The following is a 72,089-nucleotide window of genomic DNA, read 5'->3' on the forward strand; positions in this document are numbered from 1 at the left end:
TTAAATTTGATCTAATTAGTTATACATGACAGCAGAATGCATTTTGACACATTGTACACAAATGAAGCACAACTTCTCATTCCTCTGGCCTTACATGGTGCAGAGTCACGCCAGTCGTGTACTCATCTGTGTATATAGCGTAATAATGTCTCCTTCCACCATCCTTCCCACCTCCACACCCCTCCCTTCCCCTAACTCCCCTCTGCATAATCCAAAATTCCTCATTCTTCCCAGTGCACCCCCCCCTTTATGGATGAGCATCTGCTTATCAAAGAAAACATTTGCCCTTTTGTTCTTACACCTTGATCTAAAGCTGATGTTCTTTGGGAAACATTTACTCAATTTAAACAACTGAACTATAGCCTCCTAAGGAGCAGAGCAACTTTAAAATGAAGCATTCCTTAATTAAAATTAGGCATTTACTTCAAATTAATACTTATGAAGAATACATTATTTTCTAAGAGTGGGAATTATTTTATTCCTTTTTATTTTTCAATTTAGATTTTTATTTTTGTATTATCTGTTTTTGGTTACTTAAGGCTCTTTTGTTTGTTTGCCTGAGATTCTGACTAAAACATTAAGAAAAATTTTAAGCAGAAATTGAGAACATTCTGGAACTTTCTTCAATTTACTCAAGTAGTTTCTTTAGCATGCTTTTAAAATAGAGGAAATATTAATCATAGCATTTCATGAGTCTTTATTTCTGCTTCCTACTCTAAAGGGAATCACCAATTCTGAAGAGAAAAGAACAGAGAAGTGAGAACAACACCTTCCTAATGTAGGAGATGGGCCAAGCACTTGGATTTAATCACCAAAATAACAAGTTTCAGACAAACAAATGAAGCATCATGGCAACAATATTTTTTAAAACATAGAATTAAATATTTATCACTTTTTTGTGAGGAGGGGGTACCAGAAATTGAACCCAGGGGCACTCAACCATTGAGCCACATTGCCAGCCCTATTTTATTTAGAGACAGGGTCTCACAATGCTTCACTTTTGCCGAGGGTGGCTTTGAACTTGGGATCCTCTAGCCTTAGCCTCCTGAGCTGCTGGGGAATATTTAACACTTTTAAGATTAAAACTGTGTAAAATTTGAAGCAAAATATGTATTAAAAAGGCAGTTATGAGTTCATTTGAATACATATACATTTAAAACTTCTGTCTAAAATGTTATATTAAAAGTAGAGAGGGAAAATCCTTGAAGAACATTTGGTATAAAGTTAATATTTTCACCCTAAAGCATTTATACAACTTGTAATAAATATCAAGTGCCTAAAAATAAATGATCAAGAAATAGAGTAGAAATCACCCATAATATTATGAAAAAAGGTAAAGGGACTTAAATTAAAATGATAGAAGCTCTGCCTTTTCAAAGAGAACAGGTTTGTTTGTTTTTTACTGTTTATTTTATTGTTTTGTTTTTGTTTTATTCTTTGTTCTGCTTATTAATTCTTTCCCAGAAATATGATCTATTAATCTATATCAAAATCATTAAAACTATTCATAAATGAATACAATACCATAGGAAGGCTTCAGGAATTACAAGGACTTAAAATTTCAAAGTGATTGACACTTTAGAGGAACCCATTGGTAATGTTTCCTCTCTTCTTCTTTTTCTGTATTTTTAAAAATTTTATGACTGAATTTAGGGCTGCTTTTATTTGAAATATTTTTCTTAAAAATCAGAAAAGCAAGCTTGTACTGAATACTTGGAATTCTATGATACATTGTTTACACTCTATTAAGATGAAGTTAAAAACAGAACTGAATATTGTTCTGACATATTAATTGCAATCATTTGGATATATTTGTCAATCATTTGGATATATTTGTTTTAAGTACATAGTTTGCAGTAGCAGACTGTATTAAAGATTAATTTACATTATCTCATTCTATCCAACAGCCTATGATAAAAATGGTATTAACTCCATCTGGATCAGGCGGAACATGAACTTACTGACACTACATTACTCAGCTAATGAAAGGAAGAACCACTATTTAAAAGGTAGGAAGTTCATCAGTGACTAATGAAAGCACAGGAATTTGTCAAGAAATTTTCAAATGTTTATTGGAAAGGTAAATCACAAAATTAAGGAAAGAATAACAAAATATTCACTATGACTATGTTTACTTTTTCACATTTACTTTTACAAGTATATATATTTTAATCATTGAAATTATAATAGGTGTTAAATGGATGTTTTAAAATAGTATGTAGCTGTTTTTGTGACACTTAGATATTTTCCATATTTCCAGAGAACATTTAGAATTGTTAATAATATTTTGCATAATATTTATGGTTTTGATATAGGTGCCTTTTCCACCTTAAGACATCTGGTTTTTTTCTTTCTTTTTCTAATGCTTTCTTATGTTCTGTTACAAATAAAGATATACTCAGTATCTTCATGAATATAGCTTCTTTGCTTTTCCTAAATTATTTTAATGGGATAAATTCATAAAAGTAGAATTGCCCTGTCAACTGATAAGTCAAAACTAGCTGGAGAAATTGAAAGAAGAAAAAAAGCTATTTGCCCAGCATCTCTTAATTATGTAAAAATGAAGCAGTTACTTCCCACACTGAAACTGTAGCTGACCAAAAGGGGAGCTCCAGCTGTTCTCCTGGCTGCCCTCTCCTCTCTGTGCCCTGTGCATGAACCCTGGAGAAACTACACAGTCTCTACAATGGTCTTGACAGAGCACCACTTATTTCTAATAGCAATTAGTAGGGGCAGGTATTCTTTTTATCACAATACTTTCACTTTTCATGATTTAATCAGTACTTTATTAGACATTGTCCCTTGACCAAGTCCTTTCACAGACAGTGGAGAGACAACCATCTTTTACAAGCCTAGTATATGGTGTGATCACATTGTTACTCAGAGAGGGAGGACAACTGGGTGGCTGAGGGGTATGCCCTTGGGCTACATTGCCTGGGTTTGAATCCTAAATCTACCGTTTCCATATAATGCAAGACCTTAGAGAAAATATTCAATCTCTTTTGGGACTAGACAGATTGATGTGACTATAGATATAGATATGATCACCAATATATTTCTTAATATACAAAATACATATTAAATCTTAGTTTATACATAAACACAAACACATAAAAAGTTTTTATATTCAAATCTAGATAAGACCTTAAGGAACTTCTAGACCAACTTTCCATTGCCAGAAAGAAAACTTTTAATTTATTTATGGCTAACAACCCCATTCAGCAACGTATGTCATTCAGTTATAGAGGATACATTTTGTAAGCAATTTATCTTATTATATTGTTCCAGGAAATTGTATTGCTCATAGCCAGACAGTCTATGAGTTATTTATTCAACTCTTTTTTTTGTAATATTCAATGTAGTTTTGGTTATGCCTGCTTTATAAAAAATACTCATGTTAAAGTTCTCAACACATGACATTATATAATCCTTTGAAGTTTTGCAATTTCATTTGGGACATATCCTAAATTATTTCAAATGGAGAGCCATTTCTTTTTTAAGCATACACCCTGTGCTTACCACTAAGCATAAATGGAATTTGTTTCTCTACCAATTAGCCCTAAATCAGCATCTAAACTTTTGTAAGAAGAGTTGAAGTCTACTCTGGCTGGATGATAAATTAGAGCACGTTTTCATTCTCAAATGTGAGATAACAGAATTTTTTCTTCATTTTACAAATTAGGCAGAAAGCACAATCTCAAAATTGACATTGTACACATTTAGGAAAATTGAATTTTAAAAATAAATTCACAATGGATGTGCAATTTCTTCATATTGCTCAACCTTTTTTGAAGTAAAATTCCTTCTGATGAAAACTACAAATTCTGTCCTCAAAGAAAGACATCCAGAGGATACACAGGATTCCTGGATTTATCTTTGAAGCTGTATCTATCAATCCCCTTTGGGTTTTTGAATCTGGGTTAGGAAGGTCTATTGAAGATTCTCCAGAAACCTCCTTGCCGAATCAATGAAGTTCTGAACACGTCAATGATATAGTGTTTGCCTCAACAGGACGATTCTCAGTGATGGTGTTTATTGTACTTCATGGTGGTGGTGACAGCTCTGGTGAAACACACTGCCAGGAGACTCCTGCTGCAGTTACCCTGAGGACATCACTTAGCACTCTGTTCATTATGTTGTGCAGTGTTCTGTTTACTATAGACTTCATCATGCATGTGTATAGATAAATAGTAACACAAATATTATGATGGAATCTTACTTGGAGCATATGGTGATCCATCCAGCAGCAGGAGCTATCTTTAGATTGCATAAGACACTAATAAAAAGTATCCTCCAGAAAAATTTTACCTTTCAATATTACTACAAAAATAGGGTATCACTTACTATGAAACATCCAAACATTGCTATGGATTCCTATCAATGCCTGCTGATTTCTTAATACAAGCTCACTTACCAAAAATGTTATTTATTTACAGTATTTACAACTTTGAAATAAAGACAAGTTTCTCTTGAAGTTCTTCCAACAATGCTAAACATTTGCACTCTTGATGCTCCTCTTCTGCTTCCCTTTTAAAAACTGGACTCTACTACCCTAGTCATTGACACACTTCCTGGCATGTTTTCTTCTGGTATTGAACCCAGTCTTGTTCTTTCATGTGTCATAGAAATATTAGAGATAAATTTCCTATTTTTAATTTTCTTTCAGCAGCATTACCTCATAAGCATTGCCTAATTTTATAAAGCATCCGTAGATCAGGGATCTGGCATATGTTGTTTTATTTTTAAAAACAAATTTCCAGTAAATGCAGTTTTCAGTTTACACTTACGAAGTCAAAATGTCAAGATGACTCAAAAACAATACATTAAATTGCAAGTGAACTTTACAGATTTGATTTGGCAAAGATAGCACAAGATTCAATCAGACGGTGTGTCTACAATATGCCTGAGTGAGCAATCAGAGATCATTCAGGAAGATAACGTCAAAGGCCAGACCCACACCATGTATGCAAATACCTTGAGGTGGAATTAACTCAATAGAATGAAAATTTTTCTACAAAAAAAAAAAAATGTCAAAGCATGCGGAAATGTTACCGAAGTGCCTCCTCTAATGAGAATTTCTGTGAGGAGCAACCTGTGAGAAAGCACAAACACAGAGGAAAGGTGAAGGACAAATAGGTCACTACATTCAGGTCCCCTCTGCTATTTCTACCCAAGCACAACACTGCTTATTTCCTCCAGTTAGAAGAATGGCACACCAAGGTGAAGATTTGTCAGGCACCCTGTTTGGCTTTCATGTACATCACACAAGAGCATCTCCTTGATTCAACATCTTTGGGGAAAGGATTTGAACCATAAATTTTATAATTTGTCCAGAAGAAATGGGCTTAATGAAGGTGGATATTTATTCTTAAGTGTTGAAATACCCAAATTCTTGAAATAATATGGCCCAGAGTTTGAAATCGAGATATGATACGGCTACTTTTAACCATTGTTAGAAATTTCACAAACTCATTGCACAAGAAATTCCTGGCTTAGGAAGAGTATGCCCTTAAAATCTACCAGAGAATGACCTTGATGAAATGACCTTCATGTCTTTTAGTATAGTAAGGAAAACAGAGCCAAAAGAAATAACCACAGTACTCTAGTGAAGGACAGATGGACTGTTTGTAAATTTTAGGACTCTACACTTTGTTCCAGTAGATTCTAAGAGCAAGACACTGAACACCAAAATGTCAGTAAGCAGAAGCACTCCTGGAGTGATGGAATAAAGACCTGGGGAAATTTTTGCCTCCATAAGAAACAGTAGAAAAAAAAAAACAAAAACAAAATAATTTTTCAGTCCTGTGGAAATTAACCAAAACTTTGCAACAAGAAGTATTTATTCAAGAAAAATACCTAAATCTTAGTAATAATCATGAACTTTGTGATGTGAGATGTTTTAGCTGTCAGCTGTATGGTAGCTTTGAAATTCAATAGGTTTGCTACCACTGCCTAACGTCACCAGAGAAGTGAAAATGGTGTGGGTGTCTCTGAAAGACCCAGGCCCCAAGAATAGTCACTATTTGACCCAGCTCACTAAAAGTCCCATTCACAAGGATAGTCCTTATAGAATCTCATTCAGAGCCCACAAGGTGTCAAACTCCATTTCCCCCTGACATTTGCTGAAAATAATCAATAGCAGTTGTTCAATTTTGCAGCTGCCAACACAGAGACACCTGTTAGAATAAAGAGACGCAGAACAAAAAATTCATAAGGAAAATATGTGAAATAAGGTGTTGAAAAGCTCCAACACATTCCTGGGCATGTGGAAATGCACATAGCCAGGAAGGATCTGAGAAGACCATGATGTCTCAACTCTACTTCACCTTGAGGTTCTCCCCAAACCATCATTCCTTAACTCTTCCAGGTCCTGGTGGCTGCTGGCATTCCTTGAGTTGCGGCTGCATAACTCCAGTCTTCAAGGCCAGCATTTTCAAGTCTCTTTCTACTTTGTCTCCATTTTACCTTTTTTTTTTTTTTTTAATGTATCAGTGACAAATCTCCCACTGCCTTTCCTATAAGGACACTTGCCGTCATGTTTAAGGACCACAGAAAATTCAAGACAATATCTTCATTTCAAATTCTTAACCTTATCTACAAAGTCAGTTTTTCAAATAAGATTACATTCAGATGTTTAAGAGATTGGAATCTGATCTTTGGGGGGACTCTTGGTATGCCTATCATGGGTCCATTCAATAATTTCCATGTCAATGTTCATAGAAATTTTATTCCTCAAAAATTTGGGGGAAAATTTCCATCAATAGTTTAATGAACAAACAAGTGGTAGCATATCACTTCCATAAGATTTAATTGGATTATTCAGATGTAAAGAGGAACAAATTATCAAAACTGGAACAGCATGAATAAATCTCAAATTACTAACCTTGAGTGAAAGAAGACAGATGAAAAAGATTACATACTGTGGAATCAATTCCATTTGTGCAAAACTTCAAGACAAATAAATCTAATCTATAATGGAAAAAAGCCGATTCTTGTTAACTTAGGGATGGCAGTGACAAGTGAGCATTGATTGGCAGAGTGTGTAAGGGAACATTGTGCTATGGTGGAAGTGTCATATACCTTAATTTTGAAAATGGCAACATAGGTGTGTACATATAGCAAAACTTATCTCTACACTTAAAAATGTATGTCATTTATTCTATAAGAATTAAATTTCAGTAAAGTTGTTTTCAAATACACTTAAAGCATTTGAGATTTGCTCATTTAAAAAAGATCTAACCTCAAAATTAAAGAGAAAAACAAAATCTGAAATCATACCATCTACGGTATTTCTTAGAAAAAGCTTACCCATGCAGATGTTTCAAAATATTTACCTTTCTTGTTCCTAATTATTATTTCATTTTTATGTTTATGTTCCTCAATCATTTGGAAATATTTCGAGGTGAGTGAGAAAGCTATTTTTTTTTCTCTGTAGTTATCTAGTTTTCCCCAAGACATTAATGATATAATCAGATTTTCTCATTTATTGGAAATTCTGCCCTCATCCTAACTAAGTTCTCACATATGTCTGGTTCTGTTCCTGTACTATTCTACTCCATTGATTCTAACATTTATTTCCCTTTGTTTTTCTGGGTTGCATGATTTTAAATTATTATTTTATCTTTAAGAACATTTTGATGTCAAGAAGACTAACGATAATTGTCTTTATTCTTCTTTCTCAGAATGTTGATGACACTGTTTCTCAAGTTTTTAATCTTTATCTAAGCTAAAAAAACAAAAGCAAATACAAGAACAAAACAAAGCCTATATGTTAAGATTATGACTGAAATAACACAGAATTTATAAATTAATTCAGGTGTACAGTCTCTGAAAATATTGACACTTCTGAACCAAAACTCAAACCTTCCAAATTTATTGAAATATTATTTTCGCAACCCTCACTCTGTTTACAGTTAGTTTTATAAAAGACATTTCCGGTGCTTTGTTACTTACCACTTCAGACTCTTAACTTGTTTGCCCTCTTTGGACCATGTTCTGTAATATTCTTTGTCCTATTTTTATATTTCATCTTAACCAAATTCTTCGGATACTTGTAGATGTACTTTAATATACCTTTTCCTATCTTTTACTTTCAGCCTCTCTGAGCCACTTTATTTTAGACAAGATATGATAGGCTTACAGTTGTAAATTAAAAATATATATTTTATTAGAGCATTATAGTTAATGTATTAGATAATGTTATACTTAATAAGGGGGCTCATTTTGACATCATCATACATGCACGGGACATACTTTGCCCACTGCAGTCCCCAGGGCTTTCTCTTCCCATCCCCCTTTCTCTCTGTTTCTTTTCCTTTACTCCACTAGTCTTTCTCCTATTTATTTATAGTTTTATTAATTAGTGATTTATAGATGTCCATAAATGACAAATTCACTGTGGTTCATTTACATATGTACTTGGCCTGATTTGGTTCATTTAATTCCATTATTTCTCCCTTTTTCTGTCCTTTCCTCCTCCTGTCCTCTCAATCTCCTTCTTCTACTCCACTAACTCCCTTCAATTTTCATGGGGTGCCCTCATCTTTTTATCCTGATTTTGGTCTAGCTTCTGCATGTGAGAGAAAGCATTTGACCCTTGACTTTCTGGATCTGGCTTATTCCAATTAGCATGATGTTCACCAGGGGCCTCCATTTTCCCAGCAAATGCCATAATTTCATTTTTGATGCTATAGAAAACTATTGTTTTGTATGAGTGTATGTATCTCATCAGAATTATTTCTGTGAAGAATGTAATTTGTTTTATTTTAATTCTGACATCTTTTACTTTTCATTGTACTTCTACTTTTATTTTCTACCACTAACTATATGATCTGTATAGTACATGCTCATGTCCACATGCCCATTCTCTGAAAACAGTTTATTTCATAGGTATTTCCTAATACAATTTCTCATAATTTGCTTATATATGTGCTTCTCAGTTTATCCTCTTTAGAAATGAAGTGGTATATAGTAAATTCCTGTATTAGAAATCATTTGGGCAAATTATTATAATCCAACCTGGTATTCTTTATATAAAAGTTGTAATTGATTGAAAGCCATTGGATCCCAATAGCTAATAGAAATCTAGTGGAAGATTTTATTGCTCATGTCATAGGAAGGAGACAGAAATAACAAAGCTTTAGGAATTATAGGGACTTAGAATTTCAAATTGATTGACACTTGGTTTTTCCTTCTTCTCTCAGGAGTTAGCCCAATTTCCTCTTCCCCATATTATATATAAAAGAGATTTTAAATTTTACTTCTTTCACTTTTATTCATTTGGAAAATATTGGCCTTACTCTCTCCAGACCCCTCTGCTGACACAGTTCACAGAAGCCATTGCATCTGCTTGGTCAGGTGCCTGCTCTATGTATGTATCTATGTAATGAGATTGCATGTGGTAATTCTGCCATAGACACAAGAAAGGAGAATCACGGGTAGGAATGTGGTTTTGAGAATCACAGGAGTTTTGACAGACAAAACCATGTATCCTGTGCTCTTGCCATAGCTTTTATCCTTCATCATCCAATAATTAACTTCCGAAATTTCGAACTCAACTGTGTTCCTTAGTATGTGGTCATAATGCTTTCTTATACAAAGAAAGAAAGAGAGAAAGAGAGAAAGAGAGAAAGAGAGAAAGAGAGAAAGAGAGAAAGAGAGAAAGAGAGAGAGAAAGAGAGAGAAAAGAAATAACAGGTTCGAAGCAGTAAATTTAGAGAAGAGAAAGAGGAGAGACTTGTCATTGGAATTCATGACTGAAGATTCTGATAACAATATTAGTGCAGTTTAATTTCTAAAGAACATCTTCATTTAGTAATAAAGCAATCAATTTTTGTAATTTCACACAGCAAGTGTGGTGTGTGTGTGTGTGTGTGTGTGTGTGTGTGTGTTTCATATGTGTTGCTTGAGTCCCTTTTCTTAATTTGATAAATTCTATTCTGGCTTGCTTTGAAACATGAACATCTCTCCAAACCGAATGTTCAGATAATGGGAGAGTTTTCTCCACAATATTATAATATGTCCCTAAGCTGGAAAGTGCATGTTAATCTTTTTTTTTTTTAAGAGAGAGAGAGAGAGAGAGAGAGAGAGAGAGAGAGAGAGAGAGAGAGAGAGAGAATTTTAAATATTTTTTATTTTTTATTTTTCGGTGGACACAGCATCTTTGTTTGTATGTGATGCTGAGGATTGAACCTGGGCCGCACGCATGCCAGGCGAGCGCGCTACTGCTTGGGCCACATCCCCAGCCCCAAATCTTGATGTACTTGATCAATCATCAGAATTCTACTGCATCTTGTTATTGTTCTTTGTGAGTTTTTACAAACAGTTATTATTTTTCCTTACTTTCAGGGACATTTTTATTTTTATTTTTTTTTCTATTTAAATTTCTTTATGCTCGTCTTCACTGGTGATTTTCTAGCTTCTCTCTTGTAATGATTTTTCTAATTGATCTTATGAGCTTTTCATATAAATAATATCAATTTCATCAAAATGGTCTCTCAATGCTCTTCATCTTTGAGCAAACATCCTGTCTATAACCATCATACCCAGCATAGCTTCACTCAGATTCCCATTGACTGTTTGCCTTTTGTTACTTCAAAGCCACCAGTTCTATTCCCTCCTGCCACATTGCAGAAAGTAATCCAACTTAAGTGTTCATCCTCCCACTATCTGTCTTAGCTAAGCAGACGCTTACCTATAAAGTCCAATTTTTCAATTAAGTCCCTTCATTATCACAGAGTCCTTGATACTCCCGCATGGCTGTAACCATTTCTGTGGTTGCTTTTCCATATTTTGAAAGGGCAGGCTGCAAACAGCAAAGATTTCCAGCTACAGTGACAGATGCTGACCTGCAGTTCTACATCCTCCTGTCAGGCATTGTTGAAGAGCATCCACCCTTTCTTTAGCATACCTTAGGAGAGCAGGCCTTACAAGGTGTGTTAGTACACTTCCACAGCTGCTTTCTATTTTACTTGTCCTATAAGAATGACTCATCTAAATCTCTGCTTCCTGCATTGCCTCACCTCTTGGAACTACTCTAGAGCTATGTCTACAATATTCACAGCTCTTCAGTAAACACAGTGTCTATACTACATGGATCAGAGATGACATGATTTTAGCAGAACAAAGCATGGCCTGCTTGCTTTGCAAATCAGATCAGACAAATGCCCTATATCTCCCTATATCATCTCAACACAGGAGCCACACCCAAGGTATGTGAGACCCTGGACAAATACCATTTGCCAGACCCTATCCTATATGAGAAAAAGATGGTTAAAATGTTTTATAAAATTCATAGGAACATATGAAATATAGTGATCATTCCAGCAATGTTTTAAATGGGAAGGGAAGAATTACTTATATAGTTACTTACTATCCTTTGAGTGCACATGAGAATTCCTTATCATTAATGAAGATCCCCCAAATTGGCTTGTCAATCCCATTCTGGTCTTCCAATATCATGTAATTCCAAGAAAGGAATGCATTATTCTCTGCAGAAATGATCTGATTATCCTCCCAGAATTGGGATTCTACCCCATAGGCCCTGTAGTGTTAGTCACAGAATTGCTAAGCATTTGGTCAACAGTACCTCTTCAACAGTGAGACCTGAAAAGGGCAAAGAGGGGGGTTAGGATTCAGAGAGGTCCTAGAAGCTTAGGCGCCTTGTCCAGATGGCACTGTCTGTCTAGGTGAATTTTGCACATCAAGTTGAGATTTATAACATTTTTAAAAAGGTGCTCTAAAAGGTGAGGCCCTGGATAGGGGTCCAGCTTCTCTGGATCAGAGCAAAATTATCCTAATGCATGGATCTCAGGTTCTGTTTTTTATCATCTGTTCCTTGCACTACTTTAGGTGTTAATTTATTCATTGCTCGCTCTCTTTCCACTTTTCCGGGTTCTGGGAGGATCAAACCTCAGACCTCACACAGGATAGACATCTGCTCTATCGTTACATCCCCTTCCACAGAGGTTAAATTCTTTCGAGTGGCTTCCAAATTGTCTCTATTGCTCAGTAAATCGTAAACTCTGACTGTAAATTCCACTTTAACTTAATATCAAAAAGATTGCTTTTTCCTTAAAAAAGAAGATACATATAACAAACTCACATTATTTAAGATAATCAGAAGTGATCTGATTATCCTCTCATAGACCATATAGTGTTAGTCACAGAATATCTATCTATATCTATATATCTATATATAAAAATGGGAGTTTGTTCAGGCTTCAGGCTTCTCACCACAAGTCTTTGCTTTTCTAATATCTTCTTTCTCCTGAAAGTCCCTCATGGTGGAAATTCTCCCACTCTCTCCCTTCATCCTAACTTCTCACCCCTAAGCAGGGCAGATTTAATTTGCTCAGTTGCTTACCCTCTGGTATGGATTGCTCTGGCTCAGTCACACAAGGCCATTCAGTATAGCAGGATTGTTCTCCCTAAAAAAATCCATTGCTACTTTCACACCAGGTAGGCAGGTTGAGACTTTATGGTCTGGCCAGGGCAAGGCTGTTGATCCTTCTTTTCAAACTGTCTTCCAAAGGGCAGTCCCAATGTATCTTTCCCCCAGAAACCTGTGCCAACAGTGAGGAACTCATTCCTTTGTAATTAGATAATGTGATCAACAAAAAAAGCTAGAATATTGTTTAAATGTACACGGATACCGTCTCAGGAGGAACATTGAATATTTTAGCAAACACTTGTTAATCAATTAAAATTTCTTTCTGGCAAATTATCTGTTCTGATCCTTTAAAGATATTGGTTATTTGTTGTCCACAATTACAGTAAAAGTCTTTTCCTTTCTTCTTCTTTTAATCTTTCTTTTTAACTTTGACAAATAAATCTTTTGATACACAGATTTCAGAATTTTTAAATAACACAGCTATTAATCTTTCCCTTCTAATTCATCTAATCCCTTTGACCTTAAAATGTTTCCTTTTACTATCTTATTGTTTTGCCAAACATACATCAAATAATTCTGGAACAAACTCATGAATTCTCTCTGCATTTACTTATATAAAATCATGTTAAATTTATTTGTTGTCACCCTTTTTCTGTTACACATTTTTATATAAAAGGCATTGTGTCTCAATCTGCTCACTAATAAAGAATACCCTAGGAGACTTTTTATTCAATCGTTTTAACAAGTCCAAAAACGTAGTATAATGTTTCTTTATTTAAAGGGCTTTCTGACTCCTATCATAATTATATAATTTCCTTACTCTCACATTATAGAAGTGTTTTTATTAATAAAATGTGAATCAAAATTGAAATAAACTTAATTTTATTTCATAATCAACAAAACATTTCAAGTAAAAAGTACAACTAAAAAATCTTCAATTTTTGCTTTAATTTCACATTTTACACAGTGCATAATATTTGTAAGATACTCATTTTGATTATTTTATAGCTAAGGCTGGGAAACAGCCTTAGTTATATATGCCAAAGAATTTCTGCTGTTGTTTCCCTCATTTGAGAGCTATAAAGCAGATATTTTACTCCCCACAAAAATTCTAGGAAAAAAAATATACTTTGCTTCTTTTCCTGTTAAACATTAAGAATGACTTGAAAGTTAAAATAGCCTTGTTATTAAGATTAAAGCTCTCTTGAAATCTTACTTGGCTACATTGCAACTTCTAAATTTTCTTATTTAAAAAAATAATTTACAAGAATTGAATATTCTGTGGGGTTTTTTTGTTGGTTTAGTTTTGCTTTCTTCCTTCCATCTTTCCCCTTTCCTTCCTTCTTTCCTTGTGTGCATATTTAATTAGAGAGCACCTTTCTATAGACATTAGGGAGAAAATTTTCCCTTGAGAAACAATGAATAATAAAAAATATATGAAATTAATAAAAAATGCTATATGGAATGTTTTATTATATAAAATATGTTTAGACACTATTAGCTGTGACCACTGTGCTGCAGAAGCTAAAATGAGAGTATATTTTCTTCACTAAAAATCCCAATGTTTAGAGAAACAAAGAGCAACATACACTAAATACTTTCTTATTCAGAAGTGAACCACAAGTTTTTGAATGATACTCCAGTGAAATTCTGTTATTAAATTCAAAGGGCAGCCCCTGACATGGGGCTACTGATGCTCTCTGGTACCCACGTTTAAGGATGTCCCCTCTTGGACACAGGTGAACACCTGCAGACAGGGTCCTCTTAAATAACTGTCTGCACCAGCAACCACATGACATGGTTTAATCATTCCACAAAGACTCTTCAGAGAAACTTGTATTGGAATTCATAGAGAAACAGACAGGAGATGATTCCTAATGGCTGAGAACCAATCCAGGAAGAAGAATTTTCCATGATTGAAGCTTCTCTTTTGATAACAGATTATCTCCCCAGTTACTCATCCTTATTTGTCTGCAAAGTTACAAGAGAAGATCCCTAGATAAAGTGCTTTTCCAGTTGCTAGAACCAAGTCTAAGAAAGAAAATTAATCCCTTAAGATAAATGTGAGCTCAATGCCAAAACCAGTTTGCGTTTAGGTCGAATTAATCGAATGTGTGGTGTTCCTTTTCTAACAACATCACTTCAGTGGTGAAGAAGTTATATCCTCATACTAGAAAATTCAAGGATTTTTGCTTCAATAATATGATAATGATTGAGGAGATAAGCACCATAAGAGTCCATCTTGGAAAAATGCGTGTCAAAATTGGAGCATCTGGCAACAGCAACAGAGGTCGGCTTTCTTTGTTTGCTTCTCTCACTTATAAACGAATGGAATCAAGGAACTTCAGAGTCTCCAATGTTCTGCCGTTTTGTGCCTGTGTAAATCCATAAAAAATCCAAAATTGTAAAATACTTTATGGTTCAATTACTAAAGGAAGTAAAACTAAAATTCCTTAGGCTACAGTCCTATGGGAAAGTAAATGAAGATTATAAACTATGCATAGCTGAAATTTTATTTTAATCTAAAGCATGTACTGCATCATAACAGATTCACAGATTAGAATCACTATAATGAATAAGCCTCACATAGGATGCAAAGTATATAAATATATAGCTATTGGGGAAAATGCTAATTTTATTATTATTATGTTTGCCAGATATAAGTGGAAAAAAAATGTGTTCAAAGAAGATGTGTTTTACATTGTAATACCCAGCCTGTGTGAGCATATTCAAAATCCACTGGAAACTCATCTGTCATTTGGACCAAACCTTCAACATACTGTTTTGCCTATTTGTTATTTCCTTTCAATAAAGGGGGGAGGGGTGCAATAAAGGAAAAACAAAAAGAAAGAAAGCGTCCTACTCAGGAATCTGGAAATGCCTTAATGATGGAATCATAGGCAGGTGGTGGCGGGATTGAGAAGCCCACCCGGAGGCTGTCGCTGGACCAGTGGAAGTCCGGCCGGCTCAGAGGCTGGGAGGCGTTGACAGAGGCGGATGTGCTGGAAGAAGGCAGGGTCACCAACTGACTCTCAGTTTGTACGGGAAGCGGTGGACACTGCAGAAACGGATGGAAAGTGGAAGCCCTGAAACTCGATTTTCTCGGGAAGGAGTTTGCTAGCTCCAGGGACGCTTGTCGCTGGAAAGTGAGGCTGGCCAGGCTGAGGTTGCTTCTGCGCTCGCAGCCGCTGTGGCGGTAGAACCCACTTCTGCTGAGGCTCTGGGTGTGCGAGGACCTGGACCGCCGCCGGCTGGAGCTCCACTGTGAGATGGGAGCGCTGGCTCTTCTTCGAGACAGACAAACCAACAATGCCCAAATAAACCCTCCAATTACCAGCCCGATCGCCATGGATACCGTGAAGGACATTAGAAGGTCCTCTGAAACAAAGAATAGACAGCTGAATTGATTTTTAAATAAGTACTCCATTAAAAACACAGGACAGGGTGTAAACCGTGAATTCATGGGAGACGATTAATTTAAGCCGACTTTGGATAAGAGAAACGGTGCTACATGGATGGGCCCAAATTCGAGCCCAGGCTTCCATTCATTCCAACCGATAGATACAAATAACACCATTAGCTGCAGCGATCCGGGAGGCTTATGCCATTTGTCATCTTTATGAACTAAAAATACTTTCACCAAGGCCATCCTTTAGCTCGTCAGTTAGTTAGGGTTGCGAATGTTATTCAAAGATCATTTCCTTTTGATTGACAATTGCAACCTAAGTGCCAAACTGATAAAGAATTTCCTGGTCACTTTGCCTTTTCCTCCGCCTGCTGTCAATCACACTAATTTCTCCCACTAGCCTTCTTCATGATGCCTCGCTTCCTGTGCTCATTCTGAGACAGGAAGTACTGGCACAGAACCATCTGGAGAGCTGACTGATTGATGTCCTATTTCCTGAACTTCAAGACCATCTCATGGGTCTCTGACTCCATGATGCCATGACTATGCAGCACCTGGGCTCCAGCACATGCTGCTATCAAGTCCTGATTGTGGTAATGGAATTCCTGTCCCCTGAAGGTCCATAAAGTCCCATTCAGTCTCTTTTACATAGACACTTAACTATATCCTCCAATTCATAGAACTTGCTTCCCCCCACCCCCATCATGGAAAAAACAGAAAATAAAAAAAGAAGTCTATCCCTTTCCCAGATAGAAATGATGTCTTACTGCTTCTTTCAAACTAAATACATTGTGTGGGGGGTGGGGGGTGGGGAGGTAGGATGGAACTCTGGGCCTTGTACAAGCTACATAAAATCTTGTTGAATAAAACTCAATATCTGACCCCTACTTTAAGTGGAAAAACCCCTCCCGCTGAAAGACCCCTCCAGCCTCACTAATGACCATATTGTCCACCCTTCACGCTCCTGACATAGTTCACAAGCCGTGCTGGTTTTCTCACTGTACCCAAGCTTGCCTTTTCCTCTCAACCACTGTGCTTTCTTTATATCTGGATACAACTTTTTAAATTAAATTATTTATTTGTTTTAATTAGCTATACACGATGGTAGAATGCAATTCATTTCATATCATACATATAGAGCACAATTTTTCAAGTCACCGATTGTACACAAAGTATTTTCACACCTCTGTGTTTTCATACATGCACTCAGAATAATGATGTCTAACTCATTCCACCATCATTCTTACCCCCTAGTCCCTCCCTTCCCCTTCCCTCCCCTTTGCCCTATCTAAAATTCTTCCATTCCTCCCATGCCCCCCTCCCCAGTCGCCATTATGAGTCAGCATCCTCATATCAAAGAAAATATTCTGCCTTTGGATTTTGGGGATTGGCTGACTTCACTTAGCATTATATTCTCCAACTCCATCCATTTACCTGCAAATGTCATGATTTCATTCTCTTTTAATGCTGAGTAATGTTTCATTGTGTATATATATGAAAATTTCCCTATCCATTCATCTACTAAAGGGCATCTGTTTTGATTCCACAATTTAGCTTCTGTGAATTGTGCTGCTATGCACGTTGATGTGGCTGTATCCCTGTAGTATTCTGTTTTCTCATAAAAATATAATTTATTTTTCTATTCTTTGGATCCAGGCTGGGTACAGGACTCAATTTGACCAAAAGAATGCAATGGAATCCAAACCTTGCAAGTTCAAGCCTAAGCTGCAGTAGACTTTCATTTTCTACCCTTGCTGTGCTTGGGAATTCTCTCATTGTGGGCATGTGGATAAGGCCAGTGGTGGGGACAGAAAAACATGGCCTGGTTCCCTGTATTGCTCTGGTTGAGAGCCTGCTATCTTTGACAAGTGAAAGGGATAATTCTAGAGAGGTCAGTTGCCAGTGAACTCACCAACTAAGGCTGAAAATCAGCAGAAAATCCATCAAGCTGATCTCCTCCCAAATCATTAGCTCAAGGAATTATGGGCAAGTAGATGATCATTGCTTTAGATCACCATGATTTGGGGGGCATTATAGAGAGCAAGAGCTCACTGGTAGAAGATTCAGATCTTTCCCCATCATGAGATTTGTAGGGAATTTGTTTAGACTCCATAATTTCAGTATTTTTTTAAATGATGGAGTTAGATTTTATGATTGCCAAAGTTTTTTTTTCCAGATTTTTCTTGTAACCTAAGTTAATGTATAGAAAATCTGTAAGACAGAAATAACAAGTTGATCTTAACAAATGCATAAGCATAATCACTCTGCCTAATTTTAGTGACCTTCTACCATATGCTGCCACATTTATATCCTGTGGAAAGGCATCCTTTGTGGTATCTTTTCTGGCAATTATCTTCAAAAACAATTATAATCAAAATCCTGTAAACCAATAATTTATACCAAATCTAAATGATATGTTCTCCAAAAATAACATGATAATTTCTGAATTACAAGATGATTTAGGACAGATTTGCTAGGCCTAGAACTGTTATTCTAAAATCTTTCTCATAAAAATAATGTTGATATAGCCTTAGGGAACAATGTCCTCAGACAGGTTTTGTGGAGGTAGGTTACATCCAAAGAAAGCAAATGGAGGTTGGGAGTGCCTGCCTAGCATGGGCAAGGCCCTTGGTTGGATCCTTGGCACCAAGAAAAAAAAGAAAAGAAAAAAAAAAGGAGGGGTGGCACAGAGAGAAGGAAAAAAAAGAAAAGAAAGCAAATAGATGTAGTCCATATTAAAGCTGGCCTTGTTGGTAGCACAGTATGATTCCTAATTTAGCTATCAGTGAACTAATATTTGAAAACTAAAATTCTGCTTAAAAAGAAATTTTAGGATTTGTAAGAGAATAGCTCAACATGGCGGCGGGCGCGGAGAGATCAAGTCTCTGACCTCTTCAGCTGTGCAGGCATAGGGAGTCGTAAACAGCCTAATTCTGTTTGCTGAGGATCACTAGGCAATGCTGAGCTGACGTGGATCTGGAACGAGCAGTCTGGGCCTCTCAGAACACACACTGAACCTGGATCGGCTGAATTCAAGCTCCCGTTCGCCTGCTTCCCGCAGACAAACAGCTGTGACTCAGCACTAATCCATCCGGCTGAAACAACCGGTCAGCCCTTCTGATCCTACGGAGGTAAATGCCAACCGAGCCTTCATAGGTAGTGGCCACAGGTGTGAAACGGGGCTTGGGAGAGACAGTAAGGACCCACCCGTTGCATTGGTCACCCGGCAAAGGGAAACGAACTGTCGCCATTTGCAAGAGATACCACCATGGCAGAGAACTGACGTCATCAGACTGCGGCGGAGGAGATAACTTCATTGAAACCTGCGGCTACAGGTGTGTAATTCGCTAGCCTTCCCTCTCCACACATCGGGGAAACCTTAAGGGCCAATCTCAGCTCTCCTGTAAGGGCCTCTCCCAGCTCTCCCGTGAGCACGGTAGCCAGACCGAGGGAATTAGAGGTGGCGCGGGACCCGCCGGCGCGGGACTACCGCTCCCACCAGTGCAGACAGCTGAGGTCTCTTGTACCAGCTACCGGGGGTGTGGCTACCGGAGGGGCAGTAAAATTCGCTGAGGATTCTCAGCCCCAAGCTCTACAAACTTAGGGTCTGAGGGAATGGCAAACTGGAAAAGTGTGCCCAGTCATTCATGACAACAGGGCTCCCGGGAGCAGCAGACCTGGTGTGTACCCAGTATTGTGGTGAGCGGCACCCGTGAGAGGGGCCTGGCTAGAGGAAAAGTGGGGAAGTGACTAGACACAAGAGGACGCCCTAGGCACCCAGGATTGGAGACTTGACCAGTCTGGGAGGAGGAGCTGCTGCACAGTGATTGGTTTCCGCGTATTGATAGGAGAAACTTGGCCTGGTGGTCACAGCGCCACCTACTGGAAGAGAAGTTAATCAAACTCTAAGACTGCATTTATTAGTTTTTTTTTTGTTGTTGTTGTTGTTTTTGTTGCTGTTATTGTTGTTGCTGTTGTTGTTGTTTTAATTTTGATTTGGGGTTTTCTTTCAGTTTCATTTTTCTTTCTTGTTTTTTTAATTTTTTTTTTTTTTTTTTACAATTTTTTTAAAAAATTTTTTTTCTTCCAATTTTAATTTTTTTTATTATTTAAAAATTTTTTTTTCTTTTTTTATTTCCTATTTTTTTTCTTCTTTTGTCTTTTCATTTCTTTTCAATGATCTTATCCCCCCTTCCTTGAATTCTACCTGCTTACTCTCATTCTCTTTAGTGACTTTTTCCATTCCCTTCTAATACCTTTCCTCCCAAGCATCAAATAAATTTATAGGAGTAAACAGTAACGCAGCAGTCAAACAGAACAAGAAGTAACATGAGCAGCTTCAAAAAGCAAGGAAGAAAAGGAGTACAAACAATGCAGGACAGCCTAAATATTCAGGAGGAACTAGAGTCATCAGAAAAATGGTCATATAAAGAACTCAAGGAACACCTTAGACAGATGGAATGGAACCTTAAAGAGGATACGAGACAGCAAATTCAAGCAGCAAAAGAACACATTGAGAATGTATTACACAAACAGATAAAAGAAGAAGTTAAGCACCTTTATCAGGAGATAGAGATTATAAAAAAGAATCAAAACATAATCTTGGAAATGAAGGAAACTATAAACCAAATTAAAAACTCAATTGAGAGTATCACTAACAGAGTGGAGCAAGTAGAAACCAGAACGTCAGATAATGAAGACAAATTATTTCATCTTGAAAAGAGTCTAGCCAACTCAGAAAGGCTGGTAAAAAATCACGAGAAAAACATCCAAGAGTTATGGGATAACATAAAAAAGCCAAACTTACGAGTCATCGGGATAGAAGAAGGTACAGAGATTCAAACCAAGGGAATGAGTAACCTGCTGAATGAAATAATTACAGAAAACTTTCCAGAAATAAAAAAGGAAACAGATATACAAATTGAAGATGCATACAGGACACCGAGCACACAAAATCACAGTAGACCAACGCCAAGACACATTGTTATGAAGATATCCAATATACAGAACAAAGAGAAAATATTAAAAGCTACAAGAGAAAGGAGACAGATTACATTCAGGGGTAAACCAATAAGGTTAACAACGGATTTTTCATCACAGACACTGAAAGCAAGAAGGTCATGGAACAATGTATTTCAAACACTGAAAGACAATGGATGCCAACCAAGAATTCTGTATCCAGCAAAATTAAGCTTCAGGTATGACAACGAAATAAAAATTTTTCATGATAAACAAAAGTTAAAAGAATTTGCAGCCAGAAAACCAGCATTGCAAAGCATTTTGAGCAAAACACTACATGAGGAAGAAATGAAAAACAATAACCAAAACCATCAGAGGGAAGTGCCTCGGTAAAGACAGAGGGCGAGGGGGAAAAATAATCATGGAAAAACAAACTAAATTTTTTTTTTTTAAAAAAAAAAAAACGATAAATAATCAAACATGGATGGAAGTACAAACCATATATCAATAGTAACTCTGAATGTTAATGGCTTAAACTCTCCAATAAAGCGACATAGGCTGATATCATGGATTAAAAAAACAAATCCAACAATATGCTGCCTCCAGGAGACACATCTGATTGGAAAAGACATACACAGGCTGAAGGTGAAAGGATGGGAAAAAATATACCATGCACACGGTCCTCGTAAGCAAGCAGGGGTGGCCATCCTCATATCAAATAAAATCGACTTCAAGACTAAGTTAATCAAAAGGGATAAAGAAGGACATTATATACTGTTAAAAGGAACCATTCACCAACAAGACATAACAATTATCAATATTTATGCACCAAATAATGGCGCTGCGACATTCATAAAACAAATTCTCCTCAAGTTCAAGAATCAAATAGACCACAACACAATAATTATGGGTGACTTCAACACACCTCTCTCACCATTGGACAGATCCTCCAAACAAAAGTTGAACAAGGAAACTATAGAACTCAATACCACAATCAATAACCTAGACTTAACTGACATATATAGAATATATCAACCATCATCAAATGGATATACATTTTTCTCAGCAGCACATGGATCCTTCTCAAAAATAGACCATATATTATGCCACAGGGCAACCCTCAGTAAATATAAAGCGGTGGAGATAATACCATGCATTTTATCTGATCATAATGGAATGAAACTGGAAATCAATGATAAAAGAAGGAAGGAAAAATCCTACATCGCATGGAAAATGAACAATATGTTACTGAATGATCAATGGGTTACAGAAGACATAAAGGAGGAAATCAAAAAATTCTTAGAGATAAATGAAAATACAGACACAACGTATCGGAATCTATGGGACACAATGAAAGCAGTTTTAAGAGGAAAATTCATCGCCTGGTGGTCATTCCTCAAAAAAAGAAAAAACCAACAAATAAATGAGCTCACACTTCATCTCAAAGCCCTAGAAAAGGAAGAGCAAAACAACAGCAAATGTAGCAGAAGGCAAGAAATAATTAAAATCAGAGCGGAAATTAATGAAATTGAAACAAAAGAAACTATTGAAAAAATTAACAAAACTAAAAGTTGGTTCTTTGAAAAAATAAATAAGATCGACAGACCTTTAGCCATGCTAACAAAGAGAAGAAGAGAGAGAACTCAAATTACTAACATATGGGATGAAAAAGGCAATATCACAACAGATGCTACAGAAATACAGAAGACAATTAGAAATTATTTTGAAAACCTATATTCCAATAAAATAGAAGATAGTGAAGACATCGATAAATTTCTTAAGTCATATGATTTGCCCAGACTGAGTCAGGAGGATACACACAATTTGAACAGACCAATATCAATAGATGAAATTGAAGAAGCCATCAAAAGACTACCTACCAAGAAAAGCCCAGGACCGGATGGGTATACAGCAGAGTTTTACAAAACCTTTAAAGAAGAATTAATACCAATACTTTTCAAGTTATTTCAGGAAATAGAAAAAGAGGGAGCTCTTCCAAATTCATTCTATGAGGCCAACATCACCCTGATTCCGAAACCAGACAAAGACTCCTCAAAGAAAGAAAACTACAGACCAATATCTCTAATGAACCTAGATGCAAAAATCCTCAATAAAATTCTGGCGAATCGAATACAAAAACACATCAAAAAAATTGTGCACCATGATCAAGTAGGATTCATCCCTAGTATGCAAGGCTGGTTCAATATACGGAAATCAATAAATGTTATTCACCACATCAATAGACTTAAAGATAAGAACCATATGATCATCTCAATAGACGCAGAGAAAGCATTCGACAAAGTACAGCATCCCTTTATGTTCAAAACACTTGAAAAACTAGGGATAACAGGAACGTACCTTGACATTGTAAAAGCTATCTATGCTAAGCCTCAGGCTAGCATCATTCTGAATGGACAAAAGTTGAAGGCATTCCCTCTAAAATCTGGAACAAGACAGGGATGCCCTCTATCACCACTTCTATTCAATATAGTTCTCGAAACACTGGCCAGAGCAATTAGACAGACGAAAGAAATTAAAGGCATAAAAATAGGAAAAGAAGAACTTAAATTATCACTATTTGCAGATGACATGATTCTATACTTAGAAGACCCAAAAGGGTCTACAAAGAAACTACTAGAACTAATAAATGAATTCAGCAAAGTGGCAGGATATAAAATCAACACGCATAAATCAAAGGCATTTCTGTATATCAGCGACAAAACCTCTGAAATGGAAATGAGGAAAACTACCCCATTCACAATATCCTCCAAAAAAATAAAATACTTGGGAATCAACCTAACAAAAGAGGTGAAAGATTTATACAATGAAAACTACAGAACCCTAAAAAGAGAAGTAGAAGAAGATCTTAGAAGATGGAAAAATATACCCTGTTCATGGATAGGCAGAACTAACATTATCAAAATGGCGATATTACCAAAAGTTCTCTATAGGTTTAATGCAATGCCAATCAAAATCCCAATGGCATTTCTTGTAGAAATAGATAAAGCAATCATGAAATTCATATGGAAAAATAAAAGACCCAGAATAGCAAAAGCAATTTTAAGCAGGAAGTGTGAATCAGGCGGTATAGCGATACCAGATTTCAAACTATATTACAGAGCAATAGTGACAAAAACAGCATGGTACTGGTACCAAAACAGGCGAGTGGACCAATGGTATAGAATAGAGGACACAGAGACTAATCCACAAAGTTACAACTATCTTATATTTGATAAAGGGGCTAAAAGCATGCAATGGAGGAAGGATAGCATCTTCAACAAATGGTGTTGGGAAAACTGGAAATCCATATGCAACAAAATGAAACTGAATCCCTTCCTCTCGCCATGCACAAAAGTTAACTCTAAATGGATCAAGGAGCTTGATATCAAATCAGAGACTCTGCGTCTGATAGAAGAAAAAGTTGGCTCCGATCTACATATTGTGGGATCGGGCTCCAAATTCCTTAATAGAACACCCATAGCACAAGAGTTAATAACAAGAATCAACAAATGGGACTTACTTAAACTAAAAAGTTTTTTCTCAGCAAGAGAAACAATAAGAGAGGTAAATAGGGAACCTACATCCTGGGAACAAATTTTTACTCCTCACACTTCAGATAGAGCCCTAATATCCAGAGTATACAAAGAACTCAAAAAATTAGACAATAAGATAACAAATAACCCAATCAACAAATGGGCCAAGGATCTGAACAGACACTTCTCAGAGGAGGACATACAATCAATCAACAAGTACATGAAAAAATGCTCACCATCTCTAGCAGTCAGAGAAATGCAAATCAAAACCACCCTAAGATACCATCTCACTCCAGTAAGATTGGCAGCCACTATGAAGTCAAACAACAACAAATGCTGGCGAGGATGTGGAGAAAAGGGTACTCTTGTACATTGCTGGTGGGACTGCAAATTGGTGCGGCCAATTTGGAAAGCAGTTTGGAGATTCCTGGGAAAGCTGGGAATGGAACCACCATTTGACCCTGCTATTGCCCTTCTCGGACTATTTCCTGAAGACCTTAAAAGAGCATGCTACAGGGATGCTGCCATATCGATGTTCATAGCAGCACAATTCACAATAGCTAGACTGTGGAACCAACCCAGATGCCCTTCAATAGATGAATGGATAAAAAAAATGTGGCATCTTTACACAATGGAGTACTATGCAGCAATAAAAAATGACAAAATCATAGAATTTGCAGGGAAATGGATGGCACTAGAGCAGATTATGCTTAGTGAAGCTAGTCAATCCCTAAAAAACAAATACCAAATGTCTTCTTTGATATAATGAGAGCAACCATGAACAGAGCAAGGAGGAAGAGCAGGAAGAAAAGACTAACATTTAACAGAGTCATGAGATGGGAGGGAAAGGGAGAGAAAAGGGAAATTGCATGGAAATGAAGGGAGACCCTCATTGCTATACAAAATTACATATAAGAGGTTATGAGCGGAATGGGAAAATAAACAAGGAGAGTAATGAATTACAGTAGATGGGGTAGAGAGAGAAGAAGGGAGGGGAGGGGAGGGGGGATAGTACGGGATAGGAAAGGTAGCAGAATACAACAATTACTAATTGGGCATTATGTAAAACTGTGGATGTATAACCGATGTGATTCTGCATTTGGGGGAAAATTGGGAGTTCATAACCCACTTCAATCTAATGTATGAAAATATGATATGTCAAGAGCTTTGTAATGTTGTGAACAACCAATAAAAAAAAAAAAAAAAAAAAAAAAAAAAAAAAGAAATTTTAGGAATTCTACATGGCCAAGACAATGACAGCCATGAAAATCCCATTTTCCAACATTTCTTAACCAAAATTTTTTTAAAGGGAGAAAACAACAAACTGAACAAATAAAATCATGAATATGGTTATATAGCCTATTTAGAAGATGAACATCAAAACTTCAAGTTATCAGAAAATGAATACTGGAAAAGAGCCACAGGAAGTTGTATCTTTCATTTTTCTTCCCTTTTTCCACCTTTATTGACTTTTAAAAAACTTTTCACCTGCTTTTTTTCTCCTTTTTATAATTTTTTAATTATATTTTTCTTTTTTCCATCCTAAAAATTCTATTTATTGTTTTATAACTTTTTACTCTAGTTTACATTATTTTTCCTATATTTTTTTAGTGTAGTAGTTGTTGGTGTTTTATTTTATTGAGTTTTTGGTTTTTCTTTTTCTTCATAGCACTGGTGATCAAGCCCGAAACTTTGCCCACACTGGGAAAATGCTCTGCTAAGAATACACTCCCAGCCCTGCTCCACCTATGACCTAGTCCCACTCAAACCTTGGAGAATATGTTAACTTAAAGAAAAGGAGGAACAAAACCCTCAGCCAATGCAGCCTAGCTGGGGGAAACTGACAACTCACTCCAGATACTGCAATATCAGGGAAAAGTAACACAAGTGTTGTGGACACCACACAAGGATCTCAAACTGGTCACACACTCCATCAGATCATACAGATATGACACTTTAAATGAGTGCCAAGGAGACGGGGTGGAGATGAGAGTAGGGTACCCCAGTTCCTGCGTCTCTCACTGAAACACCGAGTTCTGTGTTCAATGTATAAACAGAGGATAGATGCTTCAGACCCTTCACAACAATTGGAAAAGTCAGTACTGGAATGGCTTTCAAGTAACAGAACCAATATCAACAGTACATGAAGAACCCCCCCCCTCCCATTATGGTTTGAATATGTGGTGTCCCCTAAAAGCTCATGTGACAATGCAAAAATGTTCAAAGGTGAATTGATTATGAGAGTTGTAACCCAATTAGTGGATTAATCCACTCCAATGAATTAACTGGGAGTCAGGTAGAGTGTGGCTGGAGAAAGTAGGTCACTGGGAGCAGGACTGGGGTTTATATTTGTTTCTGGTAAGTGGAATTCTCTCTGCTTCCTGGCTGCTATGTCCTGAGCTGCTTTCTTCGGCCATATCTTCTGCCATGATGTTCTGCCTCACCTGGAGCTCCAGTCCAGGGCTACAGAGTTGGCCAACTATGGAATGAACCTCTGAAACTGTGAGCCAAAATAAACTTTTCCTTTGCATTACAACGACACAACACTGACTAAAACAGCCCCCATTAACTAATAGGGACTTCCACTCCCATTGTAAGAGCGACCACATAGGGTGCACCCCTCTACTTCTTCTGTCTACACCACACCTGCCTGAACCACTGGAGGCTAGAGGGACCTGACTCTTGTTTGACTTACAGAGGAAACAAGTCCCTCAATTTCCTACATGGTACACATTGTATCAAAATCCCCTAATCAAGCTGAGAGAGCCACAGGGAGACTACACTATGAAATCCAACTGGAGTCAAGGGCAAACACTATACAAAATCAATACACTAGGACACAATTTCAGAAGAAGGTAATAAGACACCCCTAAAGTTAATAATTGCATAGTAACAGATTCTAAAGATATCAAAGGAGATAAAATGTATTCAGAAGAATGATTTTATAAAGCTCAATGAAATCCAAGAGAATACAAATAGTTACATGAATTAAAAAAGACAATGTAGGATATGAATGAGCATTTCCTTTAAGAGATCCAAAGTCAAGAGAAAGTAAAAATTATGCCAGAGGAGAAGGCAGGCTGGGGAGAGGTTGATATATGAATCTAAGTTATAGATATATAGTTGTATATATACAACTCAAAAAAATCGGAAGAAAGGATTTTAAAAGTTTTTACCATATTGAAAAAACAAATTTTTGAGGGAACACATATGTTTAATCTGATTAGAACATTATGTCATGTACACATGTATAGAATCATCACACAATGCTCCATTTATATGTCTCCATTAATATGTACAATTTTCATGCTTTTATATATCAGTTAAAAATCAATTTAAGGGCTTGGAATATAGCTTGCATGCACAAGGCCCTGGGTTCAAGCACCAGCACCACAAATAATACTACTACTAATAATAATTAATTTAAGAGATGATATGAAAGATTATTTATGAACTATATTAAAAATATGAGAGTGTAAAGTGGAGAATAAGAGATTAATATAAATATGGCATAGAAATAAATATTTCATGAAAAAACTCAAACAAAAAATTATTCTGAAGCATCATACTATCTCATATACTAGAAATAAGACATTTGGGAGTGGTGGTGAACTGAGATTTAGGGGCTTTTGCTCTTAAAATATTTAAATTATCATTTTTAAGTAATAACTTAGTGAACAGTTACATTAGAATATTTTGGAAATGCTTTAAGCATTTCTCACCCCATGATGTTTTGGATGTATGTATCATTTTATATAACAATAGTTTATGAGGAAAGAGATTTACTCAAAATTTTAATTGTTTGTAATAACTAATATTAGATTTCCTTTTTTTGCCACTTGTAGTCATGACAAATTCTGTATTTCACTGAAAAATGTCCTCATTGAACTTAATGGAATGATCTATAAAAGAACTAAATAAAAATCAAGAACTGCTCAAGTATTTCATATGACTAAGTCCTTTATTTTCCTTGCAAATAACTACATGAGTACAGATGTTTTGCTGCATATGGTGCTTTGGTTAAAAAGTAACTAGCTTACCTTTTTTCAGAGTTTCTGGTAATCTTTATTTTTGTTAGAGGAAGTTGACTAATTTGTTACTTGATGCCATTAAGTGATTAATTGTCCCTAGAAGAGTCTATTTATTCATAGAAGAGTTTATACTCCAAAGAATCTGTTAGTTAATTATCACAAGACATATTTTAATTAAAGAATATGAACAAAATTCCTCAGAAATTCTGTCATCTTCCCATAAGGAATGAATTGGGTAGAGAGCCTAGCAGGCAAACCATGAGCTCCCTACAAGTGTGAAGTCTCAGTATTCCACACTTAGAAAGGCTTCACTACAACATTGATTTTAAAAAATTGATGTTTGAAGGAATATGATTTATACAATATAATGCTTACTTTTAATTAATTACCTTGTTCAATAGCACACTCTCTAATTTCAAACTTAATCTTCATATCTACTCTGTGAAATATCTACTCACAGCTTAGCATGTGTCAGTTCCAGGCTGTTTTAAGTGTATGGTATCACCTAATGCTCAAGCCCCCCATAAGAGAAACACTACTGTTATTCCCATTTAACTACTAGTTGAGACTATTGAGAGATGTAATTAACAAGTCCATAGTCAAATACTTGATGAAGGGTCAAGTGAGGCTGTGAGTCTGAGTACTAATAGCTAAATTGCTTATTTTAAAAGTGTAAGATTAGGAAGATGGCCGCTGCGTACAGGGGTTGCTGAAGTGCTGAGCGTGGGGCTCTGAGCAGCGGCTTTAATCGAGATTTTAAGCAGCGTGTTAGAGCTCATTTCACCATTAATCTGTAGTGGACCACCTTGCCAAGCAGCAGAAAAAACAAAGATTGAAAGAGAGACGCTTTTCTGCTCAGAGCCGCGGGTGCTCTGCGCCCATCTGCTGCCTCTTTCACTTCGCTACTGGCAGAGAAGCTGAATACGTAATCATCAGCGGATTCATCCAATAAATTTATAAGAATAAACAGTAACTCAGCAGTCAAACAGAACAAGAAGTAACATGAGCATAAAAAAGCAAGGAAGAAAAGGAGTACAAACAATGAAGGACAGCCTAAATATTCAGGAGGACTTAGAGTCATCAGAAAAATGGCCATATAAAGAACTCAAGGAACACCTTAGACAGATGGAAAAGAATCTTAAAGATCACATTGAAAGTGAATTACAGAAACAGATAAAAGAAGAAGTTAAGCATCTTTATCAGGAAATAGAGATTATTAAAAAAAATCAAAATATAATTCTGGAAATGAAGGAAACGGTAAACCAAATTAAAAACTCAATCGAGAGTATCACCAACAGAGTGGAACAAGTAGAAGCCAGAACGTCAGATAATGAAGACAAAATATATCATCTTGAAAGGAGTCTAGCCAACTCAGATAGGCTGGTAAAAAATCACGAGAAAAACATCCAAGAGATTTGGGATAATATAAAAAAACCAAATTTACGAGTCATCGGGATAGAAGAAGGCACAGAGATTAATACCAAGGGAATGAGTAACCTGCTGAATGAAATAATTACAGAAAACTTTCCAGAAATAAAAAAGGAAACAGATATACAAATTGTAGATGCATATAGGACACCGAGCACACAAAATCACAGTAGACCAACGCCAAGACACATTGTTATGAAGATATCCAACATACAGAACAAAGAGAAAATATTAAAAGCTACAAGAGAAAAGAGGCAGATTACATTTAGGGGTAAACCAATAAGGTTAACAACGGATTTTTCATCACAGACGCTAAAAGCGAGAAGATCCTGGAACAACGTATTTCAAACACTGAAAGACAATGGTTGTCAACCAAGAATTTTGTATCCAGCAAAATTAAGCTTCAGGTACGACAACGAAATAAAAATCTTTCAGGATAAACAAAAACTAAAAGAATTCGTAGCCAGAAAACCAGCATTGCAAAGCGTCTTGAGCAAAACATTACATGAGGAAGAAATGAAAAACAATAACCAAAACCATCAGTGGGAAGTGCCTCTATAAAGCCAGAGGGCGGGGGGAAAGCTAAGCTAGGAGAAACAAACTAAAAGAAGATAAATAATCAAACATGGCTGGAAGTACAAACCATACATCAATAGTAACTCTAAACGTTAATGGCTTAAACTCTCCAATAAAGCGACATAGGCTGGTAACATGGATTAAAAAAACAAACCCAACAATATGCTGCCTCCAGGAGACGCATCTGATTGGAAAAGACATACACAGGCTGAAGGTGAAAGGTTGGGAAAAAATATACCATGCACACGGACCTCGCAAGCAGGCAGGTGTGGCCATCCTCATATCGAATAAAATCGACTTCAAGACTAAATTAATCAAAAGGGATAAGGAAGGTCATTATATACTGTTAAAAGGAACCATTCACCAACAAGACATAACAATCATCAATATTTATGCACCAAATAATGGGGCTGTGACATTCATGAAAGAAATTCTCATCAAGTTCAAGAATCAAATAGACCACAATACAATAATTATGGGTGACTTCAACACACCTCTCTCACCATTGGACAGATCTTCCAAACAAAAGTTGAATAAAGAAACTATAGAACTCAATATCACAATCAACAACCTAGACTTAACTGACATATATAGAATATATCATCCAACATCAAGTGGCTATACTTTTTTTTCAACAGCACATGGATCCTTCTCAAAAATAGACCATATATTATGTCATAGGGCATCCCTCAGTAAATATACAGGGGTGGAGATAATACCATGCATTTTATCTGATCATAATGCAATGAAAATGGAAATCAATGATAAAAGAAGGAAGGAAAAATCCTACCTCACATGGAAAATGAACAATATGTTACTGAATGATCAATGGGTTACAGAAGACATAAAGAAGGAAATCAAAAAATTCTTAGAGATAAATGAAAACACAGACACAACATATCGGAATCTATGGGACACAATGAAAGCAGTTTTAAGAGGGAAATTCATCGCCTGGAGGTCATACCTCAAAAAAAGGAAAAACCAACAAATAAATGAGCTCACACTTCATCTCAAAGCCCTAGAAAAGGAAGAGCAAAACAACAGCAAATGTAGCAGAAGGCAAGAAATAATTAAAATCAGAGCGGAAATCAACGAAATTGAAACAAAAGAAACTATTGAAAAAATTAACAAAACTAAAAGTTGGTTCTTTGAAAAAATAAATAAGATTGACAGACCCCTAGCCATGCTAACGAAGAGAAGAAGAGAGAGAACTCAAATTACTAACATACGGGATGAAAAAGGCAATATTACAACAGACACAACAGAAATACAGAAGACAATTAGAAATTATTTTGAAAACCTATATTCCAATAAAATAGAGGATAGTGAAGGCATCGATAAATTCCTTAAGTCATATGATTTGCCCAGACTGAGTCAGGAGGATACCCACAACTTAAACAGACCAATATCAATAGATGAAATAGAAGAAGCAATCAAAAGACTTCCAACCAAGAAAAGCCCAGGACCGGATGGGTATACAGCGGAATATACAAAACCTTTAAAGAAGAATTAATACCAATACTTTTCAAGTTATTTCAGGAAATAGAAAAAGAGGGAGCTCTGCCAAATTCATTCTATGAGGCCAACATCACCCTGATTCCGAAACCAGACAAAGACACCTCAAAGAAAGAAAATTACAGACCAATATCTCTGATGAACCTAGATGCAAAAATCCTCAATAAAATTCTGGCGAATCGGATACAAAGGCACATCAAAAAAATTGTACACCATGATCAAGTAGGATTCATCCATGGGATGCAAGGATGGTTCAATATACGGAAATCAATAAATGTTATTCACCACATTAATCGACTTAAAGATAAGAACCATATGATCATCTCAATAGACGCAGAAAAAGGTTTCAACAAAGTACAGCATCCCTTTATGTTCAAAACACTAGAAAAACTAGGGATAACAGGATCTTACCTCTACATTGTAAAAGCTATTTATGCCAAGCCTCAGGCTAGCATCATTCTCAATGGAGAAAAATTAGAGGCATTCCCCCTAAAATCTGGAACAAGACAGGGATGCCCTCTATCACCACTTCTATTCAATATAGTTCTCGAAACACTGGCCAGAGCAATTAGACAGACGAAAGAAATTAAAGGCATAAAAATAGGAAAAGAAGAACTTAAATTATCACTTTTTGCGAACGACATGATTCTATACCTAGAAGAACCAAAAGGGTCCACAAAAAAACTACTAGAACTAATAAATGAATTCAGCAAAGTAGCAGGATATAAAATTAACACGCATAAATCAAAGGCATTTCTGTATATCAGCGACAAAACTTCTGAAATGGAAATGAGGAAAAACACTCCATTCACAATATCCTCAAAGAAAATAAAATACTTGGGAATCAACCTAACAAAAGAGGTGAAAGATCTATACAATGAAAACTACAAAACCCTAAAGAGAGAAGTAGAAGAAGATCTTAGAAGATGGAAAAATATACCCTGTTCATGGATAGGCAGAACTAACATCATCAAAATGGCGATATTACCAAAAGTTCTCTATAGGTTTAATGCAATCCCAATCAAAATCCCAACGGCATTTCTTGTAGAAATAGATAAAGCAACCATGAAATTCATATGGAAAGTTCTCTATAGGTTTAATGCAATCCCAATCAAAATCCCAACGGCATTTCTTGTAGAAATAGATAAAGCAACCATGAAATTCATATGGAAAAATAAAAGGCCCAGAATAGCAAAAGCAATTCTAAGCAGGAAGCGTGAATCAGGCAGTATAGCGATACCAGATTTCAAACTATATTACAGAGCAATAGTAACAAAGACAGCATGGTACTGGTACCAAAACAGACGGGTGGACCAATGGTACAGAATAGAGGACACAGAGACTAATCCACAAAGCTACAACTATCTTATATTTGATAAAGGAGCTAAAAGCATGCAATGGAGGAAGGATAGCATCTTCAACAAATGGTGCTGGGAAAACTGGAAATCCATTTGTAACAAAATGAATCTGAATCCCCTCCTCTCGCCATGCACAAAAGTTAACTCAAAGTGGATCAAGGAGCTAGATATCAAAACAGAGACTCTGCGCCTGATAGAGGAAAAAGTTGGCTCCGATCTACATATTGTGGGGTCGGGTTCCAAATTCCTTAACAGGACACCTATAGCACAAGAGTTAATAACAAGAATCAATAAATGGGACTTACTTAAACTGAAAAGTTTTTTTCTCAGCAAGAGAAACAATAAGAGAGGTAAATAGGGAGCCTACATCATGGGAACAAATTTTTACTCCTCACACTTCAGATAGAGCCCTAAAATCCAGAGTATACAAAGAACTCAAAAAATTAAACAATAAGAAAACAAATAACCCAATCAACAAATGGGCCAAAGACCTAAACAGACACTTCTCAGAGGAGGACATACAATCAATCAACAAATATATGAAAAAATGCTCACCTTCTCTAGCAGTCAGAGAAATGCAAATCAAAACCACCCTAAGATACCATCTCACTCCAGTAAGATTGGCAGCCATTATGAACTCAAACAACAACAAGTGCTGGCGAGGATGTGGGGAAAAGGGTACTCTTGTACATTGCTGGTGGGACTGCAAACTAGTGCAGCCAATTTGGAAAGCAGTATGGAGATTCCTGGGAAAGCTGGGAATGGAACCACCATTTGACCCAGCTATTGCCCTTCTCGGACTATTCCCTGAAGACTTTAAAAGAGCTTATTACAGGGATACTGCCACATCAATGTTCATAGCGGCACAATTCACAATTGCTAGACTGTGGAACCAACCCAGATGCCCTTCAATAGATGAATGGATAAAAAAAATGTGGCATTTATACACCATGGAATATTACGCAGCACTAAAAAATGACAAAATCATGGATTTTGCAGGGAAATGGATGGCACTAGAGCAGATTATGCTTAGTGAAGCTAGCCAATCCCTAAAAAACAAATACCAAATGTCTTCTTTGATATAATGAGAATAACCAGGATCAGAGCAGGGAGGAAGAGCAGGAAGGAAAGATCAACATTAAACAGTTACAATAGGTGGGAGGGAAAGGGAGAGAAAAGAGAAATTGCATGGTAATGGAGGGAGACGCTCATTGTTATACTAAAGCACTCATAAGAGGTTGCGAGGGGAATGGGTAAATAAACAAGGAGAGAAGTGAAATACAGTAGACAGGGTAGAGAGACAAGATGGGAGGGGAGGGGAGGGGGGATAGTAGAGGATAGGAAAGGGAGCAGAATACAACAGATACTAATAGGGCATTATGTAAAAATGTGGATATGTAACAGATGTGATTCTGCAATCTGTATTTGGGGTAAAAATGGGAGTTCATAACCAACTTGAATCTAATGTATGAAACATGATATGTCAATAGCTTTGTAATGTTTTAAACAACCAATAAAAAAAAAAAATAAAATAAAATAAAAGTGTAAGATTAAAAATATTAATCTAAAATGAAAATGAAGAACATAAAATGCCTGAAGATTGTAACAATTTGGTGTTAGAGTCGCTGGGAGCGTTCTATGAACATAAATTCTTGGGAAAATGACAAACAAGCCACACTGTGTGCTCTACAGATATGTTTTTCTGAATCAATAGCCTCCAGTGGAGGATTTTAAATATCATCACCTTCAAATATGGACTCACAGAAAGGGGATTTTAGGTAAGTCAGACTCTTCAAAATATCTTGGCCCATTCTCCGCATCGTATAAGCATTGAAACAAAAGCTAAAGTTTATGTGGTAGAATTAACATTTATTTTAATAATTGATTAATATCATTCACTGGTCAGAGAACTATTATTTACACTCATGTGTGCTATAAACTGAGAAGACAAAGACTCAAATTCACAAAGTATATGCCCTTGGTGTTGTATATTAGATCTTCTTAAGGTCTACATAGGGTCTGACTGAAGATTCCAAATATTTCAGGATTGCAGGAAATACAATAGATGAAATTAAAGAGAGAGATTAGCTTTATTTTAGCAAAACAAAATTAAACTAGAAAATGAAAGGATAAAACAGACTCAGTTACCCAACAGCAGCATTTAAAGGTTACAGTAATTCATGTATACAGTCTCTGTGTATACCCTTGTGACTCTCAACTATAGTCTCCTAACAAATAGAATATTCATGATATAAATACTATTAATAATGGAATTATAGCAAGTGTCAGTTTCAGGTAAAAAAAAATTAGAAACTTTTGAAGTGTACAATTAAGAGAAAGTAATTTTTTAACTATTAAAGTAATTGAGAAAATTAGCAAAGACAAAAATACATTGAGAAATAAATTTATATGTAAATTAACTTTTTCCAAAATATATTATTTTTCTGATATAGTAAAACTATGGTAATATCCAAACTCCAAAGGACAAATCACTAAAGACCATATTGGATCACTTCAGGCTTCTTAAGATGTATTTCAGTTTTATGAGTAGAAAGGATCAGTTTTGTTGACACTAAAACTAGAGCTCTATTTCTAGGAGAGCAATTTGAAAATTGCTCAAAATGTGGGGAAATGACTAAAAATACCATTGAATACAGGGTTACATTGATATCTGAAAGGATTATATAAATTTAAAAAAACATGAGTGTCATGGGAATGATATATGCATATCTATAATAAGCAATTAAAATTTGAATGAATATAAAATAAGATGAAGCTACAGAAGCCATAATAATGAGGTAGGAAAACATTTGCCTTTGTTATATGGGTTTGCTTAATAATTGTCGAATGGACTTCTTCCAGAGCAAAAGTGAACTCCAAGAATACCATGAACTTTACCTCCTAACCTGAAAGTGAGTCTCATACCCTTGCTCTGCATGCAGAATTTTTAAAACAGTTACAAATGAGAATGTTGACATAAGAATTTTGAAGACTACTTAAGATAAGCAAGAAGCTTATCTATCTTATTAAACTCCATTAAGTCCAAACTGCAAAAATAAGTTTAGAAATGCAGAGAAAGACAGGTCAAAAGTCATATTTGAGGTATAGCCTATTCCATGGATTCTTTTCATCTAACTGTAGTTAATGATTTTTTTCTGACCCAGAAAACATACTGTGGAAGATTCATCCACTGGTCATTCAACTTCAACTCTTTCATATACATAAATCCATCTGACAGGCTGTTGACCTTAGGAGCTTTTCTAAAATGCTAGTATAAAATAAACTGTAACTCCCCAAATAAAGTCATTGGCAAAGATGCTGCTTCTTTGAAAACTATGTGCCTTCATTCTCAATAACTTCAGGGAAAGAAAAAGGAGTCATAATGTTATTTCTTATTATTTCAAGCTAATGTTACTAAAGAGACCAAACACTTACTTTGGTCTTATTACCTGTGTAACTTTGCTCCTCTGAAGGCAAAAGGAACAAACTCTAACATTAATAAGACATACCCGATAAATAAAGCTTTGTGTCTATACAAACAGTAACTCTCTGGCATGTAAAAAACCTCAGTGAATTCTAGCCATGCCTAGTAATAGTTGCATAACTAAATTCATTTTCCCCTTCTTGGTCTAATAACAGCTACTATAGTGCCTTTCAATTCTAAGATTCTAAAATTGATCATGGGTTTTCAGTGTCTATAATGAATACTTCAAAGTCCATCCATTGGTATTCAAAGTTAGTGGAGGCCACCACCTAGTGGCCTAGAGTTGAATCATTCCAACATCTGAAAGTGGCTTATCAGAGACAATAGAACATTGACTAAAACATTCAAAACCCTTTGCAGTTATGAGACTCACAATCTTGCCTTTGACCAAAGTGCCATGAAGCTTATAATATCCTAAAAGTGTATAGGGGGATGGTTAAAACAACAGGGAGACTTTGGTGAAAGGATATTTTTAAGAAGAATACTATTTAGGGCACATAAGTTTGATTAACTATAAGTTAAATTGTCCAAGAATACAAAATTTTTGTTTATCTCTTCTACTGGAAAATCTTATTTGATTTATTTTTACGAAAAGCCTAGAATCCACTGTCCTCCATCTACATAGCTCCTTCTCTGGTGCAAGTGACCACCATGTGCACCTGGACTATTATAACGCTGGTGTTCTGTGTCTGTCCTTGGTGCCTCTCCCACACCTCAGTCCTTTCTCAAACAGTAAAGAGAGTGAACTCTTCAAAACATGAGTCAAATCATATCACTCTTTTGTTCTATCACCTCCACTTCTCCCACAGCAAAAGCAAACTCCTAAATCTGGCCTCCTAGTTCCTGTTTGATAGACCCCTGGTGGTCAGAGCATCTCGTCCACTCTTCCTCTGGGTTACTCAGCTTCATCCCACTCTCCCCCCTTACTGGTTCTTAAACACAGCATATGTGCTCCTGATTTACAGCCTTGCACTGGTTGTGATGTGCTCCTTAAAACTCTTCCACAGCTCTTCATGTGGTGAATTTCATGTTTCTTATTTATACATAATCTTCTCATTATACATAATTCTCTAAAGGCAAAAGGAACAAACTCTAACATTAATAAGACATACCAGATAAATAAAGTTTTGTAATTTGTGTCTATACAAACAGTAAGTGTCCACCCTATCTGAAAGTACATCTGATCCTATCCCTTATGCAAAATTAGCATTCTTGATATTCTTTTTTATTTTGCCATTAATGGAAATTAGATTTATTAATGTGAACCTTTTTTTTCAAAAATTAATCAAATGGGGTTTAGTTATATTTTTCATTGTTGTAACCAAAAGACCTGACAAGAACAACATAGAGGAGGAAAAGTTTGGCTCGTGGTTTCAGAAGTTAAGTCCATGCTCAGTAGCTGACTCCTACAGTGACCACCCAGTTAATTCATGTCAATGGATAAATACACTGATTAAGTCACACTTCACAACCAAATTTATTACTTTTGAAAGTTCTTGTGTTGTCTCACACATGAACTTGGTACATAGGTATTGTGGTCCATGTATCATTATGTTTGAAAGATCGGGGTGGGGGGGACTTGTATTTGGAGTGGTTAGCAAAAATTTCATGAAAGAAATAAAATTTGGGATGCCCTTTTGTGTAGAAGTGGTAGACAAATAAACAAGGCATTGGAGGATTTGAAAGTAGTTTTGACCAATAGCCAGCAACATTCTGAATATAATTAGTAACAGTATTGCCACAGTGGAGGGTAAATTCAGAAGGAACAAGGTGGCACATAACCCTTTCTGTGTACGAAGGGCTAACTTGTATCAAATCACTGAAAATAAGTATATAATATTTGTTTAAACAAAATTTTATAAAATAAAGATTTAAAATATATTTAATGTCTCTTAATCCTGTCCGAAACCCACGAAAAGAAGAAGGAGGAGGATAAGAAGGAAGACCAAACAAAGAAAGGCACATTTGTACCAGATTAAACTAAGATGACTTCCCCTAACTAGCTGCCAGTGGAGCGGGGAAATGATATACTAGAAGGCTTTCCAAGAAGCATGGACAAGTGAACAAAAACCAAGAGATATACATGATAATGGGAAAATATCCAGTTATCAAAATATTGGAGGGGCTAAGGATGTCTTGCAATAGTAGAGGGCATTCCTAGCTTGTATGAGACCCTGGGTTCAATCCCTAATACTTCAAAAACAAATTAGAATTCCCACACACAAAGATTAAAATAACCATGAATTAGTATGTTAAAAATATGCAGTAAGTTGAAAATTTGGGGCAAAGACTGTGAATCTGTGAAAATTATCATATAAAAATGTCTAATGAAAATTATTAACTGCATTGTACTCTATTTAAAAAAATTTTTTTGTATTGTACTTTAAATGTGAAATACCAAAGTAGTTGAGATGCATCTAAAATCACATTCAGAGAAAATTTATAATTTTAGGGATTATATCATTATAAACATAAAATATAAATGTCTTAAACATCCATATAAAGGAGTTAACAAAAGACCGATAAATTGAACATAAATATAAATAGAGAACAGAAGACGATTATGACAAAGCAGAATCTAGGAAAAAAAGCAAAATTAAAAGATATGAAGAGAAAAATTCCAAAACAAAGTGTGATTTCCATGAAAAAAAAATTAATAATCTACTATAGGAATGACCAGATGGAAGGAGAGAGAAAGAGACAGAGACAGCAGACCAATATTAGAATGAAACTTTAGTGACATTGGAACAGATGACACAAGCAACAGAAACATTCAAGAAAGATAGGATTCCAATTAACTTGCGAACTGACTTTTCCATATAAAATGACTGTGAACACTGAATGTAAGAAAAAAGAGCTATACCTAAAAGCACTGAAGAATGACCAAATGTTTGCCTCTGTTACAGAGGAGTGGATATGTGGGAGAAGAAAATCAATAAGCTCTGGGCAAGTTTTTTATTTACCAAAGCCTCTAACCTGAAAATAGACTCAGGCTGAATTATGTGAGGCAGGTAGAACCAAAACTGAAAACTTGCATTATTTCTGATCTTGAGAAATAGAGGACAGAGATCGTATCAGTCAGAGCTAACAGAATATTAATGGGAAATAAATTCTGGGGGAAAAAAAAGCCAGAGAAAAAGATCCCCAAATGTTAGTTGATAGATATTTCCCATATCTATTGCTGACTCCTAAATCACACATACACAGGGCATATCACAAACAGTTCAACTAGAGAAAAAGCAAGAAAATTAGATTAAACTGAGTGTGTTAGTCAGCTTTGCACCACCGTAAGCAAAATACCTCACAAGAACAACTTAGAGGAGAAAAGATTTATTTTGAGCTCATGGTTTTCAGAGGTTCAGCTCTCAGGGACTTCATCACTGTGGGCCCAAGATGAGACAAAACATCTTGGGGGGGGCATAATAGAGGAGAGCTGTTCAGCTCATGGCAGGCAGGAGAGAGAGAGAGAGAGAGAGAGAGAGAGAGAGAGAGAGAGAGAGAGAGAGAGAGAGAATGAGGAGCTAGCAATAAGATATATAATCCCCAATGGCACCTCTATGATTTATAAAATAATATAAAATATTTGACACATATATAATTATGGCCCCAGAAACAGGGAAAAGAGAACAAAGCTGAAAAATATTCAAATAAACAAGGCTGAAATTTTTCAAAAAATGTGAAAGAAACAATCTACAGATCCAGAGTTTTGGTCATATCAGGCAGAAAAAATATGAATAACCAAGCAAGTACACATCATACTCAAATAGCTTAAGATCAAATATTTTAAAAATCTTTGAAGATAATAACATATTACATTAGAGAGATAGTTATTTGAGTAACTCCTCATCTCTAATAAGAAACAATATTTTAAAGTGATTAAAAAGTGCTCTATGTAGAATTTTGTATTCCACAATAATATCCCTTAGGAGTAACGGTGAAGTGGACACTCTTCAGGGGAACAAGAACTCAAGTCCATCAACACACCTACACTAATTGTTGTGCCAGAGACAACTAGGGCTGGGGAAAATGACAAGAGGTAAAAACATGGCTCTTCAAAGAAATTAGCAATGTCAGGAAGAGAATCAGGATATTCATAAAACTTGTTTCCCCTTAATCTTTAATATGTGTATGTATAAATACATATACACATGCCTATATACATTATAGCTAGTTATAGAAAAAATAAAATAAAAATATTGTCATATGGGTTTATAATTATATATATTTTACATATGTATTATTATAAAGAACTTGGTATAGAATATCAGTAGATCTATTTGCTTTATTTTTTATTTAGAACATCTTAAGCATTCTAAAATATCCCTATAAACTATATTAAGCAATAAAGTCTAATATATAAAAATATTTTATATGATAATAAGTAATTAGCAAATATAACTATAACATTGCACTAGCATCATTAAACATAAAACACCTAGGAATTCTTTTTTACAATGGATGGGTAAGATCTCTGCCTCAAAACCTTCAAAATATTGCTGAAATTAAACAAAGCCTCAATAAATGGAGAGAGATATTATTTTTGTGGATTGTCAAACTCAATACTGTTAAGAAGCCAAGCTTGCTTAAATTTATTTACAGATTCAACGAAATCAATCAACAGGATTTTTGTGGCATTTTGAAAATTATTTCAATTGTGTGTTAGCTTTTTATCACTATAGTAAGTACTGAGCCAAGTCAACTTGGCTCAACTTTTTATCACTATAGTAAGTACCTGAGCCAAGTCAACAAGAGGAAAGTTTTGTTTTGTTCACAGTTTTGGACCTTCCAGTGTATAAGCTGGAAGACCCATTGCTTTTAGATCTCTGGTGGGAGTGGAGGGCAACACAGCATGGCAGGCATGCTTGGCATTGCAAAGCTGCTCACCTTGTGGCCAGGAAGTGAGAGCAGAGAGAAAGAAGATACCATGGTCCCCAAATTTCCCTCAAGGTTATCCACTAACGGCCTGAAGACCTCTCACTAGGCCCCACCTCTTAAAGGTTCCACCACCTCCCAACAGAACCACAGACTGGAAACTAAGCTTTTACAGCATGAACCTTTGGAGGACATTTAAGACCCAAACTATAGCACATCGTGTAAGGATATTTGAAAGAGCAAGAGAAACAAAATTGGAGACATCTCATTACTTGATTTCTAAATATACTATAAAGCTAAAGTAATCAGAACAATATGTTCCTAGAATAAAAACAGACACATAGACTAACGAACAGAATAGAGATCCCAGAATAGACCCATGAATTTATGGTCAACTGATGTTTAACAATGATGTCAAGAGCACACAATGGAGAAAGGCCAATCTCTTCAAGAAAGGTAACAGGAAAACCAGATGCCTTTACATGCAGCATGAAAAGGGAGGACTTAACTCAAACCACATACAAAAAGGAACTCAAAATGGATTAAACATTTAAATTTAAAGCCTAAAACCATGAAACTTCTAGAAGAGAACACAGGGAAAAGTCTTGACATTGGTCTATCCAATATATATATATATATATATATATATATATATATATATATATATATATATATATATATATAATTTTAATGTAACATCACAAAGCACAGGCAACAGAAGCAAAAATAGACAAATGGGATTACATCAAACTCTGAAGCTTCTGCACAGCAAAGGAGTGAGGATACAACCTATGAAATGGAACAAATATATTTGCAAAACAAAGATCCCATAAGGGATTACTGTAAAAATATATAAATAATTCATACAACTCAATGGCATGAAAACAAATAGTGATTTAAAAATGGGCAAAGGACCTGAATAGACATTTCTTCAAGGAAGAAAATGGTCAACAGCTATAAGAAAATCTGTTGGTGACAAAGTGTATGTGATGACAATGCAGAGAAGAGGGAACTTTTACACACTGTTGTTAGAAGTAACTAGCAAATATACTTATAGGGACTGGGGTTGTGGCTCAGGGGTAGAGCTCTCACCTAGCATGTGTGAGGAACTGGGTTTGATCCTCAGCAACATATAAAATAAAATAAAAAGGTATTGTGTCCACCTACATAAAAATAAGGGTTTAAATATATATATATATATATATATATATATATATATATATATATATATATATATAATTATGACATTGCAATAGCATTGTTAAACTATAAAACACCTAAGAATATTTTTTTTTATAAAGGATAGGTAAGATCTCTGCACCAAAACCTTAAAAATACTGCTGAAATTAAACAAGGCCTAAATAAATGGAGAGATATTATTTAATGGATTGTAAAACTCAATGAATGGGAATAAGAAAGACAGTAGAATGAATTGGTCATACTTTTCCTGTGTTCATATATGAATACACGACCACTGAAACTCTACATCATGTACAATCACAAGAATGGGATCATAATTAGAATAAGTTATACTCCATTTATTATTTTATGTCAAAAATACACTTTACTGTCATGTATATCTAAAAAGAACAAATAAAAAAAAGAAATGTGAATTTGTGTAACCGTTACTAAAATGGCAGGAAGTTTCTTCAAAATTAAATATAGAATCACCATATGATTCAGGCAATCCCTCTGGGTACATACCTCAAGGAAATGAAATTAGTATCTCTAAGAGATATCTGTACTCACATGTTCACTGAAGCATTATCACAATAGCCAAAATACAGATTCAACCTACATGATTGATAAACATTATTGGAAAAACAGATAAAGAAAATTGGACATATATAAACACATTTTTTTCTACATTATGTTGAATTCATAAATCCCATATATGACAACTGTCCCATAAAATTATATTGTAGTCATTTGGGGTTGTATAAGTGCTTTCTGTGATGTTTGCACAATGAAAAAATTACCCAACAATGTATTTCTCATAATGTATCCCTGTTTTTAAGCAACACATATGTGTATGTGTGTATGTAAAAGAACATTATATAGCAACTGAATATTATTATTTAATCTTAAAAATAAAGGAGGAATTCCTGTTATTTGCAGCAACATAGATGAATCTGGAAGACATTATGGAAAATGAAATAAGCCAGGTTCAGAATCTATTGGTGCTCACTGCACAGTTCTTTAAATGTTTCTTCTGTACATTTAAATTTTTAATAATATAGTGTTGGGAAAACATGAGAGAATGTCATCAACAAGTTTTACAGAATGTATTTGGAAGTTTGACTTAAAAGGGCATAAACAGCTGCCATAAACAGAAGACTCAGTGGACACTCTGAGTGGTCACTATTATTAATGCAGTCCAAGATGTTGTGATTTTATTGATGATTTTTTTCAAACATTTAAACAAGGAGCAATGCAAATCTTACTAAAACTTGTCCAGACAATAGAAAACTCAGGACTGCTTCCCAACTTGTTTCTTGAGGCTTGTGTAACGTCGATAACAAAATTTAGCAAAGTGATAATGAGAAAAGACAATTCTCATTAATTTCAGTGCACAATCCTGAAGCCACAGATGCATTGACCAGCAGTAGAGCATGTAGACTCCCTCACACCTACTGAATCACAATCTCAGCTCACAGTGAGAGACAAGTTATAAAAATTCTTTCCAGGTAATTTAGACATAGCCATTTTAAGGACCAGCATTTATAAACCCTCATTTTTCAAATTTTCTAAGTAATTGTGATGAGGAAATAATTAACAGGCTGTTAATATTCATCATTGTTAATGTGTCATGCTAATGATGCATAATTGTTGAAGATCATTCATAACTCTAATTGAGGTGAGTTTGAAATGTGCACCATTTGTTTGCTATCTGGAAGGAGACAGAGGACTTCCAGCCAGGAGCCTGCTCCCTTCAGCTTCTCTGTGAACACACTGCTCCCGCCTACTGGGAAAATCTCTTTATGCTATTTTTCTACAGGCTGAGAAATAACATTTTCAGCTCTTAGACAAGGATTCCTCCCTTCAATAACACTTAACTCTCTCCAAATTGGTTCCCAGCTATTCATGTTATTTAGTTACCTTACAGAAGGTTAAGACAGCTAGCAAGCAAAATAAAAGTCAATGCTTCACTTTAAAATTACTAAATAAATTGTTAAATATAGAGGAAAAAAAATCATAGTTTTGAAAACTAACATTGTTACTGCAATAACTAGGTATTTTGAGAGAAAAATTTCTGTTTCAACTCTAAAATGCTAAAAACCTAAAGGACTTGAGAACATACCTTTTTACTATAAACAAAGTTAGGAAGAATAAAACATGGCCTATCGGTCATTTTTCATGAGCAGTGTGAAGAAGGATTTCAGAGAGAGAAAGAAAAGGATTATGTAGCAAAGGACCACTGAGAGGTTCAGGGAAGGGGCTCCTTGCTCATTCCTGCTTGTGATGAGCTACAGACTGGTGTATGGAATCCCAGGGAACTCAGGATCCATTCCCAGCTACTTGGAGAAGATAATACTTAGAGAAGCTAGTAGCCCCTCTGAGAAGCCTGGGTTCTCTGGAGGGCAGAAATGGAAGCCAGGCTCCTGATGTTAAAAACTGTTCAGTGCCACTGAGACAGATAGAAGAGCACCTGAAAGAGGGCCAGGAGACCAGGGGTATTTGCAGAAAGCAAGAACCACACTGTCAGCAAATGTTGCACAGATCATGTGAGCCAGATTTTGCAGTAAGAGCTTCAGCAGTGGAGGCAGAAAGTAAAAGAGCAATGCCCCAAAGCATTTGAGAAATACTTGTCAGTAGATGTCAGCAGAGGCCAGAAATTGGTCAAGAATCAAAGGCTCTTTTCCTCTAGTGTGTTAGAAAATATAGAATATGAACTCTATAACCCCCACATCTCCTTTCCAACCTTAGAGAAAAATCCTAGGGACGTGGATTGTGAGGAGGCTTGAAGCCAATAAGTTGCAAGTGATTGGGGTTAAATCAGATCAAACTTTTGCACTGATATTTAAAATCTTAGGAAAATCATTACCGTAAGTACATGTATAAAGACACAAATGGTGTGACTCTACTTTGTGTACAACCAGAGACATGGAAAACTGTGCTCTATTGTGTAATACGAGTTGAATCACATTCTGCTGTCATATATAACAAATTAGAATAAATTTTTAAAAATACTACCTTCAACCTGCCTTTCAACTATGTCCCAGTAATTGCCAAAGATGATCATCCTAATTAGGCATCCACTTCTTCACAAACGTGCCTGAGAATTCTACTCCTGCAGATTTACTGCTAACATTTCTCCTGAGCTCTTTGAACTTCTAAACCTTGTCATATGTATGTCAGTGACTCCTAACACATTATCTAATATGCCCAGTCAATGTTTCTGAGTGTGAGCTGAATGAGATTTAGTGAAAAATGAATGTCAGAATGCGTTAGAATTACCTCCCTATTTGAATCTTACCTTTGTATGAACAGGTAATGTTCCATTTCCTCTTAAGAAGGAGTTAGAAACCATTTTACCATATATTTTAAAACTCCTGTAAATATTTGTTGCCATTTTCTCCATTAAAAAGATAATATATGACAAAATGGTAATGAACATGCATACAAAATTGCATACATAATCACCTCCAAGAATTTAAACCTCTGAAAGAGACATTGCCTTTTTTTTTGTGAAGATTAAACTAGGTGAATAAATGCAAGCTCCTACATCAACTATATCTTTCCTCAATTTGTGCACAATGCTAGCTATAAAAGAAACAATCCCTTGCTTCCTAAGAAAAAGCAAGAAAAGATAGCAGGTCCAGCCAAAGCTATGTCTTGTGTGGGACTCTTAAGTACTAAGAGAATAACTGAGTTCAATGACATTTGTATTCTATTTCATAAGGGCAGACATAGAAAACTTTCATGAGCCATATTTCCTGTTGTTTTTAGGAAGAAGGTTTATAGAGAAGGGAAGTGCAGTAAAGAAAGAAAAGGCGGAAGGTGTGAGGTGGGTTGTCACTCTGAGGCCAGTTTTGTGGCCAACTCCTGTACTCATGACTTTGCTATTTGAACAATGCTCAGTAAGTTTTAGTGGGTGATATCTACAAAAATGCAAACCATCATTATTGGTAATACTATGGCATCATTATCCTGTTGGCTTTTTTTCCATTCATTAAAGTAAACTGGGAAAGTCATATTTGGAAAACAACTTCTTATGTGCCTTAAACGTGTTAAGGCTGGGGAAATTTTGTGGTTCTGTGTTCAAGTTATGATATCTAAGTTATTTTTTTTCTGTGTTTTATGAATTCAGAGTGCCAAGCAGACAAGTATCTTTGGAAGCCATAAACAATGGTTATAATGCATTGTACAAGATTTTAAAATAATATTTTCAAGGAGCCAATTACCAAAATCAGTATCAATTTAGAAATAAAAATCAAGAAATGAAAATGAAAAGATTGACATTTGTAGCTCAGAAAATGCTTGAATGTTATATACTTACACTCATATTTTCATTGTATACTTAATACTTTTAACCACAGAAATAATACTGTAATCTTTTACCTATTTTCCTCCCAAGTGATCAAATATTTTATGTTTTCCAATTGAATTTTCATTCTTACAAATGCAACACTCTGCTCAGTTTTCTTCTTCCCACCTATTTTCCATTATATTCACATGCCAAGAAAAAGAAATATTAGGACCTATCTTTCATATAATAACTTTGTATTTCCTCTTAAGCACAGATCTATTTATTAAAAATTATTACATTTTAGGATAAAGGGATGGACTCCAACCAAGCATTCTCTTATTAATTTAAGCTTTAATGATTATTATTCATGTTTTATTCAGTAGATGATAGATTATTTTCCTTATATGAATCTTAAATTATGAATGGCTTGAAAAAATAGATCAGGATTTCATATATTAAGTTTTGCAATATGAGTTAATTTACTTCTGAATAATTTGTACAATTACTCATTTTTGTAATGGGGTTTAGTTTAGACACATTCTAGCTATTTTCATCATGTGGTTTGCATGATTGCTTTCTCTGTAAATAAGGACAGCGATTAATATTGTCACGAATATATAATTAGATCCCACAATTCAAAGGCTTATTGTCTCTTGGTATATAACTAGAATAAGCTATTACTAAAGCTGTTCTGTATAGTATGCATGCATAATTCATTTTCTTCTCCCCCAATTTATTATTTAATTTTATCAAGATGTTCATCATTAAATTTCTCTTTAGGCTTGAAGCAAACAGAAATGGTTATTGACAGAAAAGAGTTAATTCCCTTGATGCAAATTGCTGTGATGATGGTCAACTAGACCTGATTGCTGGGGACAGTCAGAAAGTATCATTCACTTTCACCTGATGGCTCTCAAAACCTTACTCAAATCACAGTAGTAGTCTGAAATAGTTTTTGAGAGGACTAAAAACTTGTTCTGAACATTTGAACCTGGCTGTAGATCTCTTCATAAGTTCGATTTCTTTTTCCTTTAAAGCTTTTTTTTTTTTCCTGGATGTAACTGAACTTGTCTTCTTTATTTTTAAATTTCTCTAAACCCAAGAGACAGGTCAATTTCACATCCTAGCCCTTCTTCCCTGAACCTGTAGCGACAGGTAACTGACTTTAGCCTGTTCCTGCTCAAAAGTCAGCTTTGGGGAACACTAAAAAAATCTTAGTGTGGTCTGATCTAAATGAAAAACCACCTTGGTATTGGTCCTCTTATCTCTGGGATAGTATTGGAATGCTATATGAACTTATTCCCATATATTTTCATATATATATATATATATATATATATATATATATATATATATATGGAATAATATATTTCACATAGGAATCATACTATATAATTATATTTATTTTATCATGTAATATATAATATGTATTATATCTAAAATTATTGTAATTGTACATAAAGTATTATTTTATTTGCAAAAAAAATTCTTCAAATTTGTCATGCTCTAAATTCATTCAAGTATAGATTTGTTATTTATATCCACTTTAGAAATTAAAAGATACAACATTGACAACTTAAGTTACAAAAACCCCTGTAGAACATCTTGGTTTCATTCAATAAAATACATAACACAGCCTTTACACAAGTAATACACATTTTTTTCCAATAAAATCCATTCTGTCATATTCCAAACAGCAATTACTTCCACCTTATATTTCTTTTCTTTTTTTAGCCTCATTTTCAAATTATCCTTATTTTCTAATTATATTTTATAACACCAATCAAAATCTATATTTCTCCAGGTTCTTTGATGTCTCTGTAACTCTCTCCACAGATGTTTTATACAAATAACATTTCTGCAGTAAATCTATGAAAACTTGGATATAATCAGTTTACAGTAAACAAAATGTCTCAGCAATTTCCATCATTGTCATAAATTATGTACTACATTTCTCTGAGTCTGAATTTAAATTTAAAATGTTTAAAGAAAATACCTTACCCCAAAAGTTTTCTGGCCATGGACTTCCTAAACTTGTGTTATTAGCCATAATATCCACAAGAAAGAGAAGATAGAAAGAAAAGCCAGTATGTCCAAAAGAAGCTGTTTCAGTCTATGTCTTTGTGGTTCAGCAAGAGAAAAATTATTTTCACACAACCCCTCAAATACTAGTGTTTGCATAAAAGGAAATAAAGTGTATCATGTTTCCTGCTTTTATACTCAAATTAGCAACTGTTTTTCTTATCTTGGAATTCCACATGGTGCCCTAGACACAAAACAATTTCCTTCTCGTCATTTCCTCAGCTGAGTTACTGAGTACCCTCCTCTCAGCCACCTCTGAAGCTGCTTTGGGACCATTGGCTCTTTATCTTGGTATTTCCCCACCCTGCTAACATATTGAAGAACACTCCAAAGCTCAGCTACAGTGCTCTTCAGTAAAGTTATATAGGATTGAGAAATAGACTATTTTCCAATGCCTGAAAGTCATAGCAATATAGTAATGGGGAGAGGGGAGAAGCTGTTTAGAATTTCATATTCTATTTAAGTACAATTAAGTTTACCTGACACCATTTGTTTATAAAATCTCAGTTACTTATTAAAATTCTTAGCTCTTTACCTATTTTGCATAAAAAATTTGAAAGTTATTTAGTACTTAAGTATGAAAAGATGGTTTGTGCAATGAAGGAGTCTGCTTAAAATCAGGTAAAGGAAACATAGGGCAAAACTTTCAATGACAACAGAATCTTAAGTGCTACAGCCAGGGGTACAAGGATCACATTATTTATTCTCAGGGATAGGTCAGAGAGAGCCATACAGGAAAGAGTTGCCAGGAGATGAAGCTCAGTAGAAATTTCAACAATCTTTTTCCATGAGCATTACTGCTTTAGACTGGATCCTCTGACTCTGGGGAGCTACTGGAAGCAGTAATACCAGTTGCCAAAGTGCACTTAATGACTGCAAATGCAGGCACTGACCTGGTTTTCTCAATCCTCAAGGAACTCTAGCATAAACTCTTGCATGACTCTTGAATTAACCCTGAGTCACTAGAATATGATTTAATGTGGAGGCGTAACCATCTTTGCAAAGACTTTAATATATTCCTGAAAGGTTTTAAGAAGGGGGGGAAAAATATCTCATTGATTTATGTAGTCCCAATTCTCCAAAAACTAAGTTGTTTCTGCTCACTTTCTCAATTTTTATCTCCTCACCTATAAATTTGTTGAAAATTAAATCATAAACAATTAGAATTCTAGAAGAGAAGAACAGAACGTTATAGAGAGTGTACAGGATACACTGAGGAAATATGAAGACTCAGCTCTATGATATTTTTTGCTAAACTTTATTATCATATAATCCAATGAATAAAAAAACCATTATTGGTTAAAAAAAGGCAAAGATGGCTCGTATTTCAACAGTTATAGTCACTTCTTAATATTATTGATAAATTCATAAAAGTAGAAAATTGAAAGCCAATGTTATTTCTGAAAAAAAAATACAATCGGGATAAAAGAATATTGAAATACTATTTACTCTACTGACCCAAAACAGAGTAGGATTGTTCAATCACTAAATACATTTTTAAATACATAGAGGCCTTTTTCTCCTGCTAGCCTCACGCTGTGGACAGGCTGCAGAGCCACTGTTGGCCTCTGCTATAAGGACATTCAGCCCCTGTAAGAAGGCATCACTCCAAGCCCTGAGGCTCCTCCTTCTAATGCCAAACCTTTGGTGGGTGAGGATTTCAACATATGAATGGTGGGTGTGTATCAGACTGTAACAGTATGCTTTGATTTTTTTTTCCCATCAGAAATTAAACTTCATGAGAATTTTTAGTATTTTTTGATTCCCTAATTTTGATACATCCTCATTTCAAAAATGTGTGTAACTTCATAAAGAGCTCTTCAGACTGCATTTCTGGGCCAAATTCAGGACTCTGGCTTTGTCTGCTTGGCCTCAGTGCTGAAAGAGCTCATTTGGCCTCAGGGGTGGGATGCAGGCTGAGACTTCCTTTCATTGTTTCATGTTTAGACCTAGAGATATTCTACCAATAAATTTTCACTTTTGCAGACAATCAGAAACTAGTCAAAACCCTAAAGAAAACATGTTTTCTGTCCATTTGTGACCTAGGAATATTTCTCCTTTCACTCGTTAAAAGCTTATTGATGGCATTGGTTCTTATCTGTGCATGCAGTCTGCCCTGTAAGGATTCCTATTTTTCCCTGGCATAGATCCATGGCACAGAGTGTTTATGTCTGTGTGATTTTTGAATCCCATGACTTGTCATGCCATAACAGGAAGTTGATTTTTATCTTTTCAGAAACGTGAGGTCTGCTATTCTACTGTTCGTTATTTTAAAAGTTCGGTCCACAGTCACGAGTTCTCCAGAAGCCATACGTTGGCAGATTTGTTCTCAACTCAGAATTCACAGGACTTACTCCCTTCCTGCAGGTGTCTGGCCAGAAGTCACCTTGTCAGAAGCATTCCCAGGGGAGCCGCTCTGTCCCCTGAGTTTGCATTACTGTTTTCTTCAGAGCTACCCGGCACTCTATGCGTCTCAGTGTGTTTCCATTGCTAAACCAAATATCATCAGCTGGGTGACTTGAGAACAATAGAAATTCATCTCTCACATTCCAGGAGGTTGGGAAGTCCACACTCACGGCCTTGCACATTCAGCGTCTGAGAAGATTCACTCCCTCATAAAGGCCTTCTTCTCCTGCTAGCCTCACGCTGTGGATGGGCTACGAGCCACTGTTGGCCTGTCTATAAGGACACTCAGCCCCTGCATGAAGGCTTCACCCCATGGCCTGAGGCCCCTCCTTCTCATACCATACCCTTGGTGGGGGAGGACTTCAACATAGGAATGGGGGGGGGGAGTATCAGACTGTATCAATATGCTTTGAATTTTTTTCCCATCAGAAATTAAACTTCATGAGTTTGGGAACTGCTGTGGTTTCCAGTCAGTTTCTCAAAGGTTCATATGCTGGAAGCTTGACCCCAGTGCAGTTGTGCCCACCTAGTAGAAGCATGAAGGGTGGGGCTCAGTGGAAGGTAGCTAGACATGGGGACTCCACCCTCATAAATGAACTAATGCCACTCTCACAGTGTAGGTAACATCTCACAGGATTGAGTGCATTTCCATGAATGGGATGCTGAGTGATCTTTCCCTGGAATCTTGCTTCTTGCCTTATCATGTAATCTGTTCCATGTGTGCTCCTGACACTATGGAACCATCTACTGTGAGGTCCTCACCAGAGCTGAGGAGATGACAGTGTTATACTCTTGAGTCTCCAGAACTGGGAGCTAAATATGGCTCTTTTCTTTATCATGTATCCAGCCTCAGGTGATTTGTCATAGCAACATAAGACGAACCAAGACAGGAACTTCATTGATCTTGCTTCGGTTTGTATATCCAGTAGTTAGAATAGCATCTGGAACACAAAAGCCTCTGAATGCATGTTTATTAAGTAAGAGAATGTAATACTTTGAAGATATCTTAAGATAAAAGTACTTTGGGCATTCAGATCAGGTTAATAAAAAACTGTCACTTTATACTTAAAAACAAGTTAAAACTCTATTCATAAGCATTACAAAATCTAAAAGTTTTGACATAACAATACAGAGTTAAAAATACAAAAGAACATCATCACATCTAAGAGAAAATTCATAATTGACTTTGAACTTCCTTTCTTTAGCTTTATCTTTTAAAACTTTCATGGGTTTTGTTTCTCCCATATCAATCTGAGCCAAACAATTTCTGAGAATGCTCTTAGAACATAGGAGAACCACCAGCAAAAATTAAAAATTTTAATCTATTGAAAAAATTTCAAGTTTTTAAAAGAAACCTAAGGGATAAAATAACATATTCATGCATTTTTTAATGTGAATATGCTATGAAAATTAGTCTTTCTCTGCCTTCAACCCATTTACTGTGGTTAGGGGATGATGACATTAAGAAAGACTGAAAACAGTAGTGGTTGAGTTACTTTTGTGAAAATTGAACTGCTGGTTTCAAGATCTCACAAACTGCAGTGGAGGCAGAGTCACCAGGCCAGAGTGCCACTTTCTCCCAGTAACCATGCCCCTGTGGGTGCCTAGGTGAGGCTGTGATCCGATTAAAGGGAAGCATTGCCTGGAAATTAACTTGGGAAGCAGAGCTAAAGCCACAGGGTCAGAGGCCTAGAGTTAGAGCCAGGGTTTTGGTTGAGCTTTTTGGAGTCTCTACATATAGAAACTGCAAACCAAGATGGTCTGCCTTCTTTCTAATTTGGATGCTTTTTCTTTATTTTTCTTGTCTAATTGTCCTGGAGAGGACACGCTGTCCTGTGCTAACCAGAGTGGGCATTCTTGCCTTTTTCCTGATCTTACAGAAAACCTTTCAGTTTCTCCCATTGATCATAATGTTAGCTGTGGGATTTTTTTTTTATCATGAATGGATACTGAATTTTGTTAAATTTTTTTTGCTGTATCTAGTGAGGGAATCACATATTTTTGTGTTTCTATAGATATGGGTCTATCACATTGATTTTCATATGTTCAAACATTTCTTGGATCCCAACAACAAATTCCACTTGATCATATGTATATGATTCTTTAATACACTATGGAATTTGGTTTCCTATTGATTTATTAAGGATTCTTGTATCTATGTCAATCTAAGTGAGATATTAACTTGTAGTTTTCTTGTCTCATGGTATCTTTGTCTAGCTTTGGTATCAAGGTGTTCCTGACTTCATAAAATGGATTTAAAAGTCTTCCTTCTTCTGTTATTTGGGAAGGATTTTTTAAAAAATATTTTTTATTTGTAGATGGACACAATATTTTTATTTGTTTATTTTTATGTGGTGCTGGGGATCGAACCCAGGGTCTCATGCATGCAAAGCAAGCGTTCTACCACTGAGCTACAGCCCCAGCCCATTTGGGAAGAATTTAAGAAGGATTGGTAGTAACTCTTCTTTGGATGATTAAATTCATTAAAGCAGGAAGACACAATATTAGCATACAAAAATTAGTGGCATTTCTATGCCAAACAATAAACTATCAAAAAGAGAAATTAAGAAAACAATCCCATTTAAAGAGCAACAAAAAGAATAAAATAGCTAGGAACAAACAATCAGATTTGTACAATGAGAATTATAAAACAAATTTTATAAAAATTTGAAAGAAATTCAAGAAGATACAAATAAATGGGAAGACATTGTGTGCTCATGGATTGGAAGAATATTGTGAAGATGTTCATCTCTTCAAAGTGATGGACAAATTCAATGTCATCACTATTGATTGGAGGCTCGCATTTCATAGGCTCTCATCTCTGGGAACTCTTTGCACCTTTGGTTTAAAGTGTGTCCCTTGAGGAAGTTTATTTCTGCAGGTACGTTGTCATAGCTGACTCAGCTGGCTACTGGAAACTAACTCTTCAGCTTGGCATCTTCTGGCACTGTGGAATCCGCATCAGACACAGGCCCCTAACACCTGTGAGCACAAATCTTTGATTAGGAATTCTCAGGGGACCTTTATTTTTCTTGTCTGTCCCTTGGAGGCACGGAAGGGTAGGAAAACCTGCAGAACAATTTCTTTTCTAGATGACTGCATTTTATTGACAGTATGGTCTGACATCGTCCTCAGGATAGATACCAATTTAAGGCATATTTTCTTCTTCTTTAAAAACTAAGATAAAACTAATAAACTAAAATTTTGTACATAAAATGATCGCTGAAATCAAGCTCACATATTCATGGTTTGGGATTTTTCTGTTCACTCGTGTGTGTGTGTGTGTGTGTGTGTGTGTGTGTGTGTGTGTTGCGCACGAGCACACGCCATTCAAAATCTTTTAGCAAATTCCAAGTTGAAGGTGCAGTATTGTCAACTATAGTCACATGGCTATTTATTAGCAATTCAGAAACTATTCATCTTGCATGACAGAAAATAAGCATCCATAGGCCAACATTTCCCTCTCTATCCTGCTTCTAGAAATTATCACTTTGCTTTCTGCTTCTGTGAGCCTGGCTGTTTTGGATTCTACATAAAAGTGACATCATGAAACATTTTGTCTTTCAGGTCTGATTTATTACACTTAGCATAATATCTTCTGACTTCATCCACTTTGTCTCAAATGACTGCATTTCCTTCTTTCTTATGGCTCAATATGTACTCTACAAACTGTTCTGTAAGGGTCTATATCTAGTTTCCTGCAACATAAGTTGCAATCATACAATTCAATATTTTGTGAAATAAATTTTTTGAATAACAGGAATTTGGAAACAGTCTAAATATCTAGCAATAAGGACCAGTTAAACCACTGATAGCACAATCATACTATCAAACTCTACAGTACTTATAAGATAGATAAATCTATACAAAATGAAATAGGATAATATCCTAGATGAAAAATTAGGTGAAAAAAATTAGACTGTATAAAACAAAAATGGATAGACATTGAGTACTATCTTGGTCCATCATGTGCTATTATAACAGAATGCTTGAGACTGGATAATTTATAACGAACAGAAATGTACTGACTTCCAGATCTTGAGGTTATGAACTCCAGGATGGAGGTGCTGACATCTTGTAGGTGATTCTTAATTTATCATCACATGGAAGTCGGAAAAACAACAGAAGAAGAGAAAACCAAACCCACCCTTCTATAACAAAAACCACTTGGTGAGGTTTGAAGGACTTAGAACTTCCAAGAAGCAGTAATGTTTTACCAATTTTCTCTCTTATATGATCATAGTTTACAATAAGGTTCCTATAGCCTCAGCGTATTTTAATAAGAGGATGAATTTAGCCTGGCATGATTTGCCATTATTGAAATAATACAGGCTCCTAAAATAAATAAAATTCCATTAATTTTTTGGTAATTTTACATATTAATTTATCTCTAAACTCATTCTAAAGCCTATTAGGATTGATAAAAAATATTTATTTTAATTTTAGGAATTAATTTCACCATCCTTTCAAAAAAATAAAATCTTCCCTATTGTCCCTGGTTCTCAAAAATTACATTTGACAGATTGATATTCAAATTCTTATGATGCCAAAATCCAAATTGCCCACACCAGAAGATATTGTTCACTTTAGAGCAGCTAACTGTTATTTGCAATCTTTTTTCAGTCTTTCAGGACTTTTTGGTTCTTTCTTTTTAATCTTTAATTTCCCTTTCGGTCTAAAAAATTTTATCCTCAACTAAAATGAAGAAAAACAGCAACTGAAGAGCTTTATTTACTCATCACATCATTGGCCTTTAATTCATTTTGCTCTTTTTAGATCTGATTACAAGTTTTTTTTTTTTTTTTTTTTTTTTTAAAGAGAGAGTGAGAGACAGAGGGGGACAGAGAGAGAGAGAGAATTTTAACATTTATTTATTTTTTCTTAGTTCTTGGCGGACACAACATCTTTGTTGGTATGTGGTGCTGCTGAGGATCGAACCCGGGCCGCATGCATGCTAGGCAAGCGCGCTACCGCTTGAGCCACATCCCCAGGCCCCTGATTACAAGTTTTAAGGCCACTTTGTTGCTGACAACTAAAGATTTTCGAAAGGCTCAATTTGTAATTTTACGTTCCAAAAAAAAAGCTATACCATATTATCATATATTGATTTTCTGTTTTTTATATTTCTCTTAAATATATACATATATATATATATCTTAAAAATATGTGTGTGTCTGTATATTTCAGAATCACCTATAATACAAATTTCCCCCTATTGCTTTCCTACATACTGTTTTTTTCTTTACAATTTCATTTTCATTTTTCATAGAATATTTTCTCTTCCTTTTCTGAATTTCTATTAAAATTTTAGCTGATTATAGAATTCTCTGATTATTTTCTAAATGTCTCCTTAGATTAACTTTTCAACTTAGGTCTGGATGCCTTGGGCTTTTCTCCCTCCTATTTTTAAAATCTTACACCATCTCTTGAGCACCAAATAGTTACTTAATAACTATCACATTTACTTTACTCAATAATCAATATCATGTATGACTTAGTTACTATTTTAGTCATTTGATATTAATCATTCTATTAATCTTTTACTTTAAAATGCTAGTAATTTGCTATTATATGTTTTAAATATAGCAAGAAGTTCCATGAATTTTTAGTAATGCAAGTTTGTTGATGATTCTTAGCTATATGGAGTATATTCTTATTGACCATTTGAAAGCTTTTGCGTGAAATATTAAAGCAGACTTGGAAAGTGTCTTGATCTTAGGAACATAAAGTTCATTTAAATATTTTTAGTTCAGAATACATTATAAATACTCTGTTCTTCCCTAAATGGAATCCATCAGCTAAAGATTGCTTGCTTACATGGCCTGTGTCTCCATGTAATTGCACAATTTTCACAGAATGAGATCCAATAAGCTAGCGGGTGGTGCTGTCACTCAAAAGCTACCTTTTTATTTTATTGCTTTTTTTTTTTGCAGAAGTCCTTAGGCGCAGAGAACCGAGTTGTCCACCCATGTCCTTTTGTGATACGTGTCTTCAATCCACACTTTCCAACACACTTCTGTCTCTGCTTTCACCTGTCATTTATTATTGTGTTTATTTACTCCTTTTCGTTTCGTCCTCATTCACCATTTACATTTCCCTCCCTCCAACGGCCACCCTTCTAATGTGTAACCCACCCCTCAGTTGTTTGGATAAATCCTTAGGAAACACTTGCTGTTTGAGTGTACAACTGTTAACCAAAGACACTGCTCTGTGCTTCCTTCTGTCTCTTCTGTTCACGCAGCACAGTTTTCAGTACTATCTTCCTGGGTCAATATTTTGTGCTGTACAGCACTTTATGCGTTATAGAATTCTACTTCACTTTTTTACTGTTTCATGAGGATCGTGTTCTCTCATAAGTACAGAGGAGGTCATGTTTACAGCCATTTGTTCCGTGCTCAGTTTTTATTTTGTTTGCTTCTTTAAACACTTCACAAAATCAATTAATACTCTAAATTTGATTGATCTAAATTCTTAGGATCTTAATGTGTTTTTGTTGGCTTTTCCATTGAATTTCACTTGTATTTAGCTATTTGCTCATGTATTTTCTCAGGATGTTTTTCTTGTAAATATACATATCTATGTATACATGTATATATGTTCATGCACACACACACACACACACACACACACACACACACACATTACTGAAGACAATCTGTGGGAATTTTGAGAGGCTGCTTTTTACTATGCAGTCGTGAGCTTCCAACATTCAATTATTGTGTGGAGTTTCTCCACAGATGCCAAAATCTCAATCCCATGCTTACATGAGGAGCAATCAATAGTTACTAATTCTCAGGCAAAACATCTGTCTGGAAGCCTTGGAGCTATGGCAGGCTGCCATCTTCCTCCTTACCTCTTTCTTGCCTCCCAGCAGATTTTTCTTCACTAACCCCTTTTGCTAACTAACATGTGATCCTTTTCAGAATAGTGTTTTTGTGCACGTATGTTGGGCTTACTCCCTGGTGCTAGGTGGACCCAAGGCCTGCTTTTCCTTTTCTCCTCTTCAACCCTAAGCCCTTGAACTATGAATTCCTACTTTTAGCATTTGCTCCTAAACAGCTGAACCTCGGAGTTTGTTTCCTTCTCCGGGCTCAATTCTTTGTGGTTCATTGCATTTGTTGTTACTTGTTTTTGTTTTCGCCTTTGGACATGTCTCTTACTTTCCAGAGAGATCAGAAATTCATTTAAAGTACTGACTTTGTTTTTATCCTAAGAGGAATGTTCATTGATTTAGGGGGAGAAGGCAGTGACAAGAGTGTATGTGAGCAGAGATGACGTAAGTTCATTACAGTCTGCAGAATGGAAAATAGAAGAAGGAGGAGGAAAGCTGGGGAATTAGTCAAGAGACTATTGCAGTGATCCAGGAAAAGTATTAAGACAATTAGTAATAAAAATGTGACAGTTCAGCTACAGAAGACGCTCAGATTCAAGGGATATTTAGGAGGTAAAAATGGGCAGACATTGCTGAGTTTGGGTAGGATTGAAAGAATAGGATTGCTACATATATAAATGATGGCTAGAGAAATCTGTGAGGGAAAATGGTTGGGAAAGTCAATGGTTAGTTTGGGGCAAGCTGAACTTGGCGTGTCCTTGAGATACTCAGAGATTTCAATGAGGCTGAATACCATGGCTGGTGATCTGAAGTGAAGCAGGTTGTGTCATAAACTTAAGTGAGTTAATGATTATTTCTGAGTTGTTGGGCCTTCTAGAGATGGGTGTTGATAAGCTCACTCTTTGAGAACACAGGGCAGGGGTAGGTAGAGGAGTGAGGAATCCCAGGATTGAACTTTAAGAAACATTGGTGTTTAACATCTGGGAAGATGAGTCTGATAGGTAGGATACAGTCAATGGCAAAAGAGAAAAACCCAGAAGGGTGAATTTGTTTTAAAACTAAAGGGATGTGGGCACAGTGGTACACACTTGTAAACCCAGCAGCTTGGGAAGCTGAAGCAGGAAGATCGCGGGTTCAAAGCCAGCCTCAGAAACTTAGCAAGAACCAGTGTAACTCAGTGAGACCCTGTTTCTAAATAAAGAATACAAAAAAGGATTGGGGTAGTGGTTCAGTGGTTAAGTATTCCTGGATTCATTCCCCAGTACCAAAATAAATAAGTAAAATAGAAAAGAAAAGGAAGTGCAATTTAACAAGGATGCCAATTTTCCCCCAAATTAATCTATTAATTTAATAAAATACCTGTCAAAATTGCAGATTTTTATTAAACACGAGAAACTTTACTCTAAAATGTGTGAGGAAGGATGCAGGCAAATCAATCTTGAAAAAGAAAAAAGAAAGTGGGGAGCATCACTCTCCTCTCTACGAAGGTTTACTGCACACCGACAGGCATCATGACAGGGTGGGATTGGTAAGCCACAGACGCAGAGAGTAATGGAACCCAATAGACTTGAAACCAAAGCACACAAATATGCCCAAAGGGGATCTGAAAACATCCCGAGGAAAAGTAGGATGCTTCATCTGGGAGCCTATGCCACAGAGGAAAGCCCATGAACCCCAGGATTTGTAGGATTTCGAGAGCAGCAGCCATCTCCCCTCAGGTTTTCTCTGCAAAATGGGGATTCTTGAATACCAGCATGTATGGTTGTGGTAAGAAATAAGGGAATGGCATGAACTTAACTTTGCAATACGTAATTGGCTTTGCAAGCTTCAGTTAATAACAATACAATAATAATAATAATAATAATGTTAACTCTAATGAGGAAAGAGCAAAAATGAGCCAAGGGCTGAAGAGCATGGGTGGGAGTGGGTACAGGAGGGGCTGAGGGGCTGTACCCATGGCAATTCCGCACCAAAACTTGCTTCACAGTGCAGCACCTCATGCTCTGCCTTCGTTCAGGCTTTTCCCTGGCCACAGAGCACCCAAAAATCTTGCTCTCCACAGGGACTCCCTGTGAGCATGCCTTCCTGAATGCTTTCTGTTCCTGTCTTCCCATGGCATCAAGGCAGTTGTTAGAGTTAGAATGAAGAACTCTTTCTGCTTTCAAACACAGTCGTGTGCAGCAGAATGATGCTTCAGATGGCATATGTGGTGATGATCCTGTAAGATTACAATGAAGCTGAAAAATACTTTTTCCCGTTTTTTATTAGTGCATTATAATTATACACAATGGTGGGACTCATTAAATATTTGTACATGCACACAATGTAATTTGGTCAATAGCATTCCAAAGCTTAAAAATTCTTGTGGCCATATTGCTGACATAGTGATCACAACTTGACCGAGCAAGGGGTGGCCAACATGTCTGAGATGCTGCAGGATAAACAAACCTACTGCCCTTCCAGTCCGATAACAGAGACCACATGCAATTGTGAACTGAACATCAGACCTGGTGATGATAACAATTGAGTGTTTCCAGCTTTTATATTTGCTACACTGCAATGTTATTATTTTAGCATGTAATTCTCCTCCTTTTCATAAAACTGTGTCCTGCATTAGAGGAAAGAATCCTCATCCACCTCATGTTGCCATGTCTCTGGGTGACATCAAGAGGCCACCTAGAACCACTGATTGACAATATAGGTTTGAGTAAATACACACTATGGTGCTCCATATTGGCAAAATCACTCAATGAGACATTTTTTTGGAACACATCCCTATCACTAAGCTCAGAATTACCTGGTTGTAATTGATGTTGCAAGTGACTATACCAGAGTGAAGGAGGTAGCCTTGTCTTCCCTTTCATAATCTCTACCTCCTGGACCCAGGCCACGGTCTGGACTTTCTCATCAACATGCAGACACTAAAGGAATCATTGTTTGTGACCTTGGCCCAGTCATTTAATGCCAATAGATCTGCATCCTAGCCTGTTAAATGGCCTCCAACAATTTAACCTAAATCCAGTTGCTTATCTAAATTCTGAATTCTGTTTGCCTTAATAGCTTATTTTATGTGATAATTAATATTCCCATGTTTAAACATTGTACAAAATAATGGTCCTATCATAACTTATGAGATTCATTTTTATCTTTCAAATAATTTTTTAAATATTTATTTTTTGTTGTAGTTGTGCCCAATATCTTTATTTATTTATTTTTATGTGGTGCTGACAATTGAACCCAGGGCCTCGCATGTGTTAGGCAAGCGCTCTACCGCTGAGCCACAACCCCAGCCCTCTTTCAATAATTTCTAATTTGATAAGAATAGGAGTTGTATTTCTTCTTAATATACCATTTTTGTTTTAGCTAAAATATGTATTCTTGCTGAGCATCCTGGCGCCTGCCTGTAATACCAGCAGCTGGGAATGGTGCTAAGGCAGGAGGATCCCAAGTTCAAAGCCAACCTCCGCAACTTAGTGAGGGCCTAAGCAACCTAGTGAGTCCCTGACTTAAAATTAAAATAAATAAATAAATAAATAGAACTTGAGATGTTGATCAGTGGCTAAGAGTCCCTAGGTTCATTCCCTAGTACCAAAAATAAAAAAAAAAAGGAAAAAAAGCATATTGTTTCATTAATGTGTTTTCCAGTAACTTACTGCTTTTAAAAATGGCTCTTTATACTCTCTCCTCATTTATCTACTGGATTAGGACTAATGTTGGTTTTAAGGCTTGTGTGCTATGGACAAAACCTCTTTGTTTGCTTGTTGATTTCTTTCTCTCATTCCTTCTGCTCTTTCCCTCTCTGAACATCAATTTCTTCATGTGTTAATTGGGGTGGCAGTCACTTACCCCACAGAACTGAAAAGCAATTTAATGAAGTATCCATGCAAAGCCTTTAGGTCAAAGGTTAATACAGAGCAGCTATAATTAGTGCCTGACAGATAGGAAGCCTTATTATTAATGTCACAGAAAACAACTTGGGTTAAACAATCTCAAAGAACTACTCTAGCCAATATTTCAATCTAATTTTATGGTGATTATTTTCTAATTATAAGGAGTTTTTATAAAGAATGTCATGCTATTAATAGGAGAAGATAGTGATTTAAAATGAAATAATGATTGTGGACTTCAACAGGCAACAATCTTTTCAATGTGTGAATCAATTGTTTGTAGGAATTAATGTAAAACAATGAGAAAATTAAATGAATGGTAGAAACAGAGAAAAGGATAACCATAAAACCATGTCAGAAAATAATTTTTGGAGAATATTAAATTTTGAACATAAATTATTCTTGTGTTTTACATTGGAATCATGGTATGATTTTATACTGTTAAGTAATTTAAAATAAATGGTACCTTATAGAAATGTACTTAAACAAAAAATGGATAAAGATACTAGTAGTTTGTATTTTTTCTAGAGATGGGAAACATATCTTTATTATACCAACTTGTCCCACTAGAAATCATGACACTAGAAATTTATTACTGACAGGTTCAAGTAAATTGTCAAGATACAAACTACTTTCAATAGTGTTTACTACCAAATGTACTTTCTTGTTATAAGTGAAAATACTTTCTGAGCTTAAAAGGGAGTTATTATAGTAGAGAAATATGATACTCTAAATAATTGTTCCCCTTTTCTTCCAGTCTCTTTTCCTGTGTCTGAAAGGTTGATAAAAATTTGAAAGCAGAAATGGAACTAGCTCTGGAGTAGTTGTTTGGAACTCATATTAAAGACTCATTTCCTCTCACTTGGTTCACACCCTAAGAGAAGAATTCTAGGGGACTGCTCAACAGAGAAATGTCCTTGAAGCCCTGAGTGTAATCAGTGGAATTGTATTCTACTGGGAGCGATGTTTTTTAATCACAATAAATGATAAAACAATAAATGATACTTTAAAATAATAAAGAGTGTGTTGTGGATCCATAATATAGCTTTACGGAACATTTTTTTATTTATTTCAAACAGATTTTATGTTTGTTTTAGTTTGCTAAATATAGTTCATGAAGAAAATTTTTAAAAATTTATGAACAATAGTTAACCCCTAGTCCATTTGGAGATGCTTCCTTCCTCCTGTCATCTATCTAACTCGCCCCTCCCCTTAAATGCTTTGGTTCATAAATTACATGAAAAAGTGATTTTGACATACAGAAAATATTCCAAAGTACAGAAACTATAACCTCAGCCTTTTTGCACCTTAAATACTAAGTGCATGAATACAAAGCATACAAAGCAAAAAATTGTGCTATGAAGCAAAGAAAGTAAGCCGTGACTTGGTGTGAGAGGAAAACCTTTACATTACACACTGAAGCTAATGAAGTCCCAATTAAAGACAAAAGTGTCAAGTTGTTAATATTAAGTGAGATGAAGCTAAGCAAGAGCAAAGGTGCATTGTGATGTCATAATATTGTTCTTAGACACAGAGCTATAAAGTGACTGCTGGTAGCACTTGCTACTGTGGCTGCAATCACAGACTCAAATGATTTCTTTTGTCCTTCTTGCAGTGATTTCAAAGTGGCTAAATTGAACAGAAGACCACTAAATAGCCAAGTGATTCTGGAATGCTGGGATACTGGCCTCAGAAGAATAGCAGCAGGAGATTTGTGCTATCTGAGATCACACTATGCATTGTGGAAGCCATGTTTGGTTATGTACACTTAAGATATTATTAGAAATAAATTCAATAAAATTCTCAATTTTTCAGTTCTGCCAGCCATGTTTCCAGTGTTCAACAGATACAGTTCACTAGAAATTGACACAGGCATAGATTTCCATTCTTAGTGAAAGTTTTATTGTACTGTGGTATTTGATAATTGCTATATTTTTGAAATAGCATCCAAAAAATTACACATCACATACTTGGGATTATTCAAATTTTATAAAGTAGGAATGACATAGTAAAATAGGCTTCCACAGCATTAAGGGGCTATAAGATATCAAGAGAAGAAGATAACATTTGGACTCAGATCATTCTGGATTCTGATCTTAATTCTACAGAGTATCCTGGGACACATTTCTGGCCTCTGTTCCTTTACTTGCATATGAGGAAACATAATGTTTACAAGAATTTATAAATATTAAAAATAATGTATGCAACATGTTTCCTACAGTGCCTGACACAGAGAAGGCATTCAGTGAAGTAGTTGTTTTTATTCCCAAATAGAAAGATAAAGAAGTTGTTAAAGGTCACACACAAAAGATCATACTTTTGAATGAAATAGGAATCTTTATTTGTGAGAAAAAGTATTTTCTAAGGCTTCAGTGCATTTCAAAAGTATCACACACCAAAAAAATATGAACACAGAATAGTGAGGAAATATCAAACTAGGAAGGGAAAATGTGACCACAAAGGAATCAGTGTGTCAGGAAGAGAATAAAGATAATTTAACATGCTATGGAGCGGGAGAGACAGAGATGATAAAAAGAGTCCCAAGCTTACAAGAGTAGAAGAGGAAAAACTGATCTCAAACAAAGCGTCTCCAGGAAACATGCCAAAAAGACGCATGAAAACACAATGGCATAATCAAACAGGGAAGGAAAAATGAGTTCTCACTACAAAGTAAGAGGAGGCAGCTTTTCCAGAAATTATTTTTCCTGTGCTAGAGAGGCAAATATACTTAAAGCTTTAAGGGGGAAAAAAAAAAGAGGGCAATATTGCAGAATTGCATGGATTCCTGATTACTTTATAGCCTTCAACCCAAGTCATTCAAAATTGATGTGATGCTGTTTCATGAAAATCTGAGTGAGTGGGATGGACTTCACGGTGTTCAGTTCCCCCAGATTTAGTAGGCACAGTTCATGGTAAGTAGTTTGGTTCTGGCCACCAATACGTGCCCACTTAAAGAGCCTCCTCAAAGAGGCAGGCCAGTTGACAACTATCCCAACTTACAAGGGCATAGTAGTGAAGAGAAGTGGCCTGTGTTGCTATGGCCACACCTGTCTTGGAGGAGAATTAGGGATTCAATGTGAGGTCAGCTGCATGGGGTCTCAGGCACTGCCTATATATCCCATGTGAAAACATTGGTCACCTGACATCAATCTGGACACTTGAAAGATGAGATATTTGGAAAAGAAAGCATATTACCCCTTTCATAAAAGATTGGGGATTTTTGATAAACAGAAGCAGTAGGATTAAGTTGGATGAAATAAGAAGCAGGGAGACAAATTTAGGCCAAAAGTTTGAGAAACCCTAAGGCCTCAGATCAGGAATCAATTTCCATTTGATCCTGAGAAGGAATTAAGGCTTAATAAAGACAGTAATCAAAACTACTGTTATTATTCAATATATGTACATTGAATCCCCATGTTGTTCTACAGTGTTAGGTACTGAAAGATGGAACGAGGAGAAAAATACTTGTTATCCCAGCCTTTTGAAACTTAAACTGTGTCTAAAAATAGGTACTTTTATTTTGGTCACTATCTACATTGTTCATTCAATGGACACATACATTTGAATTGATAAGGACCTTAATACAGGACAGCTAGCCTCCTAAGATTCTATTGTGAAATCTCATCTTTCAGCTGTCAGAGATGCAGGGATGGACTAATGCAGCTCACCAGAAGGTGGCGCTGCACACTCCAGATCTCTCCACTGTTACTATGACTAAATTGAAAATTAAAAACTGGTATTTAGCCTATAACACCACAATCAGAAACGGCCCCTTTCCAATTTAGTGGTTTGCCTCAGGTGTATACTAGGCATATTTTGATCATCAGGCAGTAGAGAGAGTGCCAGACTTATAGCATTTTTATTGATGAATAAGAAAGAAAAAGTGTTAAGTTTGAGATATAAATCTTAAATCTGAATGCCCAGGAAGATATCCCTTTAACTCTTCAGTTCTTCATCCTTTTCCTGTCTTCAACAACATTCAAGATTAAACAATAGCAAGAGTTATAAAGTGGAATAATCCCATCAAAAGCTGTTTTTCTTTTTCAATTTTGAAACTTTAGGGTTAAAATGTATTTAGGTAGGCATCATAAACATTGGGGGAAAGATAGCCTCTTTAACAAATGGTGCCGGGAAAATTGAAAATCTATATGTAGAAAAATGGAATTAAACCCTTATCTCTCACCCTACACAATACTTACCTGAAAGTAGATCAAGGATCTAGGCATTAGACCAGAGACCCTGAGCCTAGTAGAAGAAAAAGTGGCCTAACTCTCCATCATGTTGGCTTAGGAACCAAATTCCTCAACACGTCTCTTAAAGCACAAGAAGTAAAATCAAGAATTAATAAATGGATGGTATCAAACTAAAAAGATTCTTCAGGTCTGGGGTTGTCTCTCAGAGGTAGAGTTCTTGACTAGCACGCATGAGGCCCTGGGTTCAATCCTCAGCACCACATAAGATAAATAAATAAAATAAAGGTAGTGTGTCCATCTACAACTTTATATATATATATATGTGTGTGTGTGTGTGTGTGTGTGTGTGTGTGTGTATCAGGAACATGAAGAGAGAGCCTATAAAATGGGAGGAAAATCTTTACCACCTGCACCTCAGATAGAGCATTAATCTCCAGGGTACATAAAGAACTCAAAGAACTTAACACCAAAAAAACCCACAAATAACACAGTCAATAAATGGGCTAAGGAACTGAAGAGATAATTCATAGAAGAAATATAAATGGTCAACAAATATATGAGAAAATGTTCAATATCCCTAGCAATTAGAGAAATGTAAATTAAAACTACACTGAGATGTCATGTCACTCCAGTCAGAATGGCAATTATCAAGAATACAAGTAACAATACATGTTGGCAAGGATGTGGGGAAAAAAGGTACACTCATACACTGCTGATGGGGCTGAAAATTGGTATAACCACAATGGAAAGCAGTATGGAGATTCCTTAGAAAACTTGGAAGAGAACCACTGTTTAACCCAGTTATCCCACTCCTCAGAATATACCCAAAGGACTTAAAATTAGCAAACTATAGTGATGTGTCACATCAATATTTATAGCAGCTCAATTCACAACAGCTAAGGTATGTAACCAACCTAGGTGCCCTTCAACAGATGAGTGGATAAAGAAAATGTGATGTATATACACAATGGAATATTACTCCACCATAAAGAAAAATGAAATTATGGAATTTGCCAATAAATGAATAGAATTGGAAGCTATCATTCTAAGTGAAATAAATCAATCCCGCCAAACCAAAGGCCAAACGTTCTCTCTGATATATGGATTAACACACAATTGGGGGGTGGGAAAGAATAGAAATTCATTGGATTACACAAAGAGGAATAAAGGGAAGGGAGGGGAGTTGGGAATAGGAAAGACAGTAGAATGAATTAGACATAACTTTCCTACTTCCTGCATTCATATATGAATACATGACCAGTGAAACTCTACATCATGTAAGACCATAGGAATGGGAAGTTATACTCCGTGTATGTATAATATGTCAAAATACGCTCTACTATCATGTATATCTAAAAAGAACAAACTTTAAAAATATTAAAAATTAAATGCATTAATGTATTTGTTATACTATGTTTCAAGTGTATTTAAATTTTTAAAAGAAAATTCAAATTTTTAGATTTTATTGATTTTACAAAGTGGGTTTTGTTCCCAATTTACACTCTAGATAAAAATATTTGTTTGCTTTATTTTTTAATGGAGTTAACTAAATGTTCATTTTTTCACTTTCAAGTCAATTGAGTTGTCCTTAAAATAGCAAAAATAATGCCAAATTATTAGTCATGTTTATAAAAATGCAAGAGACACTCGGATCTGATGAAAGACAGAAAGTACTACTTACTGCCCTAGACATCTAAAGGTGTCCCATTCCTTAGCACATACCAAAAGGACTTAAAGTCAGCAAACTATAGTGATGCAGCCACATCAATGTTTATAGCAGCTCAATTCATAATAGCCAAGGTATGGAAGCAACCTAGGTGCCCTTCAACAGATGGGTGGATAATGAAAATGTACAGAATGTGCTACTTACTACCCTAATTAAATTATTATCTAAGTAATAATTTGTGTTTAATTCCAATTGATGCTAGGTTGTCTCAGAATTAAACTTCTGAACAAGGAAAGCCATCAGTAAAAACTGTAAAGGCTTGCTCTTTCTGGAAATGAAAAATGCATTAGCGCTCCTCACAGCTGTAGACCAAACAGACAACAAGTCAAAAATAAATGCACTAGAGTTCAGGAACCAGAGAATGACCAAGCACCATCTGTTGCTGTTTTTCCAAACTTGCCACTAAAATCCAGGCCCACTGCTCTTAGTGCGGAGATAGATTCTATGAAAAGGATCAGTGGTGAGTTTCTCCCTGTGTGGTGGACAGAGTGCATTTACACAGACCTAGATTGTGTAGATAATGAGTGCTGTGGCCTGAGGATGCTGGCCATGAATATCTGGAAACTCAACAGCACTCTCCTGAACAATCACTGGGTCAAAGGAGAAATCAAAACATATTTAAATAATATCTCAAGGCATCCCTGAGTAGTGGCGCATGCCTGTAAACCCAGGGGCTCTGGAGGCTGAGGCAAGAGGATTGCAAGTTCCAGGCCAGCCTCAGCAACTTAGTGAGGTTCTAAGCAACTTAGTGAGACCCTGTCTCAAAATAAATAAAAAGGGCTGGGGATGTGGCTGAGTGGTTGAGTGCTGTGGATTAAATTCCTGGGGCCCCCTATTCCCCCCCAAAACCTCAAGGCAAATGAAGATGAAACTCAATGGGATACAGCAGTAACCAAAGGATATTATATAGTAAAAATCACATGCCTTGAAAGCGAAGAAAGCTTCCAAATAAACAACTTGACTTTATACCTCAAGGAGCTACAAAAAGATGTCCAAAGGAAGCGCGTGCACGCGCACACACACACACACACACACACACACACACACACACACACGCGACTGACAAACTCATGGCAATATGAAGACTAAACATACCTGTCATATCAAGAAATACAAACCATCTACACTCATTTACTAATAAAAATAAAATTCAAATTGAATCTCAAAGCAAAATTTGAATCTTTTCTATGCATAAGAAACACAACTAAAATAGAAGGACTCTAAAATTTGGAAATATTTTTAAACAGGAGAAAAAATACCAAGGTAATATCAACAACTACAATGGCAAGAACAAAAATAACAAATTTGCATCCTCAATATCAGAGAGGGTAAAATTAAAACAACATTGAATAGAAAAGAAGAATGTCTTAAGGTTATAGATTGGAGACAACACACTGAAGTTCTAATGGCTGTGTTTTCAACTAAAAACGTTGTCAACATTCATTAAGCAAAACATAAACTACAGGAAATAAAGAGAGACAGAAACACAGAAAAGATGGGAAGTCTTTACTGTATCACTTTGGGTCCCATGAAGAGTCAGGAACCCAAAAGTTATCTTAACAGAGATAATTCCATCTAAATAATTCTTCACTAGGTATTTGTTGTGGCCATCTATCATAAATGGGTGGGACCATGTCTCAAAATTCAGTTTGACTGTCAAGACTGCTGATGGCCCCCATATGCCAAGGGGGTATGAAAAGTTTTATTATTTTCATATAAGCACTGGAGTCAATGCTGTGGTTCCAAACTTACGCTAATCATGGTTTGGAAGAGCATTAACACTATTGGTTAGCTTTGAGTCTGAACTTCCAGTCAGGTCTGCCCCACTTCTGTTCTCTCAGGGTTGGTTGGGAAGCAGGAGGGAGCTTGAGGCCATCAGATGCTTGGGGGCTCAGGGATGGAGGTGTGCAGAGCAGGTGTCTTCATCAGGCCCAGCAGGGCTGGCATGGTGCAACAGGTAGGAATCTTGCCACGCATCAGGTCTACATTGGTCATGAGAACTGTCACCTAATCAATCCATCCTAGTTTGAGTGGACTGGGTAGCAACTGTGGGCAGGGGGGACAGGACTAGAGGACATGGGTCACTGGAGGCATGCCCTGGAAGGGTGCATCTTCCAAGTGCCCGGCTTCACCATTCTCTGCTTCCTGACCCCACCATGAGCTGAGAGCAGCTTTTCTCCACTAGACCTTTCCCCTATGATATTCTGCCTCACATGGGCCCAGGGCAATGGAGTCTGCTGTTTATGGATTGAGATCTCTGATACCATGGCACAAAATAAACTCTTCCTCCTCTACGTTGTTCTTGTCGGGCGTTTCTCTCACAGCAACAATGAAAGACCTAACTAAATTCGACAGCAAAATCCCTACTTAACTTCAGTGAGATTTCTCACTGAGTGTCTGAAAGTAAGAGGAAGTCACTTTGATGAGCATTTTTTGCCAGCACCATAAATATAACAATCCCTACTATAGATCTAGTTCATAAATAGTTCTGTGTGTGAAAAACTTAGACCTTAAAAACAGGAGAAAACTGGTTTTTTTAACCTATTGAACATTAAAGGAAATTAGTTTATATTAAATCACAAAAAACTCAGCATATTAAATAACTACATTAGAACCATCAATAGTCTAATATTAGGATGCAATCAGATTAGTTCCAGCTCTGTCACAGTGATGTAGGCACATTTCAGGTCATCCCTTCTTTTTATTGTAACTAAAATCTCTGTAAAATACCACTCCTTCCCTGAAAAACAGCTACCTGGGCACTATAAGAAAAAACTGAACAAAGAAATAAATAGCCAAATTGCCAAAGTGTGGATTTGCAGCCTCTTTTTTCTCAAGTTTAGACTACATTGCAGTCTCTGAATCTTTGTTGAGGAGAAAAATTGGATCTTTGAGGAAGGATCCTATAAATTCATGATAGAAGAGAACAGGGAATCTTTCCCAGAGCCTTCTCCCTCTCAAAGTTCTTATTAAGATTACTGAGGAGGTGGGCATGGTGGGTACAACTGTAAGCAATGGGACTCAGAAGGCTGAGGAAGGAGGATGGCAAGTTCAAGGCCAGCCTGGAAAATTCATTGAGACCCTGTCTCAAAAAAAAAAAAAAAAAAAAAAACAAAGAAGCTTGGGATGCAGTTCAGTGATAGAGCATCCTGGGTTCAATCCGCAGTGACCAAAAAGGAAAAAAAAAAAAAAAGATTACTGGGTGGGGGAGGAAATACTAGTGCTTCTAGAAGTGTTCTGATTCTGTCCTGATTTTAGGAGGCCCTGAAACATGTGGTCCATAGTCAGAGCAGGGGAGTATGGCTATGGAGTCAGTGACCATCCTCCTCCTGGTCTGTTGTCTGGGATGTGATGGAGATATGACAACTCTTCCAACTTGTGTGTATATATATATATATAAATATATATATATATATATATATATACACACACACACACACACACACACACACACACACACACACACATATATATATATATATATATATATATATATAAAATACTTTCTAATACCATATTTCAACACACAAATAGTACCCCATACTTACTCCCCCTTTCCAAATTGTCTAGTGGAAATCAATGTAAATAGTACCCGGGAGAACCTCTCTATTGGTTCCCTGATGCACAAACTGAAGGCCACTCTGTGGGAAGGGACAGACTGGAAACCCTTGCAACTGAAACAGCTCCCCAAGTCACGCCCTCCTAAAATAGTGAACAATAGCAACATGGCGTAGCTGTGGAATTGTAGAAATATATTTCACCATCTATGACCTGATAGTAACTCCTACCATGTCCTCATTTAGCCCACGTATTGAAGCTAGGCAGACAGGTTACAGAATAACTGTAGATTATAGCCCTTTTAATCAGCTAGAGAAACCCATCACTACTGCATCTGGATGTGATATCACTGCTGGAATAAATAAGACTTAGTATGCAGACT

At 36.0% G+C, this 72,089-nt stretch overlaps 1 protein-coding gene across 1 annotated transcript; it reads right to left on the bottom strand.

Annotated features, from left to right (window-relative positions):
• Window positions 1–10,067: 10,067 nt before the first annotated feature.
• On the bottom strand, window positions 10,068–49,204 carry Myct1 (MYC target 1). Its single transcript, XM_005321381.3, is given in 4 exon segments — window positions 10,068–14,766; window positions 15,255–15,769; window positions 49,025–49,090; window positions 49,093–49,204. Coding segments are annotated over 3 exon segments (693 nt in total). The 3' UTR covers window positions 10,068–14,766.
• Window positions 49,205–72,089: the final 22,885 nt, after the last annotated feature.

Source organism: Ictidomys tridecemlineatus, chromosome 8 (assembly GCF_052094955.1).
Source record: "Ictidomys tridecemlineatus isolate mIctTri1 chromosome 8, mIctTri1.hap1, whole genome shotgun sequence".
NCBI classification, from domain to species: domain Eukaryota; kingdom Metazoa; phylum Chordata; class Mammalia; order Rodentia; family Sciuridae; genus Ictidomys; species Ictidomys tridecemlineatus.